Source organism: Amblyraja radiata, chromosome 9, assembly GCF_010909765.2.
Source record: "Amblyraja radiata isolate CabotCenter1 chromosome 9, sAmbRad1.1.pri, whole genome shotgun sequence".
Lineage (NCBI taxonomy): Eukaryota > Metazoa > Chordata > Chondrichthyes > Rajiformes > Rajidae > Amblyraja > Amblyraja radiata.
In genome coordinates this window covers 27,854,530-27,926,618 of record NC_045964.1, presented here as the reverse complement: position 1 = coordinate 27,926,618, position 72,089 = coordinate 27,854,530, and the positions used below count along the sequence as shown (strand labels likewise).

The 72,089-nt window shown below is 42.5% G+C and overlaps 2 long non-coding RNA genes across 2 annotated transcripts; one reads left to right on the top strand and one right to left on the bottom strand.

The window, feature by feature from the left end:
• The first annotated feature begins 25,523 nt into the window (after positions 1 to 25,523).
• Positions 25,524 to 41,160, top strand: LOC116977324. Its single transcript, XR_004413179.1, has 3 exons — positions 25,524 to 25,535; positions 33,147 to 33,149; positions 41,123 to 41,160. It is a non-coding gene; the product is annotated as an uncharacterized LOC116977324 (long non-coding RNA).
• LOC116977325 lies at positions 35,343 to 46,665 on the bottom strand. Its single transcript, XR_004413180.1, has 3 exons — positions 46,552 to 46,665; positions 44,359 to 44,362; positions 35,343 to 35,354 (listed from the first exon to the last, which is right to left on the bottom strand). It is a non-coding gene; the product is annotated as an uncharacterized LOC116977325 (long non-coding RNA).
• Between the last annotated feature and the right edge of the window lie 25,424 nt (positions 46,666 to 72,089).

Below are 72,089 nucleotides of genomic sequence, written 5' to 3'. Positions count from 1 at the left end.
AACAGGTTCCCACAATATTTGCTTACAATGCTTTCTGCGGTTTTTTTCTCAATTATGTATGTTTAAGCAGTATGATTAAATGTATCCATTGAATTGTAGTCTTTAAAGATTTCAGGCATACTTTTAACTGAAGATCTTAGCCTCTTCCCAAATAATAATAATTTTTGGCTAGTAACTTCTCTAAGAATGATATGAAATACCAGAACACAAATCTTAAAGCTTTACTGGAATAAAAATTGTATAAGCATCTACATATGCATCTGCATATGTGTCTGCACACTGTGGACGGCTTAATTGTAATAATGTATAGTCTTTCTGCTGACTAGATAGCACACAACAAAAACACAGATTTTCCCTGTACCTTGGTACACATTACAATAAACTAAACTAAATGTGCACATTATTTTATAAATATGTTTGTGAGAGAGTGAGAAAGACACATGCACAGTAAATATGCCGAGAATACAAGTATTGCAGATTCCTGACTGTTCAGACGGACTAGATGCTGTTTGCTAAAATTGTAGGATGCACCACTACCATTCAGTTAGCTGTGCTGATGGAATAATTTCCTTCTGTTCTTTAAGCTTTCTAACTAGCACCATTCTTTAAATAATTCTGTAAAGTAGAAATACATTTCAAGAATATTGCAGAAGTGTGGTACTTTTTTCTTTAAATAAAGGAAATACGGTGTTTGTGCATGTGATGTGTTTAGTATCTTTATTTCATGCTTTATGTTTACTAAGCCAGGAGAATCGGGGCAGGAAAAAATGGAGTAAAGGAGAACAACTGGGTTATGAAGTGAGGTTGGTGCAGCTTGCATCTACATTAGTGATACCTCAGAATTTGAAGGCAATTTTTTAATTTTGTTAATAAAATGTATTCTCTTTTTGTATACGTAGAATGAGAGTTTTAAGTCATGAAACCCGGAGTCAGACACAGAAAAAGGCAAATGGCAAACAAGAATGAATGGGCAGTTGTTTTGCTCCAGTAAATTTGAAGTAGAATTTTGAAACTAAAAGGATAATTGATAGGAAGGAAGCAAAAAATCTGATGTGGATTAAGTGCCCTTTAAACATTTGCCATTCATTTAAGGGGAAAACATGGAAGGGAGGAATAATGTAAGGGGTGAGGAAGTGAGAGTGGTACAGGTTCACCAGGTTGACCGTGGAGATGCAATGGCAAAGATTTAAAGACCGCATGGATGAACTCCGAAAATTGTTCATCCCTGTCTGGTGTAAAAAATAAACCGGGGAAGGCGGCTCAACCTTGGCTAACGAGGGAAATCAAGGATAGTGTTAAATCCAAGGAAAAGGCATATAAATTTGGCGAGAGGAAGCAGCAAACCGGAGGACGGAGAAATTTAGCTCAACAGAGGAGGACACAGGGGTTAATTAAGAGGGGTAAAAAAGAGCATGAAAGAATGCTTGCGGGGGATATAAAAACTGACTAAAAGCTTCTTTAGATATGTAATAAGGAAAAGATTAGTGAAGACAGGTTTAGTCCTCTTACAATCAGAGACAGATGAATTTATAATGGTAAACAAGGAAATGGCAGAACAGTTAAACAAATACTTTGTTTCTGTCTTCACTAAGGAAAACATAAGCAATCTCCCAGAAATACTAGGGGACCAAGGATCTAGTGGAAGGAAGGAACTGTAGGGAATCCACATTAGTCAGAAAAGGGTGTCAGGTAACTGTTGGGACTGAAGACAGATAAATCCCCAGGGCCTGATGGTCTGCATGCCAGAGTACTCAAGGAGGTGGCCCTAGAAATCGTGGATGCATTGGTGATAATTTTCCAAATGCTCTCTCGACTCTGGATCAGTTCCTGTGGACTGGAGGGTAAATAATGTAACCCCGCTTTTTAAGAAAGAAGGGAGAAAGAAAACAGGGAATTAAAGACCAGTTAGCCTTACGTCGGTAGTGGGGGAAGATGCTGGAGCCGATTATTAAAGATGTTATAGCAGCGCATTTGTAAAGCAGTGACAGGATCGGTCAAAGTCAGCATAGGTTTATGAAGGGGAACTCACGCTTGACTAATCTTCCGGAATTTATTGAGGATATAATAAGTGGAATGGATAAGGGAGAGCCAGTGGATGTGGTGTATCTGGACTTTCAAAAAGCTTTTGACAAGGTCCCACACAAGAGATTAGTGTGCAAAATTAGAGCACATGGTATTGGGGGTAGGGTATTGACATGGATAGAGAACTGGTTGGCAGACTAGAAGCAAAGAGTAGGAATTAACGGGTCCTTTTCAGAATGGCAGGCAGTGACTAGTGGGGTGCCGCAAGCCTCTGTGCTGGGACCCCAGTTATTTACAATATATGTTGACGATTTAGACGAGGGAGTTAAATGTGACATCTCCAAGTTAGTGGATGACACAAAGCTGGGTGGCAGTGTGAGCTGCGATGAGGATGCTATGAGGCTGCAGGGTGACTTGGAATGAGTGGGTGAATGGGCAGATGCATGGTAAATGCAGTATAATGTGGATAAATGTGAGGTTATCCACTTTGGTGGCAAGAACAGGAAAGCAGATTTTTATCTGAATGGTGTCAGATTAGGAAAAGGGGGGGGGGGGGTGCAACGAGACCTGGGTGTGCTTGTACATCAGTCACTGAAACTAGGCGTGCAGGTACTGTAGATCAGTGCATGCTCCTTTAACATAGTGACCTCACCACTACTAACCACTCCCCATTGTCTCTTGTATAATTGTAGCTTCCCCACCTCCAGCTCGCTCTCTAGCTCCAGTGATGACCACGGACAGCTAGGGCATAGTGTGTGTAGTGCATATAATAAAGTTATGTAGTAAAAGACTTTGTGTGTCAAGCAAGTCCTTTTACATGGTGTCAGCGCGGTAGACTTGCGTCTCCTGTTCATCGGCTTTATTTTATTATTTGTTTATCCCAGTTGTGTCCCCACCTCAACATTTTTACTATGTCCAATTCGTGTCGTCGTCCCGACACGCTCGTTTTTGACACGGACATCGTGCACCGCTGGACTGTCTTCCAGCGCGACTACGAACACTATATTGCGATCGCTCATCCTGGTGCCACTCCTGCGATACAGGCTCACCTACTCCTCAACCTGGCTGGTCCGGAGGCAATGGAACATTATGCCTCGTTCGAGTTCGCCCCTCCGGAAGACCGCAACGACCCGGTATGTCTCATAGCCAAATTCACTGCCCTCTGCGATATACCCACCAATAACATTATCGAGCGTTTTAAGTTCTTCCAAAGGCGTCAGACTCCCGGTGAGCACATTGACGTTTTCATTGCATCTTTGCGACATATGGCTCGGCGGTGCCGCCTTGAAGCGATAACACCGGACGAAATGATCAGGGACGTCCTGGTCAACGGTCTCCTAAACTCTAAGCTGCGTGACGAGCTCCTGATGAAGCCTGATCTAACGCTAAGGGATGCCATGCATGCCGCTCGCATAGCCTCTGCTGTTGGCTCCGTATCTCAACCGGTGTCCCAGGATATCAATTTCACCGGTACTGCTGGCCGCCGGCGGATCAATTGCCCGCCACGCCAGTGCACCGCCTCTGCACCCGCTAAGGTCACCCCTCGTCGCTGCCCAAATTGCAATTTCTCTTCCCACCAGTTCAACGTTTGCCCAGCGCAGGGTAAAACTTGTAATTCCTGCGGGAAGCTGAACCACTTTTCTGCAGCATGTCGATCGCGTGGGAAACCTGTCCCTGCTCCTAGAAGGAGTCTAAACAACCTTGTGGACTGTGATAGCGCGCCTGGTTCCCAGTACCAGCCAGATGAACTCCCTGACTCTGATACGAGTTCCTCCCATGGTGATTCAACTGTGTTTTCGCTTTTGGGTGCACCTGCATTGATAACAGATCCCTCTGTACATGTTACTGTGAATGGACACTCCTTCCCTGCGAAGGTCGATACTGGTGCTTTTGCCAATGTTATGTCTGCTAGCCTCTTCAAGCAGATAAGCTCGGGGGAGAGAGTGACTCCCGATGACTCCCGCCTTCATGCCTATGGGGGAGGTATTCTGGTCGCTGTGGGGAAGGCCACGGTTATCTGTACAGTTCTTGAGACCTCTCGGCCCCTCACTTTTCTCCTGCTGGAATCTGAAAACGTCACCCTGCTGGGTGCCCGTGCATGCCAGGACTTTGGTTTGGTCTCTTTCCACCGCGACATCCACCTGGTGCAGGCTCCCATGGACCCCCTGAGCGAGTATCCCGACCGTTTTGATGACGTTCTGGGCAAACTGCCCTGTGCCTACAAAATCGTTGTTGACCCGGGGGTCAACCCGGTAATTAGACCGGCCCACCGTGTGTCTTTTGCCATGAAGGGCCGCGTGGAGTCCACTCTGCGTGACATGGTGGCCATGGGCATCCTCAAGGAGGTGAGCGCTCCCACCCAGTGGGTCTCCACCATGGTCGTCGCTGCCAAGAAGGACGCGAGCGAGATCAGGATCTGCATCAACCCGAAAGACCTGAACCTTGCCATCAAACGCCCGCACTACCCCATGCGGACGGTGGAGGACGTCGCTGCACAGGTCGGTCCGGCCACAGTCTTCTCGGTCCTAGATGCCAAGAGCTCCTTTTGGCAGATCCCTCTGGATGAACGTTCCTCCTTTCTGACCACCTTTAGCACACCTTTCGGCAGGTTCCGTTTTCTCCGCATGCCTTTTGGGATCAACTCAGCAAGCGAGGTTTTCCAGCGCACCATGGAACAGCTGTTTGCCGGGTTGCCGTGCGCTATCATTGTGGATGACATCCTGGTGTACGGGAGGGACGTCGCTGAGCACGACCTGCACCTCCGCCAAGTCCTGGATAGGGCTCGTGAGATCAATCTCAAACTCAACCCGAAGAAGTGTCGGTTCCGCGTTCAGGAAGTCACTTACGTAGGCCACGTTTTCACGGCCGGGGGACTAAAGCCAGACCCCCAGAAGACAGCAGCGGTCACCGAAATGCCCGCTTCCACCGACGTGCCCGGCCTGCAGTGCTTTCTGGGCATGGTCAACTACCTGGGGAAGTTTATACCCGACCTCAGCGAACTGAGTGCCCCCCTGAGGGAGCTGACCAAGAAGGACAATGCCTGGGTCTGGCTCCCGCATCACCAGTCGGCCTTCGTGGCCCTGAAGTCCAAGCTCGCACGCACCCCGACTCTCAAGTTCTTTGACCTAAACAGGCCAATCGTCCTCACCTGCGATGCATCTCGGTTCGGCCTCGGTGCCGCCTGCCTGCAGCTCTATGACAATCGGCAGCTGCCTGTTTCCTATGCCTCTCGCACCATGACCCCTGCTGAGCAGCGCTACGCTCAGATAGAAAAGGAGCTCCTTGCCGTGGTGTTCGCATGCTCCAAATTCAAGGACTACATTCTGGGCAACTCCTTCACCATTGAAACTGACCACATGCCGCTGGTCTCTATCTTGAACAAGCCTATCCATGTGGCCTCTTCACGTTTGCAGCGAATGATGCTGCAGCTCCAGCGTTTCACATTCGAAATTGTGTACCGCAAGGGCAAGGAAATGTTCGTGGCCGACACATTGTCCCGTGCGCCGCTCCCTTCCGTTGCCCGCCATCCATACGAATCGTCTGACCTGATGGTACTGAACGTTAACATTGTTCCCTCTTGGCAGATGCAGTCCCTGGTCAAACACACTGCCGCTGATCCTGCCCTGCAACAGCTTGAGGGCGTCATCCGCCGTGGCTGGCCTGACCGACGCTCTTCCCTACCGGCTGGTGCCGTGCCCTACTTCCTGGTTCGGGACGAATTGGTGCTGCACAACGGCGTGGTGGTGAAGGGTCACAAGGTCGTGGTGCCGGCCGCGCTGCGGGATCATTACTTTCAAACCACCCACAACGGCCACCCCGGGGTGGAGGCCACTTTGTCCCAGGCCCAAGCCCAGTTTTACTGGCCTGGCATGGTTCAGGACATCCGGGACAGGGTCTCAGCCTGTGCTGCCTGCAACAGTCTCCTGCCTCATCAACAGCGCCAACCTCTCATGCAGCAACCGGCTCCCGAGTTGCCGTGGATGGCTGTCGCCACTGACATATTCGAATGGCGTGGCAAACACTTCCTGGTCCTGGTGGACTCCTACTCCAGCTGGTTCGAGGTGGACCAGCTGCCGTCCCTCACGTCTGCTGCCGTCATCGGGAAGCTTCGCTGCCACTTTTCGACCTTTGGGTCCCCGGTGACTCTCCAATCCGACAACGGCAGCCAGTTCACCAGCGCAGAGTTCGGCGCCTTCGCCACCCGATGGAACATTCGCCACATCACCAGCAGCCCCGAGTACCCGCAAAGCAATGGCCTTGCGGAGCGCGCTGTCCGCAGCGCCAAGGAGCTGCAGGAACATTGTCGGCTTGCTCATTCGGACTTCTACCTTGCCCTCCTCAACCTCCGCAACATTTCCCGGGACCCCGCACTCGGTTCGCCTGCCCAGCGCCTCATGTCCCGCACCACTCGACCCCCTCTCCCGGTCTCTCAGCAATCCCTAAAGCCCGCGGTCCGCAGCCCTGCCGCTGTCAAGGAGCGCATCATCAAGAAGCAGGTCATCCAGAAGCGCTCCTTTGACAAGTCATCCCGTCTCCTTCCCCGTCTGTTCCCAGGCCAGATTGTCCGGATGAAGTCCACCTCCGGTCATCACCGGCTGGCCGTTGTCGTTGGCAATGCTGACTCTCCCCGGTCATACCTGGTTGACTACGAGGGCACCGTGTACCGTCGGACACGCCAACACCTGCTGCTTGTCAACGAGCCTGCTCCGCCTCCCGCAGACCCGTTTTCACCCCCTGTCCCTTCCCCACTGCCCGAAACTCCTCCTGCCCCTGTCACTCCTCGCATGCCCCGGACACTGCCCTCTCAGCTCTCTGTGCCCCGCACACGCCAGCCTCCTTCTCCTGCCTCACCTGCAGGTGTACCTGTTTCGCCCCCCCGTTCTCCTCCTTCCCCTGGGCGCTCTTCACCCGGATCTCCCATCTCTGTCCCTGCCCCCGTACCTGCTGCTCCTGCGGTTGAAGTGGAAGGCGGGTTGCGCACCCGCTCTGGGCGGTTGGTCAAGCCGCCTGTCCGGTACGGAGTGTGCGAGTAGTCTGTACCATGATATATTCTAACTGTTCCCTGCTTATGGTCTGATTCTAGCGTATGAGCCGTGGTCACTTTTGTTTCCAAGAGGAAGGATGTAGATCAGTGCATGCTCCTTTAACATAGTGACCTCACCGCTACTAACCACTCCCTATTGTCTCTTGTATAATTGTAGCTTCCCCACCTCCAGCTCGCTCTCTAGCTCTAGTGATGACCACGGACAGCTAGGGCATAGTGTGTGTAGTGCATATAATAAAGTTATGTAGTAAAAGACTTTGTGTGTCAAGCAAGTCCTTTTTACAGGTACAACCGGCAGTGAAGAAAGCTAATGGCAGGTTCTACTGCAGAGGTTCTACTGCAGAGGTTCTACTGCAGTTGTACAGGGCCCTGGTGAAATCACACCTGGAGTATTGTGTGCAATTTTGGTCTCTTAATTTGAGGAAGGACATTATAGCTTTTGAGGTAGTGCAGTATAGGTTCACCAGGTTAATTCCCAGATTGACGGGACTGTCATATCATGAACGAATGGTTCGACTGGGCTTGTATTCACTGGAATTTAGAAGGATGAGAGGATATCTTACAGAAATATATTAAATTATTAATGCATTGGACAGGCTAGATGCAGGAAAAATGTTCTTGATGTTGGGAGATTCCAGAACCAAGGGTTGCAGTTTAAGAATAAGGGGTAGGCCATTTAGGATTGAGATGAGAAAAAAAAAATTCACCCAGAGAGTTGTGAATTTGTGGAATTCTCTGCCACAGAAGGCAGTGGAGGCAAATTCAATGGATGTTTTCAAGAGAGAGTTAAATTTAGCTCTTAGGGCTAAAGGAATCAAGGGATATGGGGGGAAAACAGGTACTGGGGGATTTTAGATGATCAACCATGATCATACTGAATGGCAGTGCTGGCTCAAAGGGCCGAATGGCCTACTCCTGCACCTATTTTTCTATGTTTCTAAATACATGATGGAGTAGTTGATCCCAAGGACAAGGTAAAATAAGATTACCATGGTAGAATGGCTGTAGGTAAGTTAAACATGAAAGTTGAAATGGGAGCAAAGTTGCAGGAAGGGTTTGGGATCTGACTGGGAGAGATTTTGGGGATGGGTCTTCTGAGGGTGATAAAATCATAAGAAATAGGAGTAGAATTAAGCTTTTCGGCCCATCAAGTCTACTCCACCATTCAATCATGGCTGATCTATCTTTCCCTCTAAACCCCATTCTCTTGCCTTCGCCTCATAACCTCTGGCATCTGTACTCATCAAGAATCACATTTTTACGGAAAGCAGTACCCTACAAAGAGCCCTCGGATGTCGATTGCTCATTTTCATGCTATTTGTTAATACATTAGCTTACCTGAGATCAAAGGAAAATACAGAGTGAGAGAAAGAAAAAGGAGAAATGGGGAAGAGAGACTGCAAAGAGGTGAAGGGAATAAAAGTCAAAGAGTTACAGCAACAGGAAAACGTGCCTAAGCTGTACCTATTCTGTCGTATATGTGGAACTATAAAGCTGATTGGTGGTTTAATGAATACATTTATAAACAAGCTATAACATGACAGTAGTGTGAACACAGTGAACAAGTGCATACGCATTCTTTGTTTGACGGTGATGATTGTGCAAATTCATTTAACATGTCCGTTGTACTTATTTTTGGAGCTTGAATGATCCTTGCACTTTTTAATATCTTGTGCAAGGATTAAAAGAATGAAAAAGAACTGTTCATATTGATAAATTAATATCCCACTTGGCAATTTGTTCTGGTTGTATGTTTGAATCGCGACGATGTATTCGAATGATTTAAAGGGATGAGTATCCTGCTTCTCTTTCTGTATCGGGATTGTGGGCACACAGGGATGTATTGTGTAATCCTCTCTTTTTTAGTCTAAAAACCCATTGCTTTGAGAATCGTTCTTCAACCTTCCTATTTGACCATGTTTAGTTTTCTATTGTGGAACGTTACCATCAGAGCCATCAAATTGCATATGCTGTTCCACCCAGCATCAAAGTCAGTTTTTCACCGCTTGAACAAAAACGCCGGGATTTTAGTCATTTACAGAATGTACCAATGTGTGAGCATGTAATCCTTATTTTGCAGTAAATTTCATTTTAATCTTGCAGGTTACCTAATAATTTGCAGTCACTGAGTCTTTCTGAATATAACTGATCAGCTTTGTAATTGTCCCTATTTGCTTTCACTCCTTCATCTTTATGAAGTTGTTTTTAATTATACTGTGAGGTCTGTACAGGAGGCAGTGGAAAAATACACAGGAAACTGACAAAACAAAACATGCTTCTTTATGTCACTCTATAGCTGACGGCTTGGCCTTAGTGCCAGCCGAGAATGCATGTTTTGCTGTTTGTGCTTGCCAGCTGTTGTGGAGTTGTGCATCCTGTTGTCTGTTAAGTGAGTAAATGTTAAATGTTAGACTAATGACAGACAGGTTCATTCTGCTTTTCTCACTCTAAGGGCTACATTTACACATACAGAGGAAATACCAACCCAATGCAATGAATTAGTTAAATGGAAATATATGTCAACGGTTTTAAATAACAATACAGTTGTTTGTTTTAGGCTAATAGAAATATTACCAGCTATAATTATTTCACCATATCCCTTTCATTGTATTGTCTCTATGGTCACCATCACTTACATCATCCATGCTTAACACTGGCAGCTGTCTATATTAGACAACTGTTCGCTATTAGCTCAAGACTGTTTTCTAAAGGCATCACTTATGGAATATTAGGTACGCCAACTATTTTTATGGAACCTTTTTAATAGATATCCCTCTTTGGATCTCTCAGGCAGATCGACTGTTTTGCTACCACCAATAAAGTTCCATGGCAGGCGCCATCTCCCTGGCCCTGACATTCATCCTTTTCATGGATAATAAGGACACCTGGGTCAAATTTTTATTTATTGACTATAGCTCCGCCTTAAATACCATAATTCCAACCTAACTCATTTCTAAACTCGGATTGACCTAGGGCTCAACATCCCTCTCTACAACTGGATCCTCAACTTCCTGATTTGCAGACTGCAATTAATAAGGATAGTTAACAACACCTAATTCTCAACACCAGATCCCCACAAAGCTGCGTCTTATCCTTTTACTAAGCTCCTTGTGCACTTATGAAGCCAGATTCTACACCAAGTGCATCTCAAACAATGACAAGACAGAACACAGGAAGGAAACAGGAGTTTCATAGTGTCAGGATAACAACATCTCTATCAATCTCAGCAAAAGGAGCTGGGCATCCATTTCAGGGTGTGGGATGGAGTACAGTTGTGTTGAGGTGGAGAGAGTCATATGCTTCAGTTTCCCGGGTGTAAAAATCTCCAACCATTTGTCCTGGTCCAACTAAATTGACGCAGACCTGTCTCCCCTCTTTTGACCCGATCTGCAATTCCTGCTGCCTTAAGGGCCTGTCCCACTGCGGGGACCTACTTTGCGAGTGTAGAAGAGTTTAGGAGAGTATGAAAAAGTGTTATGGTCGTGTTGTATCGCCGAAGTAGAACACCTCCTTCGACCTTCCTCGACTATATAGAGAACCTCCTACGGAGATTAGTATACAAACTTAAAGCACATGGTATTGGGGGTTCAGTATTGATGTGGATAGAGAACTGGCTGGCAAACAGGAAGCAAAGAGTAGGAGTAAACGGGTCCTTTTCACAATGGCAGGCAGTGACTAGTGGGGTACCGCAAGGCTCAGTGCTGGGACCCCAGCTATTTACAATATATATTAATGATTTGGACGAGGGAATTGAATGCAACATCTCCAAGTTTGCGGATGACACAAAGCTGGGGGACAGTGTTAGCTGTGAGGAGGATGCTAGGAGGCTGCAAGGTGACTTGGATAGGCTGGGTGAGTGGGCAAATGCATGGCAGATGCAGTATAATGTGGATAAATGTGAGGTTATCCACTTTGGTGGCAAAAACAGGAAAGCTGACTATTATCTAAATGGTGGCCGATTAGGAAAAGGGGAGATGCAACGAGACCTGGGTGTCATGGTACACCAGTCATTGAAAGTAGGCATGCAGGTGCAGCAGGCAGTAAATAAAGCGAATGGTGTGTTGGCATTCATAGCAAAAGGATTTGAGTATAGGAGCAGGAAGGTTCTGCTGCAGTTGTACAGGGTCTTGGTGAGACCACACCTGGAGTATTGTGTACAGTTTTGGTCTCCAAATCTGAGGAAGGACATTATTGCCATAGAGGGAGTGCAGAGAAGGTTCACCAGACTGATTCCTGGGATGTCAGGACTTTCTTATGAAGAAAGACTGGATAGACTCAGATTGTACTCGCTAAAATTTAGGAGATTGAGGGGGGATCTTATAGAAACTTACAAATTTCTTAAGGGATTGGACAGGCTAGATGCAGGAAGATTGTTCCCGATGTTGGGGAAGTCCAGGACAAGGGGTCACAGCTTAACGATAGAGGGGAAATCCTTTAGAACCGAGATGAGAACATTTTTCACGCAGAGAGTGGTGAATCTCTGGAACTCTCTGCCACAGAAGGTAGTTGAGGCCAGTTCATTGGCTATATTTAAGAGGGAGGTAGATGTGGCCCTTGTGGCTAGAGGGATCAGGGGGTATGGAGAGAAGGCAGATACGGGATACTGAGTTGGATGATCAGCCATGATCATATTGAATGGCGGTGCAGGCTCGAAGGGCCGAATGGCCTACTCCTGCACCTATTTTCTATGTTTCTATGAATATGTTGAAGACCTCCTTGGACTATGTAGAAGACTATCTACAATTACTTTCAACTATGCTAGATTGCCTTCGATTACCTATGAATAACATGCTGACCTACTACGACCTACTTCGACTAAACCTACGAGTAAAAAAAATATTTATTTTTTCCATTGCGACCTTTTTTTACTCGCGGCCATTTTACAGCATGCTAAAAAAAACCTTAAGGGCCTGTCCCACTGCGGCGACCTAATTGGAGAGTATAGAAGAGTTTGCCCTCATACTCGCAGCATGGTCGACACGAGGTCCTAGGAGGTCTTTTTAACTGCTTCATGCTCTAGAGTAGTCCCCGCGTACTCGAGGCCTGGGCTAGGTGGCGGCGTAATTTTCAACATGCTGAAAAATGCCTGCGAGTAAAAAAAAGGTTGCCATGGAAAAAATGAATATTTTTTTTACTCGTAGGTTTAGTCAAAGTTGTAGTAGGTTGGCATGTTATTTGTAGGTAATCGAGGGTAGTCGAAGGTAATCGAAGGTAGTCGAAGGCAGTCGTAGATAGTCTTCAACATAGTCGAAGGGAGGTCGAAGGAGATCGAAGGAGGTCGTCTTCACTCTCCACTCTTCAGTGTCCAATTTTCCCGTAGCTAGTCGAAGCTAGTCTTCAACATAGTCGAAGGAGGCGAAGGAGGTCTTCTACTTAGTCGAAGGAGGTCTTCAACATGACACTTTTTCAAACTCCTAAACTCTTCTAAACTCGCCAATTAGGTCGCCTTGGTGGAACAGCCCTTTAACTGATGCCTCGAGTACGCGGGGACTACTCTCGAGCATGAAGGAGAGTTACAAAGACCTCCTAGGACCTCGTGTCGACCATGCTGCAAGTATGAGTCGAGGGCAAACTCTTCTAAACTCGCCAATTAGGTCCCCGCAGTGGGACAGGCCCTTTATGAAAGCAGCCGACATAATCAAGACAGAGAAACAAGGAATTGAAGAAGGTAGAATCTTGAGTAAAACATATAATGCTGGAGGAAATTAGCGGGTCAGGCAGCATCAGTAGAGGGAATCAATAGAAGATTTTTCTTGTCACGACTCTTTTTTAGACTGATTGCAGTAGGCGGGAGAAAGCTGGAAACGAGGTGGGAGCGGGTCTAAGCTGGCAAGTGATAGATGCATACTGGTGGGGGGATTTTGATTGGCAGATGGGTGGACAAGGGCTAGAGATGAAAAGTAGACAAAAGGGTATCAGGTACAGAGATAAGAGAAGTGAAATGTATAGCGGAATATGAGGTGCTGTTCCTCCAGTTTGGCCTCATCCTCGCAGCGATGGTTCCATGGCAGAAGGGACTGCATGGGAAGGAGGTTAAAATGGTTAGCAAACAGGAGATCTAGCAGGCCTTTGCAGATTGAGAGTACGTGTTCGGTGAAACAGTTACTGAGTCTATACTTGGTCTAGCCCATGTAAAGGAGGCCACGTCAGGAGCACCAAATGCAGTAGATGAAGTTAGAGGCGGTGCACGTGAACCTCTATCTCACCTGGGATCCCTGGGTGGAGGTGAGGGAGGAGGTGTAGGGACAGGTGTTACATCTCCATAATCAAGTGTTACGTCTCCATATTCAATTCCACTCTTCCCTCTTCCCCGCTACTCTTTCAGTCGAGATGAAAAGCCTCGATCCAAATTTTTGACTGTGCATTTCATTCCACAGATGCTGGCTGATCTGTTAAATTCTTCCAATAACGTTATTTTTCTGCTGCAGGTTCTAACATAAGCAGTCTCTTATGTCACGGGAGGGCAGGGAGCTGTGCTATCGAATCTGGGTAAGGATGTGGTCGTACAGTTGGAGGGCAGGGGGTGTGGTATCGAGTCTGGGTAAGGATGTGGTCGTACAGTTGGAGGGCAGGGAGAAGGGTTTCGGCCCGAAACGTCGCCTATTTCCTTCGCTCCATAGATGCTGCTGCACCCGCTGAGTTTCCCCAGCAACTTTGTGTACCTTCTTATGTCACGGGAATTGGTACTTGGATTTGGGACACCTTCAGCCCATTTTTGTGCTGTTTGCCATAACTTCACTTCCCACAATCACACTATTTATTACTTTAAAGAGCTGGCAGGCTACAGAATGGAGGGGGCAACATTTATTGTTTCTTTACTAGTGTGTTTAATTGTAAACCAGCGCGGGCCAGCACACTGCAATAATTATATAGTGGGCGATGGTATTTCAATACAAGTGAGTAGGATGGCTTATTTTGACCAGGATGGCCATGCCTTGAAGAAATTTAAGTTCCTTTCACCCCAATCTTAACATCTTTGTGGCTGAGGTGAACTGCAGTTTGTGTACCCTCTTTGTGGGCCCTCTGTGTACCTGATTCAGGGGAGGTGGGCTTGAGAAATCCATGGTCTTGGGGAACCAGGTGGCTACCCGGGGCTCACATGAGTATATGGTCATTGCAGAAATGTTTTTTCATGATTATTCAACCCACAGCTGGGAATTCCATAACCTAAAACAATTGGGATTAACAATGGAAGCCCTGAAAATGGAGATGTTTTAGTTCCAGTCTAGGTACAGTCCAATGAGGGGGAAGGGTAGATCTCCAAGCAAGATCTCCATGGATGTTGGGGAAAGTTCTACAAATGATAGTTAGGCACAGAATTAGCAGGCACTTTAAATAAAGCATGATTTGTTCAGGACAAATTGTATCAAACTAACTTGGTGGAGTGTGTAGGAAGGAAATGCAGATGCTGGTTTAAACCATAGATAGACACAAAATGATGGAGTAACTCAGAGGGACAGGCAGCATCTCTGGAGAAAAGGAATGGGTGACGTTTCGGGCCAAGCACCATCTTCAGGTGGGATCTGAAGAGTCTGAAGAAGGGTCTCGACCCGAAGCGTTACCAATTCCTTCTCTCCAGAGATGATGCCTGTCCTGCTGAGTCACTCCAGCATTTTGTGTCTAACTTGATGGAGTGTTTGATTACAGATTTGGGATGACGGTATCATTTCCAAATATGCAGATGAGACAAAACTTGAAGATGTAGTAGAGGAGAACAGTTATAGACGTAATTGGGATGTACAGAGTGCTTTAATGGATGGATCAGTTGCAGATAAAATTTAATACTGACAAATGACTAAAAGCAGTATGGAAATAGGGATCTGGCAGTGTATGTGGATGGCAAGGTGTAAAACAGCATTTTGGATTCTGCGCTTTATGAGTAGAGGCATCCAGAACAAGGTCAAAGAAGTTATGACGAACTTTTATAACATGCTGCTTCAGCCACAGCTTGGGTCTGAATGCATCAATCTTTCAGAAAGGTGTGAAGGTTTTGGAGATGATGCAAAATAGATTTATCAAAATAATGCCAAGGATGAGATACATCTATCTATCTATCTATCTATCTATCTATCTATCTATCTATCTATCTATCTATCTATCTATCTATCTATCTATCTATCTATCTATCTATCTATCTATCTATCTATCTATCTATCTATCTATCTATCTATCTAATCTAATCTATCTGTGTGGCTGCCGGCTGGCTGTGTGTGTTTCTGCCTGACTTGTGGCTGCCAGCCTTTGATTCGTTGCTACGCCAACACCCGACCCAGAAACACCCTGATTTTTTTCCATTTCGGTAGAGATTTCACTTTTCATTCCAAGTATCTACTCCTCATTAAATTTCGTCGTGTTTATGTACACTTTTTTAATCAAATCCTTCTCCCCCCCCCCCCCCACTCACTCATTTTGTCACCTCCTGCTGGCCAGCGACCATAACGGCTGCTGACGCCCGCATCTCGCCTCAAAGACGCCATTTAAAAACAGCCGCACTGCTGATTCCTGAGCTGGAGGACCACGTCTCCCGTGGGGACTGTGGGTAGGGAACGGCTGCGTTGGGGGAGCAGACGGGTCTGCACTTGGTCTAGTAGTAAATAAAAATAAATTAAAGTGATCCTTTCAATGCCTTTACTGCCCAGTAGCTCGAACATAGACCATAATGAAGTGTTTTGAATGATTGGTAATCACTCATACCTGCACCAATCTTCTGGACAATTGGAACACTTTTCATTTGCATGCAGGAAAATCACATCTATGGAGAATGCCATCTCCCGTGCACTTCATTTACCTCTGTATCACCTTGACAATAAGAATACCTTTGTTGAGATATTTATTGACTATAGATCAGCTTTCAGTGCCATAATACAGGAGCGGCTTATTTCTAAACTCCTGAACTTTGGCCTTGGTGACTCCATCTTCATCTGGACTTCCTGACTCAAGACCTCTGTCATTTCAAATTTATGGTAATATTTCTTCCATGCTGCCCCTCAACACTGGTATTCCCCAGGGTTATGTGTTCAGTCCCCTGCTCAATTCCCTGAATGTTCATAACTCTGTGGCCAAGTGTAGCGCCAACTCGATTTTAAAATTCATCACTGTTGTCGATTGGATGAACAAAAATGAGATGAAGTGCAAGAAAAAGATTGGGAGCCTTGTGTCATGGTGTCAGAACAGCAATCTTGTCCTTAATATCAGCAAGGCGAAATAGTTGGTTGTTTGCTTTTAAGTACAGGAGGTGGTGGTGAATACAACCCAGCTCTCAACCACTGAGCGCTATAGAGACGGTTGACAGCTTCAAATTCCTAGAAATCTATATCAACATCAACCTATCCTAGTCACTTCACACTGATGTCTAGGGAGATTTGACATGTCCAGCAGAATTCTCAAACTTCTAGAGATGCACTATAGAAAGTATTCTGCAGAATACATCTCAGTTAGGTATGGCAAATGCATTGCTCATGACCACCTGAACCTGCAGAGAGTGGTGAGCACAGCCCAGGCAGAGAGATGGAGTTGAGGTAAAGGTCAGATCATCCTTCATCCTCTTCGATGGCAAAGCAGGCTTGAGGAATCACATGGCTTATTGCTCCTATTTCTTATGCTCTAAGGATTTATGGATATGAGCTTTTCTTCCCCTCCACTTTCAGCTTGCTAGCCCTTTCTGGCCTTCCTGTGATGGCTCTCTAATAGCTGCAGTTCAGACAGCATATCCAGAAGCATCATTGCAGATATATTCATAGGCAGTGAATAGAGAGTGAATAGACAACCCAGTACACTTGTGCTCAATAGAAGCACTATCCTCCATGCCAAACAATTGATGTGCATCATGACTGAATGCACAGTGCTTAATTTCAAGAAAATTGAAAATTTCACTATTCTCAATTATTTGAGATTTGCTTTGATAAACATTGAATGAACAGAGAGTCTGGAGAGGATTGAGCAACTGATGCTGAAGTAAATGTCCCTTTAAATCAGCCATCTGCAGAGCATGTAGCACCATGACTGCTTTACCAGCAATAGCCAACAATTTGTCTGAAGCAGAAAATTGTCACCCATTTCCTTCTGGTTCCTGCTTAATGCCCAGACATTTGAGATCTGCATTTACAAACAACTGATTTTTCGATTAAGAAGCACTTAAATAGGCACCTCTGCATGATCCAGTTTCTTGCCAAAGCAATTTAAATTGCAGTCTACGAGTGTGTAATTTTAAATTACTGAAAAATATTTAAAGTTATATTCTAACTGGATTAGGACATGGACATCAATTCCTTAGCATATATAAAAAAATGAATATATGTCCCTGCAGCCAAATCTTCCACCTTATTTTGTAATCTACTTGAAGGGATGCAAATTAGCACAATTAGCAGAGATTAATTCCCCAAGAGGCTTAGCTATTTTTCTGATCAATCTTTTCTAAATTAGCACAATGGACGTAGAAAGTCCAATTGCACTGACTGCATTTTGCATGTAAAACTCTGTAATTAACAGATGAATTCAGACATACTGTAAAACGTAGAACAATTGAATGGAAGTCCAGGACATAGTCAGTCACCTCCAGCAGGCTGCGAATTTTGATACAAAGGAGAAAACATTGAAAACACTCAGAAACTCAAATTCCACCACCACCCGAGCTGCTGGAGTTGAGAAGAAGCAGCACTCTGTGTCTTTTCTGCACTGACATTCTCTTTCAGCTTTCACCTCACTAATCCTGTTCGCAAACTCTCGCTGAATTCTATTTACTTTTTTAAACGTTAAAATTGTGAGAACACGTATAAGCCCAACCTTTCTCTTCATTGGATATGGGGCTCATTGATACAGAACTCAAAAATGTTAATACCTTTGCTGCTAATTCCCACCTTATTCTCAGTTTAACATGGTCTATATCCGACTCCTTCCTTCTCTTCACTTTCCTTTCAATTCTGATCTGAAGCATTAACTCTGTTTCTCTTTCCACATATTCTGCTTTTCCATGCTGAGAGTTTCTGATTTTCGCACTTGTCTGAGTTAAATCTGGGTTATCTGCCAATCCTTGACCCACTTTCCCAGTTGATCTAAATCGTACTGTAGTCTTAGACCACCTTAGGCACTCTAATGGGATTGTACTCTAGCCCCCCAATAACAAGTGGGAGATAGAGAAACAAATATGTAGACAGATTATCAAAAGATGCCAAAGCAACAGGTTTGCCTTAGTGGGTGACCTTAACCTCTCCAATATTAACTCGGACTTGCTCAATGCCAAAAGCTTTAGAGGGACAGAATTTGATAGGTGTATCCAAGAGAAATTCTTGAAACAGTGTGTGGATAGTCCAACCCAAACATAATAGAAGTTGTGTTGGGATATGGGCCTGGCCAGGTGACTGGTCTTTCAGTAGAAGAGCATTTGGGGATAGTGATCACAACTTGACAAGTTTTCAGGATGTTTTGAATAAGGAGAAGGGTGGACCTTGTTAGAAGATACAATATGGGGTTATGGCAAATTCAAATGTTATTAGGCAGGAGGTTGGGAGGATACACTGGGAGCAGTTCTTACATAGATACATAGACAATAGGTGCAGGAATAGGCCAATCGGCCCTTCGAGCTAGCACCGCCTTTCAATGTGATCATGGCCGATCATCCACAATCAGTACCCCGATCCTGCCTTCTCACCATACCTCTTGATTCTGCTAGCCCGAAGAGCTCTATCTAACTCTCGCTTGAATGTATCCAGTGAATCGGATTGGGTAAGTTCACATCTAACAAATGAGAGTCATTTAAAGGCCACGATCCAAGTTCAGAACCAGCATGTAAGGAGGAGGGATAAGATTGGCAAAGGAAGGGAACCTTGGATGACCAAGAGGTTGTAAATGTGATCAAAAAGAAAAAGGAAGTGCATGCAAGGTTTAAGAGGATGAAATCAGATAGGGATTTTGAAGAATATAAAGAAAGGAGGAAATAATTCAAGCAGGCAATTTAAAGGGCCAAAAAGGGCCACGAAATGGCTTTGGCGAGTCAGATTAAAGCAAATCCCAAAGCTTTTTATACCTATATTAAAAATGTGGGTAACCAGGGAGAAGGTAGGATGCTCAAGGATAAAGGAGGGAATTTGTGCTTAGAATCAGTCGAGGTACTAAATGAGTTCTTTGCATCTGTTTTCATGAAGGAGAAGGACATGATGACCAGTGAGATCAAAATGGAGAATACTAATATGCAAGGGCAGTTTGAGATTAAGAAGGAAGAGTGTTGGGGCTCTTGAAGAACATTAAGATGGATAAATCCCCAGGACATGAAGGGATTTATCCCAAGTTATTGAGAGAGGCAAGAGAGGAGATTGCGTGAACATTGACAATTATCTAGCAATAGGCGAGGTCCCGGTTGACTAGAGTAGCTAATGTTGTTCCTTTAAGAAGGGAAGTAGAAAAAAACCAGGGAACTATATTGCTTTCTATGAGTATTTGCTAAGCACATTGGCTACCTCACTTTTTACATTTCATCACTTTGAGAAGCACTTCATTGGTTTCAAAGCACTTTGGGGAGTGTTGAGTTGTACGCCTTTCTTTATTCTATTCTGCTCACAGTTTACACAGAGAATGTGACATCACAAAAGTTTTCACTATGCTGCATTCTGCCTTTCATTTTACCACACCTTAAAATAAAAGGCAGAATTATTCTGATGTGTCCTGTAATGATCCAGGGTGTATAAAGATGGAGTACACCTGGATTTCGCTAGCAAATGTCATTCTTTGATGTGCTTTTACATGCATCTGTTTCCTATTCATTGTGAAGGAAATTGAGCAAATCATATTTCCACATGTGCTGAGCTTGAAGCTGATCCAGTGAATCAATACCGCATTACACTGATAACCAAAAGATCAATCATCTTATGGTAATTCCAGATCCGGTAATGTCATTTCTCAGTAACTTTATTCCAGCCATCTCACTGAAGGTTATCTACAATTTATATATGTCATTCAAAATAGAATTAAACCCCAATAATCCAGGATGCTCAGATCTTTGGTGATGCCAGATTAGCAGATTTTCTAGACTACTGCATGTTATTGCTGTTAATATCTCAGCAGATTTAATTCCCTTTATTAATGATGCGCATTATCCAATGATATCAGTAGTGAGTGAGCGTGGGAAGTGGCGCTCCAGTGAAATGAAAAGGAGCACCAGAAGCAGGGCCCTGGTAAATGGAAAGGGAATGCAGCAAACATTACCTAATGAGCCAGACATTGGACCATCTGGATTTCTGAATAGTCGTTAGCAGATCATCGGACCTTGCTCTATATGTTACCACCGCCGGTGTAAACTATGTTTTACCACAGAGTAGTGTGGGAGTGGAACAAACTTCCATTAAGTTATATTACAACAACAAAAAATGTCATTATACTTGTGTGTGTGGGGGGGGGGGGGGCATGTACCTCACCTTGCATGTCTTGAGTTTCCATAGGCAGGAAGACCACCTGTGACGCACAAGTAAACAAAAATAGAATCCAAACAAAAAGAAAACAATATTTTCTTCTCCAGAAATGTATCGATGTTAATATTAAGTTTCTTGGGTACCTTTATCTAACCACACCAATCTTTTATTGTGAATGATTTTTCAATCTCCTTCTATTACTTTGAATTTCAGTTGCTTGATCTGGTGCATGAATTCAAAAGGATGCATTTGTTATGTGTGCACACCAACTCATTCACCAAATTATTGTGGAGTAGAATTCCAATCCCTTCAAAGTCATTGAGTTGCAAGGGGCAACAGAGATAAGTACCAAGTAGTAGATAACAGAGCTGCTACCTCAGAGAGCAATTTGGAAATGAAAAAAAACAATGCTGAAAACACTGAAAAAGATTCAGCAGGTCAGGCAGTATCTATGGAAAAGGAACAGAGCTGACATTTTAGGTTGGAGAACATTTATCAGAAGAGATGTTCTAATAAAGCATCTCTGACTGGAAATGTTAACTGCTTTTCTTTCCACAGATGTTGCCTGACCTGCTGAGTGTATTTCTGTTTTCATAGCAACCTGGAAATGTAGTAAGAAAACCAAAAATTATTGTTGAGGTAAATAAACCTGTCCAGTACTTTTTCAGCATTGATCTTTGCCTCTGAAGAGTCACAATGCAAAATTTACGGCATCCATCTTGCTCATGCTAGCAGCTGCTCATATTATTATTTTTATGTTTCATCAGGATAATTTAGGAGTTCCAGTAACATTTACAAACTAGTAATGTGTTTCTCTTATAATTTACGACATCATCTGGAACTTTAATGAGGTAGCAGCTCTGTTATCTACTACTTGGTACTTAAGTAAAATTTGCCACATTTGATCCATCAACTCTTGTGCTGTAGCTACTCATTTTGAGGTGGTCAAGTGTCTTGGATATCGAATGGGTATAAACAAGAGTAGAAGGAATAAAAAGTGATTTCAGAATAAATATTGTATAAATTGGACTTTCCAAGTGATGCTCTGATGACTTGCTTCTCAAACAAACATACAAATTTGCACTACAGTTCATTTTATTATTTTGGTCAGCTGAGTTATTCCTTCTAAAAAAAGTTTCATACAACTCCCATTGTCAAAAGACTGCCTTGATTAAAATGTTGGTAACTATATTTTCTATTTTACCAATAATATATACCGATTAGGTTTATTTCTTGTGTGCAGGTTAAGTGGATGGTAGGGAATTCCCTGGCTTAAAGTTCTGACCTCTAGATTCAATATTTTTCTGCACATTGTGTAATAAAACAAGCTCTAGTCTTGCTTGACACAAGAACAAGTTTATTTGATTTATCCCTAGGGAGGGGTTGAGCACACCACATAAAATAAAGAAACGTACAAAATACTGTGAGTTCAGACCTTCTCTGAAGTTCTCTATCTCTGCCTACTTGGCAATGGATATCGAACAAAACTAAATGCACAAAAGTCAAGATTATAACATGGACATTTATTGTATCCATTATAAGCTGTAAAATATGATTTTGTAAATATGAAAAAAGATGCTGAAAGTCAGCATTTTTTCTTTTTCATATGCAGTGGGGAAAACACATCAGAGGCGCAATATTCAATAAATATAATAAACATCCCTATGAAACAAATTGTTCATAAACTACCTCTTTAATTTTTTAGAGTTTCTGAACCATATATTTTCTTATTAGTTCTGAGCCTGCTGGGTTTCTTGGATGGATGGGGAATGTACGAGTCTGAATATTATGTAGCAGCTTTATGAATTATTTCTGAGAAGAGAAGCCTATTACAGCTGTCAGGAGGATGATGATATTAAACCATCACAGTTCAGCTGGTACCACCCTCCCCCTACATCCATCATTCCCTCTCATAGCAGTTACAAGTCACCCCATCTAATGTTGAGAGATTTCTAGCACCAAGACAAATACTGGCCTTTCCTGAGACCATGAAACATTTAGCATTTCATTTTGGATCATGGCAGATGCCGGTAACAAATAGCCTAATGAATCTCACTTATTGTCTCTATGAGTTTTAAGCAATCCTGTTGAAGAGCAGATTTTCTATTTAATTTCTCCACTTTCTTTCATTTACTATTACTTCTATCTCCCACCCACTTCCATCTATTATTTTGAGGGAAAAGTGGAAAGAATATTCAAGGTGTACCCCGAGGTTGTAATAATTTTACAGTGCGTGTCTACAAACCTTTGAGAATTTTTAAAGAGCAGTGGAAAAACATGTTGATATATGAAAACTCAGACCTTCTTTAAATAGAGTACCATGGTGACCCAGTACTTCTGAGAGTGTTGCACAATGCTGTACTATTCTTGACTTGCCATCCACTCTCTACTGGGTTCTGCCACTCTTCATTTTGACTTGGAGTTGGTTCACAAAAAAGTAAGGAATCTAATGGGCCTGTCCCACTTACGCGACTAATTCGGCGACTGCCGGCCCCCGTCATAGGTCGATGCAGTCACCGAAAATTTTCAACGTTGAAAATCCAGCGGCGACCAGAAAGACGCTACGACTCTTTGGGCGACTGAGGAGACTACTCACAACCATAAAGGCGACACCCCAGCGATATGTCGCAGGGTGAGGCCTGTATGGTCGTGAGTAGTCGCCCAAAGAGTCTTACCTTGTTCTGGTCACCGCTGGATTTTCAACATGACGGGTGCCGGCAGTCGCCGAAAAAGTCGCGTAAGTGGGGCAGACCCATAACTCAAAGGGCTGGGAGGATCATCCTTGCACCACAGTACCACATGTTCAGTCAGATCATTAATAATCAACAAGCGGTGACTAGGAAAATGGCACAACCTAGGCTGGCGGGTTACACTTCCAGTTCCCTGACAGGGATTACACTGTGGGAACTCGAGATTATAAGGGGAATAAAATGGAAGATCCAATTTAAATAAACATTGCATAATGGGTACATAGTTATAAAATGCTGAATCCTTTAAACACAATATTGACAAATTCTAACACTTTTCGCCTCAACACTTTAAATAGGTACAGTACATCATGATTTAAAGGGTCAATCCGGTATACTTTTATAGGATGTTTCAAACAACCGAAACAACCTACTGGGTTCTGGCCTGGCTTGGTTTAAGGCAGAAGGAATCATGGGCCTGGCAAAAATTAACTGCATACCTATTCAGCCCTTCCAGCTGTGGCTTTTCACCGAGACGGGAGTTATGAGTGTTCTTTGTGGGTTTGGGATAGGGGGTGGAGAGAATTGTAGGACTTATGCAAGCAAATGTGGCTGACAGTATAATTTGCTGTTCGTGAGTGAGCAAGAATGCATAACTAATGAGCTTGGCAGGATCTGTAAAATACCTGACTCCACTTGATTAGTCAAATTCAAGGCAGATTATGCTGCCAATCAGGCCTTCTTTTTAATTCCATGTCAATGATGAAGAAATTGAAATATGCAGCAAAGCCAAACTAGGTTACACCAATCCTAGGAGCACAAAAATGGCACTTTGCTAATTTTCACAATGACGAAAGTGGTCTTGCTATTGACATTGCAATAGACTTGTATCAAATAGAAGAGAATTAAAACTGAAATGCCGTGCAACTACCTGTAACTCATTCTTGATTTGAATTTACACATTTATAAACATCTACTTTTGGAATACGTGAAAGATCATGCCTTGCAATTTTGTCTGAAATGCTTAGAGTTTAGTTGAACGATAAACAGGCAGTGCTTTTAAGAGCAGCAACCCTCCATTATTTTGCAACACAATGTACAATTATGACAAGAACATGCCGCTAATATAAGATTTCACACCTCTATCCTGCCACATATGAAGTCAATATGATTAATTTTTTTCTCTAATCAATGCCTCAGAGCAGAAGTGTGGATAATGAGTTCGCTTTTGAGTTGCCGATGTTAAATCTACTGCAGCAATGAGCACCAAGCGTCCCTTTTCTGTCTTGTCCTCACCCTTTTGAAGGGTAAAGCGATTAAGGTAATAGGATTCCAGAAGAATGAAAGTAGTTATTTGAGCTAATAGGCAACTCCTACCCACACGAGGAAATCAGTGTTCGTCAGCCAGTGTGAATGTGAACATTAACTGATATGTACGGACAAATGAGTGTGGCGATTGTCGACCCTTAGAAATTCCTGGTACAGACAAATAAGCAAAATAAATTGCTTTTTGCCTCAATGGTGTATACGAATGAAACAGTACAAATATTATCTTAAATTCAGCTTTGCTGAAGCTAATCAAATGTATCACAGAAAAAGTTCATTTTAAAGACATGTTTTTAATCTTATGACAACCTCATACCCACCCCTTGACTATGACCCCACAGATGAATACCAGGCCATCATCTCCCAGACTGTTACAGATCTTATCACCTCTGGTGATCTTTGCTCCACAGCCTCAACTTTATAGTTTCCCAGAGCCACCCTGCCCGCTTCTATCTCCTTCCCAAAATCCACAAACAGGACTGCCCTGGCAGAGCCATTGTTTCTGCCTGCTCCTGCACCACAGAACTCATCTCCAAATACCTTGATTCCACCTCCCAACTCTTTCTCTGTTACATCGATGACTTCATTGGGGTTGCGTCCTGCACCCGTGCAGAACTTGCTGATTTCATTAACTTTATCACTAACTTCCACCCTGCCCTCAAATTCACTTGTTTCTTGATATCTCTGTCTCCAGAACAGGGGACAGATTATCAACTGACATCTACTACAAACCCACCGACTCCCACAGTTATCTAGACTACACCTCCTCCCACCCTACCCCTTGCAAAGATGCCATCACCTACTCTCCGCCCCCACTACATCTACTCCCAAGATGAGGATTTCTATTCTAGGACATCTGTGACGTGCTCTTTCTTTAGTAAACATGATTTCCCCCTTTGTTATCTATTGGAATCACTCACCCATTTCTATTCAGTGTCCCATAGTTGTGCTGCCGCTCCCGATGGAACAAGGATAAAGTTCCCCTTGTCTTCACCTTTCACCCTACCAGCCACCGCATCCAACATATGATTCTCCGACAATTACGTCATCTTCAACGTGACCCCAACAGCAGTCACTTTTTACCTTCCCACTTTCCACAGACATCACACCATCTGCTACTCCTTGTTTCACTCATTTCTTCCCACCTAAACGGCTCCCTCCTCAGGTACTTTCCCTTGCGAACGCAGGAGATTATCACCTCTCCCTATGCCACCTTCGTCACATCCATCCAGGAACGGCAGCAGTTCTTCCAGGTGAGACAGAGGTTCATGTGCACCTCATCTAATTTAATCTACTGCATCCAATGTTTCTTATGTGGCCTCATTTATAGGGGTGAGACCAGGCATAGACCAGGAGACCGTTTCGCCGAACACTTATACTCAGTTCGCCAAGGCCTGCTGTTTCTCCCGGTTGCTAACCATTAACTCCCTTTCCCATTCCCATACCAACGTTTCTGTCCTGGGGCTCCTCGATTGTCACAGTAAGGCCACATGCAAAATGGAGGAACAGAACCTCATATTCCGATTATGTGGCTTACAACCTAACAGTGTGAATATTAAATTCCACAATTTTAGATAACTAACACACAAACAACCCTCTGCTCCCACCTCAATTTGTCTGAAGATAGATCCCGATTTTAAACATCGCCCATCCATGTTCTCCAGAAATGTTACCTAACCCGCTGAGTTACTCCAGCACTTTGTGTCTTTTTGAAAACCAGCATTTGCAGTTTCTTGTGTCTCCATTCCAGACATTGCTCGATTTCCAAAATATAAATTATTATTGAGGGATGTGATGACATGATAAATTGGTGGGGTTGAAAGGAATAAACTTTTTTATGGGGCTTTTGCAATTCTATGATTCAACGTGTCCAAATGCAGTGCCTGTAAATTAGAATAATAATATAAGAAGTAGAAACAAGGAAATCTGGATGCTGGCTTACAACTAAAGACACAATGTGCTACAGTTAGTACAGGTCAGGCGGGTCAGGCAGCAACTCTGGAGACTCCGGTGATGTTTCAGTCTGAGAAATGGTCCCGACCCAAAACGTCACCTATCCATCCATATTCTCCAGAGATGCTGCCTGACCTGCTGAGTTACTCCAGCACTTTGTGTCTAATAATATAAGAACACCTTTCCCTGTGTGCCAGCATGTTTCAGCCCCGGTGAAGTTGTGAAGGTGATCATAGATGCGTGCTTTACCGCAATCCTCTCAGTAATGATCACGCTCATACATGCACATCACAACAGTTTTGGGAGAGAAAATTGTCTAGCATATTAACACACTGATAACTACTGTGCTGTCCTAAAAATACGACTGTGTGTATCTTGACAGGCAGCTTAAACACCATCCTTTATCAAGACTCTGAAGACGCAAACTCCTTTGTCCCCTGGTTTATTGAATCGGAAAATTGTGAAACTACAAGTACAAAAAGGCATAGAAATAAGAAATATGCTTATTGCAAACATACTACAATAACACTGTCAATAAACATTCTACTTAAAATAACAAATCCCAAACATAAGTAAACATTAAACATTGCAACACATACCGACCATGCTGTCAAAAGACATAAGATGATTGCAGATGTTCACAAAATATATCAGGACCACAAAATGTGCTGCTGCCTCCACTGTTCTGCACTCCAATCCTGCCAAAGGTCACATGACAAGGTCACAAGGTCAACCAGTTACAAATTCGGTGTTTTACCCAATATGTCCATGAGGAGGCACTACATCGTCTCTGCATTTAATACTGAAACTGTTCCAGAACAATCCCCGCCTGGCGTGAGTGAACGCCACCACTATAACTATAACTATAACTATGACTAGGACTAGACCTCTGGTGGGAGAAGAGCAGCTGGCATCAGTAATAATGGGTCAGTGGACACTGGAACAAGTGGCCTTGCATTGATAATGGCTGCTAGTTCAGCCATGAAGGTGACTACTTCGTGGGTAAGTTTGGTGTTTTCCAGTTGCAAGAACATAGAATCCAGGATTCTTCATGCGAGACCAATCATTCTTTCCCATGTTCCGCCAACATTTTGAAACGTGCGGAGAATTAAAAGTCCAGCTGCAACCTTGATTTGACAGGTAGGTTTTCACAGCTGTGTTGTCAATATTTGAAGGAATGTTTTGCTCTTAGCGGGCACCAATTAAGTTAGTCCCACGATCTGATCGGATTCGTTTAACTGGAAAGCGCCTCAGCGAGTTGATGAAACGTGATGTGTCAAGGGACTCAATAACTTCTATATGAATCGCTCTTACATTCATAAACATGAACATCACAGCCCACCGTTTGCTTTGTATGAAGCCTCCCCTTGTCTGTCGCGAAGATACAGTCCAAGAGCCAAACATGTCTACCTCAACATAGAAACATAGAAACATAGAAAATAGGTACAGGAGTAGGCCATTCGGCCCTTCGAGCCTTCACCGCCATTCAATATGATCATGGCTGATCATCCAACTCAGTATCCTGTACCTGCCTTCTCTCCATACCCCTGATCACTTTAGCCACAAGGGCCACATCTAACTCCCTCTTAAATATAGCCAATTAACTGGCCTCAACTACCTTCTGTGGCAGAGAATTCCACAGATTCACCACTCTCTGTGTGAAAAATGTTTTTCTCATCTCGGTCCTAAAAGACTTCCCCCCTACCCTTAAACTGTGACCCCTTGTTCTGGAACGTTTGTAAATGGTGGGGCTGTAGTGAGGCGATCTGGTGGGAGACTGGCCATCTTTTGGGTGTTAAGAGGGGCCCTGAGCCTCCTGCTACTCACTTTTCTCTTGCCACCGACTATCCAAAAACCAGCTGTACAGAGGGCTCCAAAAACCAGCTGTACAGAGGGCTCCCTCTGTAAAGAGTCGTCCTTGATGGCTAGTCTGTTCATGATGATGTTTCACTAACAAGGTTGCAAAATCATGCTTACTGGGGATAATCAAGGGCTTCTTTTCTCTCTGTTTGAGACTTGAGTTGTTGATGCGACCTCCAAATCTCAAAAGGCCTTGCTCATCAATGAAGCGGACATCATTTACTTTTAAACTTTCTGAAATACTCCCAACAAACACAAAATAGTATTCCATTATAGCAGTTTGAGGGTTTGAACCCAGCTTAAGAATTAGTTTGCAAATTTTTTTTTAAATGGTGTTAGTAAAATTGCTGGTGGTTATTAAAAAAAAACTTATTTGTCTACTAGTGTTCTTTTAGGATATAAAATCAGCAATCCTTACCTGGATGTTAACTTTTGAAACATCCTTAACTAAGTACAGGTGCACAACCTTTTATCCGGAGTTCCGGAAACCGAAAAGCTCCGAAAACCGGACATTTTTTCCAGGATGTCGTCTGCATACCAAAGCTCGCGTTTGGCGCCAAACTTGACCCGAAACGACCCACGGTCAACCCAGGTCTGTACTACTGTAGCGGCTGCCTCCTCCCCGGAGACCGGGGAGACACTTAAACATCTGTAAATCATTGCTTAAATGTTAGTCAGTTAGTTTGGAGGGCTTTTATGTGAAGGGGGGGGGTGGGAGGTGGGGTGGGGGGTGAAGGGGGAAACTTTAATTCTTAGTCCCCTACCTGGTCAGAGAGGCGGGGAGCGGGCAATGCCTTACCGGGTCGCCGTGCAGTAAGCTCCGGAGCGCTGTGGCCGCCGACTCCCAACATCGCGGAGCTGGGGCTGCGGGCGTCCGGCCGCGGGCGGCGCCGGTTGTAGCTCCGATCCCGGCAACTCTACCCCTGGCTGCGCGGCGCTCCAAATCCAGCGCGGCCCGTGGCCGGACGCCCGCAGCCCCAGCTCCGCGATGTGTGTCGGCGGCCACAGCGCTCCGGAGCTTACCGCACGGCGACCCGGTAAGGCATTGCCCGCTCCCCGCTGGTATCCCAGCGCTGCGACGCCGCCGACTCCCAACATCGCGGAGCTGGGGCTGCGGGCATCCGGCCGAGGGCGGCGCTGGATTTGGAGCGCCGCGCAGCCAGGGGTAGAGTTGCCGGGATCGGAGCTCCAACCGGCGCCGCCCGCGGCCGGACGCCCGCAGCCCCCAGCTCCGCGATGTTGGGAGTCGGTGGCCACAGCGCTCCGGAGCTTACTGCACGGCGACCCGGTAAGGCATTGCCCGCTCCCCGCCTCTCCGACCAGGTAGGGGACTAAGAATTAAAGTTTCCCCCTTCGCCCCCCCCACCACATAAAATCCCTCCAAACTAACTGACTAACATTTAAGCAATGATTTACAATGATTCCCCAGTCTCCGGGGAGGAGGCAGCCGCTCCAGACTTTTCAAGCCGCCCGCGCTACCTACCTAATCTACGCTAAAAATCTTCCATTCGGAAATCCGAAAAATTCCAAAATCCGAGAAGTGGCTGGTCCCAAGGCTTTCGGATAAAAGGTTGTGCACCTGTACTTATTAAAATACTTATTAAGGTGTTACTCTGAAGGCATTACTGAAAGCATTGATGCTTACGGCGTAATTATTTTCTCATTGTGGCCGACTGCGTATGGGCGGCGCGTGGCGGCCCACGGTTACGCACGGTGGCATAATCATGCGTCACCACTCACTATGAGGTCAGGATGTCAGTGTGCGACCGCAATACGTCGGCGTGCGTAAGCGATACGCCACGCCGGAGGCGGGCGAAGATTTCGTGCAGCACGAAATCCTGGAGCGCCGCGCGATACCGCGCACAAATCCATACTCCTCCACGCCTCTCCATGTGCCCGTCCCGCGCTACCCACACACTACCCAAGCGTCACACCGCGACGACCAAATTTTTGGAGGTCACATAAATGGCGCGCAAATGACGGCCAAGTGGGACAGGCCCTTAAGAGTTGATTGGGTAAGGGCTTCCTATGTCTTTCTGAGCTTGGCGACTGCAGCTTCGACTATTGGTAGAGACTTGAAACCGTTGTCTACGTAGAAGTCACGTGTGACGAACTGCTTGATGTCGGGGTCAGTCTGGCTCGCATATAGCCATATATAGCCACCGCTGGGGAAGGACTGTTGCCAAAGATGTCTACCTACATACGATACTCTACGATTTCTTGGGAGAGGTCATTGTCTTGAAACCAGAGGAACGGCACGATGTTCGATGTCTACTGTGAAAGCAACGGCTTCCTTTCTGAAGCGTATGAGTACGACTAGCAGTGTGCTATTTAGGTCAGGCCCAGTTAACAGGACATCCCATCATATTGCTCACTGGAGTCAAACACGACTGGCAGCTCAGTCCCTCAGGCCTGGTGGGCTGGCAGCTCAGAAACTGACAGAAATTCTGCCCAAATCAGATGAGAGACTCTGTCAGAGAGAAGGGAGAGAGGGTGGAAAATCAATTTTAGACATTTTTCATCTTTTTCTGCAGATCACAGCAATGAAGGAGGAAAGTCTATCCTGGCCTGGATCTCACAGGGACAAATGAAGGGAGGGAGAAAAATACTGGGATGAGGTTTAATACTTGTAGGGGGAGTACTTACCAATGGGCCAAAGGGACTCCTGTGCTAGTACAGGCCTGATGGGGCCAAGGGGATCTTTAAAAAAAAATCTGAGTGAAATCTCAGGGAAAGGCACTTTTTCTGGACTTTTCCTGGCCTGGCATGGGTCTTTTGGGTCAAAATACTCCTCCTGGGCTAATATGGGCATTTTGGGCAAGGCACTGGTTTCTCGGCTAATCGGGGCCTTGTGGGCCGAAATTAGTGGTTTCAGGCAGGCCAAACAACTCCATTTAATTTCCATTGCCATTGCAGTTTCAAGCACAGGGCAGGCTTAAGCCAAACAGCTGATTGCATTTTCACTTCATTTCCATTGCCATTGCACCTTCAAGCACAGGGCAGGCCCAAGCCAAACAGCTCATTGCATTTTCACTTCATTTCCATTGCCATTGCAGTTTCAAGCACAGGACAGGCCAAACAACTCATTTCATTTTCATTAAGAGCTAACAAATCATTTATTCAAGTACATTGCATACTCACAGTGTTCTGTAGTTTCCCAGCTCAGACAGTGAGTCATGACCTCTCCCTCGCCATCTTGCAGACAGACTGAGCCATGCCCACACTTCCGGGTTTTACAGTCCCTCTCCCCTCCCACCGGAAGGGGCGTGGCATTCATGGCAGTGATTGACAGGAGAGAGAATCTCAAGACTTTTTAAACACTAATGTCTTTTTTTTTCATCGATGGGAAAAATCCTCGGGGCCTGCGCAGTGGAGGAGGACTCTGAGTAAGATGGCCAAAAAAATCACACTCATATGTGGTAGCGTTTTTTCTAAAATCAAAGCACAGTGCAAACAGGAAGTAGTCAAGGTGACACTTTTAATTATATAGATGAACTGAGAATGATGCAGCCCCATTCCTTGTGTGCTCTCATCTGTTCTATTAGAATTGATCGAGCTCTGGTGAATGTCAACATGTTGTCAAATCCTCCTGGAATGGTGAATTCCGCTTCACCAGCTTAGGGTGTGGATGGATCCACATGCTCAGTGGATCCACATGTTGGACTAAACCTTGTGAACACCTTACACAAATCTGCCAAAGTCCTTTGATAGTAGAAACTTGTTATCATCGTTCTCTTCTCTAGGCCTGAACTTTGTGATTCTACCCTGCATAACCTGATTTGAAGTGTCAGAACTGAGGCAGGAAAACAAAACATACTTATTCCCAAGACTCTGAATTAAGAGATGGAGGAGGGGCTATGGGTGCTTCAGATTCTCTACCACAGGCCAGTCCCTAATGGAACAAGTAGATTCAATTGAACAGACTAAAGCTGATTACTTCATGAGCTCTTTGAACTGTTATGATAAAAGAGGGATTTGTTAAACTTCAGTATGCACAGTCATTGTCCAATTTCTACATTTCCACCATCATTTTACATAGTGGAGTCTGCTGACTGCAAAGCTTCCTGATTTTGCTTTGCAAATTAGTTTTCAATGGACTCTCCAGCCACTTAAGATGTTGTTACTAAGACATTATTTTGAATTAGTTTTGTTTGACTTACTATTGATTACAAGATCTAAACCATTTCTAGACATTACAGAACTTCCTGAATATCCATCTCTTTATTCTCCATTGCCATGTGCTACCATTAAGAGTTTATTAAGTAGATAATTGGCTCGTGAATTAGGAGTCCTGGGATTTTTGCGACCTTTCTGTTGATGTGATTGTGTTAAACATTGTGTTGGTTTATATTGGAGTAAATAATTGTAAAATGTATAACCCAACTGTTTATAAGTATCCAGTTTCTGAAGTTGCATTAGAATAATTCAGAAATATTTTAAAGTATTTATTTTTGGATCGGGATTGATTATATTTCCATTCCTGATTGTGGGAACTTTGGTAGGGAGACCATAGTATGGAGGGCCTTACTATATCATGTACTCTTGTCTAAATAAATCTTTATCAACCTTTTTGCTCAAGCTACTCAATTATATCATTGCACCATTTCTAATCATTTTTCCAAGATCTTTGGAAAGTAATGTCGACTTCCATGGTGACCGCATAAATCTTGCAGTCATGCATTGTAAATTGCCTGCTTAAAACCCACCTAATTCCAGTTGAAACTGTAATGCATTGTTGGCTTTTAATTTCCTCCATTCTTTTTTTACTCCATGAAGTTGACTGGCATAATTTCAACTCTTTAAAAGAGTGAAGTACTAATCTTGCAATCATAAAATTTTACACCGTGTATCTAGAATGTTATAATCAGCTGAGGGAATTTGGTGCCAGCATAGACCGTTGAATACCTCCTGAATCCAACAATCTTTCGCAGTATAACTCAACTTTATTATAAGACTCTCAATTGTTATCTGTGATGTAAAGCTGCTGAACCATATCTCTTAACATTTTCTTATTTGTTAATGGAATAGCTACAATAGCAAAAACCTTGTTTCAATGTCCGATATGTTTGGCTCCTTAAACTGTGTTTAATGTGGATGGGTGTGTTTCTAATTTCCTGACAGTTTGAAGAGAGGAATTAAGTTAATGTGCAAGTGATCAAATTCCTGAGAAATTTCTGCGGCATGTTGAAGGATATAAAAGACAATGTGGGCATGCAGATCATGATCTTTCACTTTATACATTTTTTATTTCTTTATTTTTGATTCCAAGAGACTTCTTTTTATCTTGAACACATTTTTCACATGATTCTCGTAAAGGATTCCCTAACTGGGCTAAATAATCTAAATACCAACCTCAGTGTGTTGCATGGTTCCTCCTCTTTCGCCAGGTCTAACTCCAGATAATTAATGTTGGCAGCTTGCCCCAATGTTCATGCAGCAGTAAAATTAACACTATGCATTATAGCCAATCTAGATTGTCTTCCCATCACCTGGACTGCAAAGTACACCAGAATAGGTGCAGACAAGCATGTCATGCAGGCAAATCTAGAGGTGAGCTAATATCTGTACTAGTATACTTTGCAGTGCCCACTATCTCTCCCCCCCCCCACCCCCCCCCCCCCCCCACCCCCCCGCCCTCCCCAGTCCTCTTTTGTGAAAGGCTGTCTGGGCACTCAAGGGTGTAGAGACTTGCAGCTGGCTGCTTTTTCGCTGATGGTTTGATACATACCTTGCCATGGGATTCTGGGATCAAGAGGCCAAGGGTGAAGGAGCTCATGCATTCATAAAAGGAGGGCAGAAATGAATTCAGGTACATCTGAGGACATATACAGTCCTTTTTGTTCACTTAGATGAATGACACAGGCTCCACAAGCTCACCCCTTCATCATTACGATTGTGGTCAGTTCGCATCATGCCTCCCTGTATCTCTCAATTCCCTAGTTTAGTTTAGAGATACAGTGCGTAAACAGGCCCTTCGAACCACCGAGTCCTCACCAACCAGCGATCCCCATATAATAGCACTAACCTGCAAACTAGGGACAATTTACAATTTTTCCAAAGCCAGTTAACCTACAAACCTGTACATCTTTGGTGTGGGAGGAAACCGAAGCGCCTAGAGAAAACCCACATGGTACAAACTCCATGCAGACTGCACCCATAGCCAGGATTGAACCTGGGTCTCTGGTGCTGTAAGGCAACAACTCTACCGCTGCACCACCATGCTGCCCTAAGTAAAAAAAAATATCCCTATGATCCTGCCTCCAGAACTATCTAGGTTAGAGAATTCTAGAGATTCGCTGCTCTCTGAAGATAACAGTTGCATTATATTCCTGCTCGGAATGCTTCCAACTGCAGAGTGATTAGCAAGTCTTGGACTGCACATATTCATCAAATATACCGACCAGTGTCCACGAGTATTAAAAATAAGACTATAAACTCAAAGATGTTGCTGAGGTGAATCTCACAATTATTTAAGATAAACAAAAATGTGACATTTCTGGTGAGAGTCACAGTTAAGATAGCATCCTTGATCCATAGATGGATGATAATTCAAATAAAACAAAATTCAAATTCAAATACAAGAAATGGAAACACAAATGGCCTGCATGTTAGGCAACATCGGTGGAAAGAGAAACAGGGTTAACATTTCACATTGGAAACCCTTCATAGGATTTGATGAAGGGTTTCCTACATAGAGCATTTACTCATTTCTCTTTTCACAGATGCTGCCTAACCTGCTGAGTGTTTGCAGTATTGATTTGTTTTATTTCAGGTTTCTAGCTACTGTAATTTTTTGATAATTCAACCAAACCTGACGAATCAATAAAAGTAATATAACATTTTGTGCAAACCCTGCAACCAGGTTACATTTATAAAATTTGGAAATGTCATTAAATCAGTTTTTGTAAAAAGAAATGTAGGAAAGGGTTATATGTGACTAGACCAAGGGGGACCCGTTGGGTCCCGTTGCGGAGGGGGATGGGGGGGCAGGCGTGGTTGGCCTGCGGCATCACACATACACTAACCACCACCACCACCCCCCCACCCCCACTAACCAGCTCCCTTGATATTATATTAATATTAGTAATTGGCTCCTTTTACCCCATCCCCGCCCTATCCACTGATGCATAGCCCGCACCTCGCAGGCACGTCTAGAGAGGGAGGGGGGGTACAGAGAGAGAGGGGGAAGAGAGAGTGGGGCAGAGCGAGAGGGGGGAAGAGAGGGGGGTGGAGGGAAGGGGGAGAGGGGGGAAGAGAGGGTGTGAAGGGAAGGGGGAGAGGTGGGGATGAGGGAGGATGGAGAGGGTAGATGGGCAGGAGAGGAATGGGGGAGTTTGTGTGAGAAATTCTGTTTGGCGAGTGTTTGCCAGGCTGGCAAGTGTTTGCCGGGTTGGTGAGCCGGTCGCTGCAGTTCCAGCCATGGAGCAGCCTCAGTACAAGAGTCCCGGGCCGTCGGAGGCGTCGGAAGCGTTGCACCACTGCCGTGAGAGTCTCTGTGCTGAATTCGCCCAGGTGACCGGCATGGATCAGGCTGCGGCTCGGTGCATCCTGGAGGACAACCAATGGCTGCTGGAAGTAAGTACCAAGCACTGGGTAGAAACGGTGGAAGATAGTGGCCTTCAAATGGGAGTGGTTAGAGAAAGCATCCTGCTTGCCTGCTAGATTTTCACTTACTGTAAATGCAGGAAAAATGTTCCTGATGTTGGGGGAGTTCAGAACCAAGGGTCACAGTTTAAGAATAAAGGGTTGGCCAGTTAGGTCTGAGATGAGGACAAACTTTCTTCACGCAGAGAGTTGTGAATCTGTGGAATTCTCTGCCACAGAAGACAGTGGAGGCCAATTCACTGGATGTTTTCAAGAGAGAGTTACATTTAGCTTGTGGAGGTAGAGAAATCAAGGGATATGGGGAAAAAACAGGAAAGGGGTACTGATTTTAGATGAACAGCCATGATCATATTGAATGGCAGTGCTGGCTCGAAGGGCCAAATGGCCTATTCCTGCACCTACTTTCTATATTTCTATGCTTGAGAATATGGCAATAAAACTTGACCACTTGATTTAGAAGCATTCATGCATGGTGGAGGTATAATGTAGTCATAGAGTGATACAGTGTGAAAACAGGCCCTTCGCCCCAACTTGCCCACAACCGCCAACATGTCCCAGCTACACTTCCTGCTTTTGGTCCATATCCCTCCAAACCTGTCCTATCCATGTATCAGTCTAACTATTTCTTAAATGTTGGGATAGTCCCTGCCTCAACTACCTCCTCTGGCAGCTTGTTCCATACACCCACCACCCTTTGTGTGGAAAAAGTTACCCCGCAAAAAGTACTTAAAAATACTTCAAACAAAAAACATTGAGATCATACCTACAATGCACTAAAACATGATTTTAATACATCAAATTTCAAAATCAATTTAATTCTAGATTAGTAAAGGGCCTGTCCCACCAGCATGCGATAGCATGCGTCTAGCGCGACCAAACGTGGTCAATTGAGGCGTACGGCCTCGCAGGGCCAGTCCCACTTCGATCGACGGAGGTGTATGGAGCTGTGCGCGGCTGGTCCCGACATCGCGCGGGGTTTCAAAAATCTTGCACTGTCCGAAAATCCCGCGCGACAACGGCCTGTCGGCCCACAGCCGCATTGAGGCCGTACGCAGCACCTCGACGGGCGTACACAGCGTCTCGATGTCGTACGCAGCATCTTGGCGCCGGACGCAGCGTCTTGATGGCGTATGCCTAGCGCGTGGCATTGCATGATGACGTCACCGCCCGGCGTGCCGTTGCGTGATGACGTCACCGCCCAACGACGTGCGACGTCCAAATTCAGTCGGCCCGCCTCCTGCCCAGCTGATTGGTGAGTATGATGTCGGGACCAGCCCCGCACAACTCCATACGCCTCCGTGGTTGGAATTGGGACCGGCCCCGGGAGGCCGTACGCCTCAAGCGACCACGTTTGGTCGCGCTAGAGGCATGCAATCGCATGCTGGTGGGACAGGCCCTTAAGGATTTCAGGGATTATGGGGGGGAAGGCAGAAGAATGAGGTTGAAGGGGAAAGATAGATCAGCCATGATTGAATGGCGGAGTAGACTTGCCGGGCCGAATGGCCTAATTCTTCTGCTCCTGCTAGTTATGAATTTATGAAATTAAACAAACAAATTAACTAGCCAAAGAATTAACTCTGAGCTACATTTGTGATGTATAGAAAGTCTGAGGCACATGTTATGATGAGCCATCATATCATCTGTATCAATCTATTTACTTTGCAATGGTATTGATTAGAGGTGAGAACCCATTGAGTGTACACATTTACAGAAGGCGTTTGTCTTTTGCTAATTCTTATAATACACTGCAACTCGTTTATTAGATAAATTCAGACACTGAAAATGCTATTGTAAAAAAATACAAATTATGATTCAACAACCAAAACTTTTTTCTTTAAATCTGCTTTCCAGAGATGACATTTAATTTTTGTGCTTTCTTTTCTCTATATTTGTGTTCTTCTTATTTTAAATCTACAAAATATAAATAAGGAAAAACATAGATGTTTTAAATGTTATTTGCTATAGAATGAAATATTGTTACAGCTTGTCCTGCATGAAAAATGAATTGTTATATATTTAAATACTTTTATTTGCGTAACCAAGACAGGCATATCCGCTTTAATATATTTTGTGATGTAGGTGCGATGAATCAAAGAGGATTGATGAGTTGCAAATATAGGCATAAAGATGTTTTTTTATCATTTGTGTTGAAAATCATATTCTCTTAAATCTAGATGTTATGTTTCCCTCAGGAGAACATTGTATCATCAAGCCATAATACTATGGTGCACAGTCATACCGCATGGAAACTGGTCTTTCGGCTGAACTCGTCCATGTTGCCCAAGGTGCCCATCTGAGCTGGTCCCGTCCAGCAATGTTTGACCCATATCCCTCTAAACTTTCCTGATCCATGTACCTATTTTAATCTTCTAATTGTAATTGTATGTACCTCAACAACTTTTTCAGACAGCTCTTTCCATATACCCACTACTCTCCATGTGAAAAAGTTGCCCTTCAGGTTCCTCTCTTTTCCCTCTCACACTAAACCTATGGTCTCCAGTTGTTGACTCCTCGACCCTAAACCTTACAAGTGGGAGGCATTGTATATATTTACAGCACTGGCTTAAATTGTCCAAGAGATCAGCGATCGGTAGATTAAAATGCAAAATTCTTCATGCAGGTTCCTGGAATGGATGGCAGATGCTCACCCAAAACCATAAATGCAATAATATATTGGATTTAATTCAATTTTGATGAGAGGAATAAACTCTAGACTGCACTTTCAGTGCCTACATTTAGGAAATAAAGACCAATATTTGTATGTTCTCATTATCATTTTAACTATGTAAGAATTATACAGTATAGAAACAGGCCGACCAAAATGCCTCATCGAAACTAGTCCAATTTGTCCGTGTTTGCCCCAATTCCCTCTAAACCTTTCCTATCCATGTAGTCATCATCATAATTCATAAAATATGAATTGAAAATGAATTCTGCTCTTGAACCGGGTGGCACCAGCAATGGCTACCTCACCAAAGTCTATATGTCTCTTTCTTCTTTGTTGTTATTTTAGTATGTGTTAAATGTGTGTTTTTAGTGTTCGTTAGCTTGATTTATATGGGGGGTGGGGGAGGGGGCTGGGGAAACGTTTTCTAATCTTTTACCTCGACGGAGATGCGATTTATTTCTCGTATCATATCTCCGTCCACAGTGCGGCCTAACATCGAGGAGTTGGCCGGCTTTGCTGGAGACCGATTTTGAGAGCTCCACCGTGGGTGCCTGCGGACTTTAACATCTCGGAGTCCGCGATCCCTTTGCTGGGGATCGACCTCTGAGCTCCACCGCGGGAGCCTGCAGAATTTAACATTGCGGGGCCCGCAGTCTCTGGTTAGAGACCGACTTCGGAAACTCCAAGCTTCGACCGCCCTGATGCGGGAGCTTCGATCACCCAGACACGGGAGCTTCGATCGCCCAGACACGGGAGCTTCGATCGCCCCGACGCGGGGGCTTCGACCGCCGACTGTGAGAGCTTCGATCACTCCGATTGCGGATGGTTCGACTGCCCCGGCCGCGGGAGAAGATTGAGGGAAGAAGATTGGACTTTATTGCCTTCCATCACAGTGAAGAGTGTGGGGAGTCCGCTGTGGTGGATGTTTATGTTAACTTTTATGTTTTTGGTATGGCTGTTTGGTAATTCGCATAGCGCTGTACCTTAATTGGCACACGTGACAATAAAAGACCTTTGAAACCTTTGAAACAACAATTTTTTTGCATTTTTTCAGTAAATATCTAGCTTGCTTATACATCTTGTAACTCTTTCCTTAATGTCCAAAGAAAGCAAGAGAGAAATAAGGACCAGACATTTTTGTAGAATTAATGTTCAATATTTATTAATTGGACAGCAATGTAGTTTGCAAGTTTGAATGACTCTTCATTCAATCAAATCGGGCCAGAAATTGGACAAATTATAAAGGCATGTTAAAATGTCATTGTGTAATAAATCTATCTATACCAGTTTCATACAATGTCCTAGGAGAGCAACTTGCTTGAGCATACAAAATGCAAGGCTCATTCACATAAGCAGCATGATTCCTGGAATGCCAGTACAGGTACTATTATGCACAGCAACTGCACATATTTGCAACATGCTAAAATAATGAACTTGCAAGTATGATTTCTCACTACAGCTGGAGGTCTGAAAGCACCGATCCCCTGCTTCAAATAGCAGGCTTCAATTGTAATGACTAAAAGAGGGCAATTGGAATCCAGAAAGGATAATTGGTCAGCATAGTGGAGGGGAGAACGTCAGAGTGGTCAGGACCTCTCAAATGCAAAAAGGAATATTTCTTGGGTACACAAAAATGCTGGAGAAACTCAGCGGGTGCAGCAGCATCTATGGAGCGAAGGAAATAGGCAACGTTTCGGGCTGAAACCCTTCTTCAGACTGATGCAGATTTCTTAATGTGGCCTTAGGGATGTGTGGTCCATCAGTGAAAATTCAATAAGAACTTTCAATGGCAGATGCTGCACAACCACCAAGGCAAGGAAGGGTTCTTTAATTTATGCTCCAGTTTTTCCTATCAAGGTTCTCACAATTCCATCAGTGCCTATTCACAGTGTAGCCACATTGCCAAAAGTAATGTCCACTGATAGACATCAATGTTTTTTATGCATGGTGGTCTCTTTGCAAAAGCACATTATGACCACAGAGCCTTCTAATTCAATTTGCAATAGAAGGGCTGAGTGCATTTTGCAATTGATTTTCAACTTCAAATTAATTATGAAGTGTATAAAAAACCAAGGGTTAAATGATTGAATTCCTAGCCATTGGCTGATGTGATGTTCCTGTTTGTACATGAAACATGGACTCAACTCAGCATACAAAGTTTGGTAGTTTCAATTTCAGTTTAAGTACACATGTTTCTAACAGGGTTTAATGTCTGTTATTTGATAATTAGTTTTCAAGAGTAGAATGTTCTATTCCTACAGTTTTTAATTATTGCTGAATATTTCTTTTTAAATAAGACCATTTAATTTATCATGAAATCTCTTTTTTTTAATCCAGCCATCCTTTATTGACATTCTTTTAAATTCTGTGTCAAATTTCATGTTGAATTCTGTTTTCTAATTTACTCTTCCTACTTCAGAATCTGTTCACAACTCGCCAGTCACTGAAGCAATCCATGCTTGCATTCACCAAGAACTTGAAAGCTCACTGGCATGGGCTGATGTGGCTCGTAAATCCCATGCCAGAAAAGTGCCAAGCAATGAACATGTCAAACAAGAGAGTGTCTAACAATCTACCCTTGATATTCAAGATCTTTACCATAATAAATATAAAGAGAGCCATCGTCCATCCATTTTCCACTTTGGAATTAGAGCAAGTCATGGCTACATGGACTACACACAACAACCTAGTGTGTGATGCAGCAAACTGGACAGGTGGTGGCCAAATGCATTGTGATTCTCTGCAGAATTTCAATAGGAAGCCATCAAACAAAAGATTTCATGGGAAGCAAGAGCAAATGCAGGGACGATTCCCTCACCTACCTGTCTTGTATATATATTTTGCTATGCACAGACAGTAGGGGAGAGGGGGAGATGGCAATAAGTTTTCTTGGAAGGAGAATATCATAATTCCAGCTGAAAAACATCTGTCAAAAGGAACGAGACCTCACCCAACAACCTTTTAGGGAACAGTCAACGGGATGGCCAATAGCAGAGAAGATTAACAGGTGCTTCTGGGCAAAGCACACTTGCACAAAAACGGAATTTAAAAAAAAAATTGAGTCATTTTTGATCAGCAGTCCTTCAATCTGATTGCTCAATTCTTACTTGCAGCAGCACAACATATATGTAAACATGGGCCTTCTGAGTACTACGTTTACAAATTAGTTGTGCTGCTGCAAGTAAGAATTTCATTGTTCTATTTTGGGACGTATGACAATAAAACACTCTTGAGGAGGTACATCGCTGCATGCTGGAGGCATGGATCCCTGTAGAGGATGTTATCGCTAAATTTACAGGAAGCTGCAGTGCCTTTGTTTCTGGCTACAATACATGATGCCTATTCAACAATTTTACCTCCCATTACTGTCCAATCCCTTCCCAACTCTTAGACAATAATATCAAAGCCCAACATTTTATAATAAACACTATTACTATTTGGAAGGAACAATAAGGGTGTCTACACAGACAGGAAAGTCTGTAAAGAGCAAGAGTGATAAAGAATTGCAAACGAAAGAGCAAACGAAAGAGAAAGTGTTTGCTATTTAATGGAGGAGAACATCTGGAATACAAAACATTGTCCTTCTCCTTCACTCACACAGTTAGCAGCATTGCCATACATAACTAAAGATAACAATAGGTAGAACAACTGGAAAATGCTAACACTGGGCATTAAGCTTAAACCGAATCATTGTTGATTGGGTTATACTAATTTCCAAAGTATTTTAACTAGTTTTCTTTTGTTATAGTTAGATAATATTTTATTAAAGCCAACCATGGATTAAGTTGCACCATCTGGAAGAAATATATTTTACAAGTAGAGTAAGGGATAATAATTTACTGTTTTTAAAACATTTATTAATTAAAACAAAAAAATAGGTTATAATTTCTTTATTGAGTGTATGAATTTCATAGATATTGTGCACCATTCTTCTAATTGTAGCATTGATTTATGTATTAACTGTAAAGCCAAACAGAAAACATTATTATTACTACTTTACGATTGTTATTCTAAAGTTCTGTAAATATTGGATATCTTCTTACTAGTCTAATACAAGAATATAGAAATAATTTAAATAAACATTCCATAGAATCTTAGATTTGGCAGACGTAATAATTCTGATGTTTATTCTAATTCTAAACCATTTTACAATAATACAATCATCACAAGCTGATTATCACAAAGGGTGGATGGAGTTGATTCCTTTACAATTAAAAGAGTCTCAAGGCATGACTTTTCAAATAATTTGATCTGATGCATTAGATATGTTTATTTATGGCTAGGTCACATTCAATTTTTCGGAAGAATTTCTGTTAAGGGCTTGACATAAGTAGATATTAAGCTGTTTTCCGTTTCCAGGAAATAATGAAATCCTATGTGATTATGAAAACACCAAGCTATTCAATCTCATCCTTTTTAACCTGTCTGCACCTTTGACCACACCATCCTCCTTCAGTGCCTCTACAGTGTTATGCAGCTGGATGAAAATGGACCTAATTGGTTTAATTCATGACAGGGCAGTTAATCAGAGAATGGCAATCATTTCTCTTTCCTAACATCATGTTTTGTGACTTCAGTGAAAAGTTTTTTGATTATAACCCTGGCTAGTGTCTCAAAATGTTTTTGCCATATTAAAGATACTATAAAATCATAAGACCTTCTGTGATAAATGTATGATATATTGAATTGAAGTCCAGTTAATATGTTAAAAGTGTTTTGTTGTTGTTTTGCAGGTCAAGTTCCCATAGGATGAATAATGACATAGTCCCCTTTCTGCAATCTGTATCTATGAGGTAAGCATCATATTAATAAGGTTCAATGTGACATTCTGGATTAATGTTGATTGGGGGAAATGGCCCTTCAGCCCAACTTGCCCACGTCAGCAAGGAATTTTCCAGACATTTAATCTGAATTGGTCTGAGTTTCCATTCATACTTTCATCCATTGTCAAATATTAAATAGAAAATATACAGGGCTATGATGGGGTTATGGGAGTGTGATTTTACAGAGCTAACCTCAAATGATGGACCAAATGCCTTTCATCTGCGCTTATCGTTCAATGAAACTACATCTACATTTTGAAGAGTAAGACATAATTATATGAGTCAAGCTACATGAATCAGTGGATACATTCCTGACTGTCTATTTTCCTTGGCTTGAAAGTGGCTTGTTAAATTGTTCTTTGACTGACCATTCATGGAATGAATGTTTTGGAGAAAATCATAAACCAAAAAATAAATCAGACTGGAGCAAAGAAATTGCAAAATCACATGCCTCAGATATCAGAATACTTAACTTTTAAGTTTGAAATGTTGTTCAAATTGCTCAGTTACTTGAAATTAAAAAGTGTAATTTAACTGTTAATGGAAAGGGGAATAGGCTTCCTGAACACTATTTTTAGTAATTACCAGAATAAGTGGGACCTGTTGGGTCTCAGCATCAAACGGGAGGGCTGGTCCCCCAACACAATATTCCACCTCTCCACCAATTCCAATATTGGTGGCCAGTGGGGGGGGGGGGGGGCTTTCTGGAGTGCTAGTATGGACATTGTGGGCCGAATGGATTCTTGGGCTGGCGGCTCAGTCAATCAAGCCTGTTGTGCTGGCAGCCCACTCACGGCTGGTGGGCTGGCAGTTGACTCACGGCTATTCATTGAAATTCCAGTTCAAGCAGGGTGCAAGGCCACCAAAATCACGTGCAGTTTCATACCATTTCAAGCAGGGTGCAAGGCCACTAAAGTCAGCGAGTTGTGACCTCTCCCTCCCCATCTTGCAGAGACTGAGCCACGCCAACACTTCTGGGTTTTATAGTCCCTTCCCCCTCCCACCAGAAGGGGCAGGGCCTTCATGGCGTGATTGACAGGAGAGAGAATCTCAACATTTTTAAAACACTAATAACTCTTTTATATTTCATCGATGGGAAACATCCTCGGCACCTGATGAGCAGAGGGGGACTCCAAGTAAGATGGCCAAAAATCACAGCCGTATGAGGTAGCGTTTTTTCTAAAATCAATATAAAGCGCAAACAGGAAGTGGTCAAGATTAAACTTTTAATTATATATAGAAGGCAAGGCAACTTTAATTAGGCAAGGCAACTTTAATTAGGCAAGGCAGCTTTAATTAAGCAAGGCAACTTTCATTCGGCAAGGCAGCTTTAATTAGGCAAGGCAGCTTTAATTCGGCTTTAGCACTTTCAAACCAAAGGCAACGCAGCTTCAGCACTTTCAAACTAAAGGCAACACAGCTTCAGCACTTTCAAACCAAAGGCAATGCAGCGTCAGCACTTTCAAACCAAAGGCAACACAGCTTCAGCACTTTCAAACTAAAGGCAACCCAACTTCAGCACTTTCAAACCAAAGGCAATGCAGCTTCAGCACTTTCAAACTAAAGGCAACACAGCTTCAGCACTTTCAAACCAAAGGCTACACAGCTTTAGCACTTTCAAACCAAAGGCTGCACAGCTTGAGCACTTTCAAACCGAAGGTTACACAGCTTCAGCACTTTGAAAACAAAGGCAACATGGCTTTAGCACTTTCAAACTACATTTTCAAACCACATTAACGGCACTGACCACTCGCAGTTTAGCAGACATGTGTTCAGTGTTGTTCACAGCTCAGACTGAGAGTTGCGACCTCTCGCTCCCCCATCTTGCAAAGAACTGAGGCACATCCATACTTCCGGGTTTTATAGTCCCTCCGGAAGGGGCGTGGCCTTCAGGAGAGAGAATCTCAACATTTTTTAAACACTAATAACTCTTTTATTTTTCATCGATGGGAAAAATCCTCTTGTCCTGAGTAGCGTAGGGGGACTCTGAGTAACATGGCCAAAAATCACAGCCGTAAGTGGCAGCGTTTTTTCTAAAATCAATATACAGAACAACAGGAAGTGGTCAAGATGAGACTTTTAGTAATATAGATTACCAGTACTTTTGATTAGTGGTGTGAAACCCCTTTCTAATAATGTTGAACATATTAACATGTAGTGACTTTGTGTGACTTGTGTTTGCATAATATAATTTGCCACACTCATTGCTTCCTGGATTTAGTACTTTTTCTTGTGGCTCCATTTTGCAGTTAGGCATTTTACATGATGAGGTGGCCAATAGTGGTTAGTCAAGATATGTTAATTGGATAGCAATGTGAAGTGTCCTTATGTTACCAAGCCAGTGTTGTCAGCTAAACCTTAATAGACTCCTCTGCCAGATGAAGGCTAGGAATGACTGTGAACTCATCACAACATTAATAAGAAAAGTATTATGTGATGATATGCCAGCCAATGTTATATCTTTTTGCTTTCATGTTCGTTATATATATTTATATTGTAATAAGGAGTCCTAATGAACAACATCATCTATTACAGATGGATTATATCTTGACCTCTTACTTCATTACCCTTCAGAAAGCTGTTGTACCAGTGTTAAAATCTGTCATCAGATTTGTCATGAGATGTCTCACACTTACACCAAATGATATTATAGCTAATTAAGTACATTGCAATGAATGTGCACAAGCATTTATTGTAAAATTCTATAAAACAGCCAGGCTACATACTGTAGATCAGCCCGTTTTATTTGCTTGAATGAATAGTCATATATCGTACAGCACGAAAACAGGCCCTTCAGCCCAACTTGCCCACTTCAACCAAGGGGCCCCCATCTACACGACTGCCACCTGCTGCATTTGGTCCACATCCCTCTAAACCTTTACTATCCATGTACCTATCCAAATATCCTTTATACTGTATGTTGTTACAGTACCTGCCTCAATTACTTCCCCTGTTAGCTTGTTCCATACATCTACCACCCTGAGTGAAAAAATTGGCCCTCAGGTTCCTATTAAATTCTTCCCCTTTCACCTTAAACCTATGTCCTCTGGTTCTTGATTCCCCTACTGAGTAAATGACTCTGTGCATTACCCTTGTGATCTTATACACCTCTTTAAGATTGCTCTTTATCCTTTGGAAGGAATAACATCTTAGCCTGTCCTACCGCCCTTTGTAGCTTAGTTCCTCAAGTCCTGGCACCATTATCGTATATCTTCTCTACACTCTTACCAGCTTAACACAATCCTTCCTATAGCAGGGTGACCATAAATGACTACAATACACAAAATGTAGCCTCACCAACCTGTGGTATACAGTATGTTCCACCAAACAGGTTATTTATTCTGCGTGTACTCTTCATGTCCACCCAAAGTCCATATGCAGAGTGTGTAGACAAGGACACGTGAGACCCAAGGAGCTCAGAGCTCCTTATTCCAGGGCTTCTCACAGATTGACGCCCTGGAACATTCTTTGTTCATTTATGTGACCCAAAGAGCAATTAAATACCACACTCCTTAAAGAAGTACCAACCTTAATACAATAAATATTGCTGATAACTAATATTATATAATTAATATTACATATATACAGGCTGAAGCAGGACCCTGACTCAAAGCATCACCTATCCATGTTCTCCTGAGATGCTGCCTGACCCGATGATCCAGCACTTTGGGTCTGTCTTTTTGCAAACCAACATCTACAGTTCTTTCTGTTTGCGTATACTACATTGCTTCCACTTTGAAAAATATGAATGTACTTACACATTTTACAAGATTAATTGAGTCACCAGTTTGTATATCTTCAGCATTGTGATCTTCTCAAAGCTACTTACTCCGAGCCAGTGTTGTCCAATTCTGGAATCAATATTGCATTACAGATCATGTATCCTACATTACAAGTCGACCCTTCTTGACCATTTGGTGCTCGGCTTTAGAAACATCTTTGATCTTATAATATTCTATGTTATGGTCCTGGGTATTGTCCAGTAGAAATAAGGGATAAGTGTGGATTTAGCAGATTAAATTGCCAATTTGCAAAGGTGACTTCCTAGTCCCATATATTTTCACTATCTCCCTGATATCCCATCTTTGACACTCTGACCTGCCAGGAGATCCCTGTAAATTGGGTCTGAAGAAGGATCTCGACCTGAAATACCACCTATCCATGTTTTCCAGAGATGCTGCTTGACCTATTGAGTTTCTCCAGCACTTGGTGTCCCAGTATACCAACTATATTGCACAGATTAAACCACTTCTTGCATCTTGAGGCATATTTACACCTTTCGCCTTTGCCACTACTAGATGGTTTCCACTACCATCCATCCCCTACTTTCCAAATTGGATTGAACATGACTCAACCTCATTCTCAACCTCCTGTTCATGAACGTTTCGGCAGGATAAAAATTATTCCGTGGAGTGGGGTGTGGTGTAATAGTTTTAAAGGAATGTTGCAAGCTGATGCTTCAGGGTCATACTCTTATAACACTATATACCCACTTTCTTCAATGGTCTCTTTATAGTGCAAGTTGCCTCCATAGTAAAAATAAATGTGTGCTTGTTGTGGCCTCAATCTAGGATAGTCTTGACAAGAGATTTGCTGGATCATTTTGTTTTGATGCTTTATATTTTATGTGGTAGCCATGTTGTGAATTAGAAATTGAGAATGGGTTAGAATTAGTGAATCCTTGTAATGATGTATATAATCACCAGTGATAGAAACAAAATACTGGAGTAACTCAGCGGGTCAGACAGCAATTCCGAAAATGGAGAAAAGGAATCAGTGCCGTTTCTGGTCAAGATCGGTCTTCAGTCTGAAGAAGTGTCTCGACCCGAAACCACACCTATCCCTATTCTCTAGAGATGCTGCCTGACCCGCTGAGTTACTCCTGCATTTTGTGTCTATCTTCGGTGTAAACCACAATTTGCAGTTCCATCCTATGCATAATCATCAGTGCCTCCTTCTTAATTTGTGTCTTTTGTTTCCCTTTTGGCCAGTGTAAGGGATGTGGGCACAATAAGCCTCTCATATCAACTGTACAAGACATATGCATGACAAATCAGTCTCAACACATGCTTGATGCTAAAAATAATTCACTGCTGAGGTTTCTCTTGATTTTTAGCTGATCCGTATTTCAGTGCGATGGATCATTTTTCTTTAATTGCTCGTGAAGAGTGTTAACACTGTGGCAAGATTGGGTAGAAATCTAGCATAAATCCTAAAAAAAAAGGCTGACTATTTTTGGGGTTTCTTGCCTTTGATGATAGCGTCAATATTTCTTCTATTAACTGTAGCACATTTTCATCTACTTACAAACCTAAATAAATGACCTCCTTCTTATTGAAGTCACATATGCTTTGTTTAAGCTTGACATTATGCCAATGCAATTTTCTAAACACTTCCTCAAGCATTTGAAGGCTCGCTGCCTCCATGCCAGTTGCAATTAAAATAACATCCTGATTGCATAGACAACGGTTTGAACATTTTTGATGCTAAGTTTAACCCATACTTATTGTATGAATACAACCATTTGTGGATATAAATCATCAAGAAATACTGGCTTTCTTCATTTACATTATTGGTGCAGCCACAAGAGAGACCAAGTCTCATCAAAGCACTGCGCGCTATTTCAACTTACAAATGTTAGAATATAGGCAATAGGTACTTACCATCTACTGATCAACTGCTTTATGAAGAGCCACTCTCCAGAGAACAGGATTGTGTGTCTATCCAAGTGACAATTACAATGGGTGATCCCCACTCATTTTGTTCTGCTTTGTACACAAAATTGCTGGGGAAACTCAGCGGGTGCAGCAGCATCTATGGAGCGAAGGAAATAGGCGACGTTTCGGGCCGAAACCCTTTCCCCCAGCAATTTTGTGTACCTTCGATATTCCAGCATCTGCAGTTCCCTTTTGAACACTTGTTCTGCTTTGTGCTGCTCAAGTTTGCTGAACCTTTTTTTCTGCTTGTGCTGCCTTTAGGATAGATTGGTCTAACATCTGGTTTGACAAGTTAATATGCTATAGAATCATAATTATACAGTATGAAAACAGACCCTTTGGCCAACTCATACATGCTGACCAAGATGCCTATCCAAGCTGGTTGCATTTGCTTCCATTTGACCTATATTTTTCTAAACTTTTTCCATCCATGTACCTGGCAAAATTTATTTTAAACGTAATTTTATCAGACTATACAGCTTCCTTGTTCGACATAACCACCACCCTCTCAGGACCTTTTAAATCTTTCTCCTCTTTCCTTAAATCAATGTGATCTTCAAAACTCTTTAGATTCTGGAGTAGTTCCTGAGGATTGGAGGGTAGCTAATGTAACACCACTTTTTAAAAAGGGAGGGAGAGAGAAAACGGGGAAATACAGACCAGTTAGTCTAACGTCGGTAGTGGGGAAACTGCTAGAATCAGTTATTAAAGATGGGATAGCAGCACATTTGGAAAGTGGTGAAATCATTGGACAAAGTCAGCATGGATTTATGAAGGGTAAATCATGTCTGACGAATCTTATAGAATTTTTCGAGGATGTAACTAGTAGAGTGGATAAGGGAGAACCAGTGGATGTGTTATATCTGGACTTTCAGAAGGCTTTCGACAAGGTCCCACATAAGAGATTAGTATACAAACTTAAAGCACATGGTATTGGGGGTTCAGTATTGATGTGGATAGAGAACTGGCTGGCAGACAGGAAGCAAAGAGTAGGAGTAAACGGATCCTTTTCACAATGGCAGGCAGTGACTAGTGGGGTACCGCAAGGCTCAGTTCTGGGACTCCAACTATTTACGATATATATTAATGATTTGGACGACGGAATTGAATGCAACATCTCCAAGTTTGCGGATGACACGAAGCTGGGGGGCAGTGTTAGCTGTGAGGAGGATGCTAGGAGGCTGCAAGGTGAGTTGGATAGGCTGGGTGAGTGGGCAAATGCATGGCAGATGCAGTATAATGTGGATAAATGTGAGGTTATCCACTTTGGTGGCAAAAACAGGAAAGTAGATTATTATCTGAATGGTGGCCGATTAGGAAAGGGGGAGATGCAACGAGACCTGCGTGTCATGGTACACCAGTCATTAAAAGTAGGCATGCAGGTGCAGTAGGCAGTGAAGAAGGCGAATGGTATGTTAGCATTCATAGCAAAAGGATTTGAGTATAGGAGCAGGGAGGTTCTACTGCAGTTGTACAGGGTCTTGGTGAGACCACACCTGGAGTATTGCGTACAGTTTTGGTCTCCTAATCTGAGGAAAGACATTCTTGCCATAGAGGGAGTACATAGAAGGTTCACCAGACTGATTCCTGGGATGTCAGGACTTTCATATGAAGAAAGACTGGATAGACTCGGTTTGTACTTGCTAGAATTTAGAAGATTGAGGGGGGATCTTATAGAAACTTACAAAATTCTTAAGGGGTTGGACAGGCTAGATGCAGGAAGATTGTTCCCGATGTTGGGGAAGTCCAGAACAAGGGGTCACAGTTTAAGGATAAGGGGGAAATCTTTTAGGACCGAGATGAGGAAAACTTTTTTCACACAGAGAGTGGTGAATCTCTGGAATTCTCTCCCGCAGAAGGTAGTTGAGGCCAGTTCATTGGCTATATTTAAGAGGGAGTTAGATGTGGCCCTTGTGGCTAAAGGGATCAGGGGTATGGAGAGAAGGCAGGTACAGGATACTGAGTTGGATGATCAGCCATGATCATATTGAATGGCGGTGCAGGCTCGAAGGGCCGAATGGCCTACTCCTGCACCTATTTTCTATGTTTCTATGTTTCTATCTTGTTTTAGGCTGCCTGGAATGTGCTACTAGGGGTGGTGGTGGAAGCAGACATGTTGGTGGCATGTAAGAGGTTTTTAGATAGGTATATGGATATGCAATGAATGGACGGATAAGGATCAAGTGCAGGCAACGGAGATTAATTTAACTTGGCATCATATTTGACATGGACATTGTGGGCTGAAGGGCCTATGCCTGAGCTGTACTATTCCATGTAATCTTGCATCATACTCACATGACAGGCAACTATTTTTCTGGCTAACTGGCAACAGCAGAAGTGCAGGCAGGCTATGTCACCTGTAAAAGACCAATAGGTTAGTGTTTAGCGGGGCCCTACCATGCCCCAAGGGAGGGCAGCTTTATGGACTCAGTTACAGCCTGCATAGCAGTCATGATAGCAGTGATCTAAGCTTTCTGCTTAAACTGGTCTGAGATACCTCTGTACCACTGGGATACCGAGCGGTTGTTGGAATCTGAATGGAATCTACAATGGAATCTGAAATATCACTCATCATAGCGGGGTCCACAAGAGTCTTGGAGGAAGACGAGTAAATCTTATGTGAGAGATAGCTGCAGCAAAGGTTGTTCTGATAAATAACCTCAATGTCTCCTCCAGGAACGCATGGGGAACAATGGAGGAAGAGACTGACTTTGGTGCCTTCCCACACAGTGGGATTCTGCTGTGTGGGGATGTTTTATGTCAAACCCTATAGTGTGTTGTGTCCCTTATTTTTATTGTATGGCTGTATGGGAATTTAATTTCACTGTGCCATCTGGCACATGTGATGAATAAATCTATCTTGTATCTTGTATCTTGTATACAAGTGCTCTTCAGCCTCTAAGCTGCTGTCTCTAGCGGTGACCATCTTGTCATTGAAGGATAGGTACTGGCAACATCTGGTCCAGCCACTGTGCAAGGTAGGTTTAAGCAGAGCAGGTTAGCTTTAACTGATAGTAGCAACTGATGATGTTGGGATTCTTGCAGTTGCTTGCAGCAAATGAAGAGTACAATTAACATTGACCACACAGAAAAATAATGAGAACATGGCACACAGTGGTGTGCTGCCTGCGTTACACTGATTGGACATAAATTATGCAATCCCAGGATCATTTTCAAGGACAATCTAAGTTAATTCGCAAATATTATAAATTGCATCAGTTTGAAACCTAAATTTTACAAGATTCTTTGAATAGGGTCAAACTGACTTTGAAAGGCAACTTTTTTCCAGACCTGTAGTATTGTATATATTTACATGACTTGATTCATCATCATAGTACCAATATTTTGTACTACAAATCACAGATAGCGAAATTTAATGTAATTGTTTTAGTGATCCCAACAGACCTAAGTTACAGAAAAGCAAAATAACATAGAAATTTGAAAATAAAGCAGAAAATACTACTCGCGGTCGGCAGATCATGCGGGACCCAGCATGGCGTGGGGGGGGGGGGGACGAAGAAGAGATGAGTACTTTTTATAACTTTGTCGGAGCCTTTGTGGCAACTCTTTGGTGTACTTTGTATGTAAAAATAATTTCACTGTACAGGTGCACGTGACAATAAAGTATCATCATCATATGTAGTATCTATGAGAAAAGAACCTAAATTTAACGTTTCAGTTCAACAACCTTTGTCAGAAGTTGCAGAAATGAAGTGATAGGATGGATGATAAGTGGTGGTCAACACCCTGTTATAGATCGTCTCTCTATTCTCTTTGTTCTGTCCCTTCTCTGCAACTTAAAACATGTTTAAATCCAAGTCTTACCGGGTAATTAACTCTGAGCATTCAGTTTTGAGATAGAGAATCATAGAGCTGTACAGCATAGAAACAGGCCGTTAGGCCCACCTTGTCGATACTGGTCAAGTTGGCATATTGGGCTAGTCCTAGTTGCCTGCATTTGGCCCATAGCCCTCTAAATCCTTCCTATCTTTCTATCCTATCCATCAAAATGTTTTTTAAAAGTCGTAAATCTCTCCCCTCACCTTACGCATATACCTAGTTTTTGAATCTCCCAACCTGGGAAAAAGATTGTCCACCTTATCCATGCTGCTCGTGATCTTGTACAACTCTTTAAGGTTACCCCTCAGCCTCCAATGTTCTTAAAAGAAAATCCCAGCCTCTCCAATCTCTGCTTATAACTCAAGCCCAGGTAACATCTTGGTGAATCTATATCTTACCCTCTCCAACTTAATGACATCCTTCCTATAGCAGGGTGACCAGAACAGCGCACTGTACTCCAAATGTGGTCTCACCAATTACTTATATAGCTGTAGGTGTAGTATGATGCCATAACTTTTGTACTCAATATCCTTCCCAATGATTAGAATGCTAAATGCCTTCTTCAACACACTGTCCACCTGACTTGCTACTTTTAGGGAACTATGCACCTGTCTTCCATTTACATTCTACCATTTACTGCAAGTCCTGCCCTGGTTTGACATGCCAAAGTGCAACATCTTACATTTGTCAGATTCCACTTGCCATTCCTTGGATCATCTTCCCAAGCTCTTGTAAATTTTAGATACCCTTCCTCATTGTCTATTATACCATCTATATGGTGTCATCTTCACATTTACTAAAAAAGTTATCCAAACCATTAATGTATTAAAAATACAGCAGCAGACCCAGCACCAACCTGTGCGACACTAATGGTCACAGGTCTCCAATCAGAAAAACAACCCTTCACAACTATACTTTGGCTCCTTCCTCCAAGCCTCTAACTTTCCAAACTAGTCTACTATGTGGATCCTTTACAAAGGCCTTGATATTCATATAGACAACATCCACTGATCTGCCCTCATCAATCCTCTTGGTGGCCTTTTCAAACAATTCCATCAGATTTGTGCGACATGATTTCTCACGCACAAAGGCAGACTATTCAGAAGGATGGAAGTTACAATCCCATTGCAGAAACATGAACACAGAATTTAGCTTGATACACTGCAGTGTTCGATGTTTCATTGTTTGCTTGATGTAACAAACATATAGGCCTGTCTTTTGAGGTTGATACAAAAATGTGTAAATATGCAAAAATAATTTCACTGTGTAATTGCAAATGTGACAAATAAAGCACCATCAAAAAATGTAACATTTTGATGTGTCAAGAGGTACAGTACGTCTCAGAGTCACTGAAACAAATTATCTGTGTTATCACAGATTACCAATGTAAGGACTTTGATTTTGTAATTTAGCTGTATTATCAGCTACATTTCAAAGTGTACTTATTTCCTTTATGAATGATATTGCATTCATGCATGTTTTTCATCAACTGGGAATTTTTAAATGAAGATATAATGGTAGCTTTTGAAGCCTTTTGTTGATTTTCTATTCAATAGGAAAACCGATTGAAGAGCAAGAATGTTTGGTTAACAAATTATGTTAAAGGTATCATTGAAAAAATGTGCAGTATGAAACTGATCTGAATGTAATTTTGTAATTAGCATGATCGCAGAGCAATTCAATCACTTCCAGCCTTTTAAGGTCTACTACGTATATACAAACAAAGGAGATACTTAATGAACGGATAATTTTCCAGAAACACACGTAGAATCTTATAACATCTTACTCAGAAACAAAGACAAACTTGTCAAAACAAACCTGGTACAAAACATCTGTTGTTGCTTGACAAATTTGAAAAGCTGTATTTTAACAACACCACAATAGCCTGTTCGGCAGAAGAATATTCTTACATCAGAGTTCTATATTCACAAGAAAGACACAAAATGTTGAAGTAACTCAGCAGATCAGGTAGCACCCCTGGAAAACATGGATAGGTGACATTTTGGGTGGGAACCATTTTTTAGACCAAAAATGCGACCTAACCATATTCTGTAGGGATGCTGCTGACCTGCTGAGTTACTGCAGCATTCTGTGACTTTCTTTGGTAAACCAGTTTCTGCAGTTCCTTGTTTTTGCATAGTCATAAACACGATTCTATGTCCATGAAATATATGTTTGATTTCCAGAATATGCCCCTTATCACATGCTGTAGCTTAGATGACCTATTCTTTTACATTTTTTTCCTTAGTACACGAACATTGTAATATTTGTAAATTGTTGCCCTGGATTTTATGGTGAGTCTGAAGAAGGGTTTCGGCCCAAAACGTTGCCCATTTCCTTTGTTACATAGATGCTGCCTCACCCGCTGAGTTTCTCCAACACTTTTGTCTACCTTTTATGGTGAGGTCTAATTTATGACAGATGTTTCCTCTAATCTCATTTTCCCAAGTCAATCTTATGATACAGGTCATTTTTCCACAAACCGTTATTGATTAAATCCTATTCTAAAAGCTTCATGTCTCATGCAATCTCCCCAGCACCCTTTTGTGCATTTCCGTTTCCTGCCAGAAAGCCATTTCATTGCCTCCAAAAGCAGTCTGAGATTTTGACATGTGAAGCTTCATATACATTTATATTGATGCTGTGGTCAAGTAAACAGCTGGTTTCATGCTTATAAATCTGAAAAAGGATCATAGAAATAAGAGCATTTTCAACTCTGGGAGTTTTTAATCATCTAGAATTAACAATCCCCTTCTCAAAAAGATTTTGAAAAATGGAAAGAACAAAAGAGGTACAAGGGTGAAAAAGAAAAAAAAATGTAGGAATAAAGAAGTACTTTCCTTCAAACAACCTTTCATAATCTTGATGTGAAAATTTCTTCGTCAGCATTCTGAAGCTGAAACAGTATGCTGGCAAACTTGCCGTGGTATTTACCCCAAGGGAGCTTCTAATCACTAGGATACAATCTGCACAAAAAACACTTATTTCCACCTCTGTAAAATTGTGTAACTCTGCCCCTTTCTTAGGGTTTAGAGTTTAGGTTTAGGTTTATAATTGTCACGTGTACTGGGGTACAGTAAAAAGCTTTGTTTTGCATGTTATCTAATCAAATCAGATCAGCAACACGATCAACTCAAACTCAAGTACAATAGGTAGAGCAATGAGTGCACAATATAGTTCTCAGCATTGTCGTACATCAGTTCCATAAACATAGCCCAATGTCCGCAGTGGTGCAGAGGTGAATTGGACAGTACCCCATTTTATGGAAGGACTGTTCAGAAGCCTGATAACAGATGGGAGAAAGCAGTTCCTGAGTCTGGTGGTGCACGCATTCAAGCCTCTGTACCTTCTGCCGCACAGGAACAGGGAGAAGAAGGAATGCCTGGGGTAGAACAAGTCTTTGAGCAACGTTGAACAATCACTGTTCCAGGCATACACTGGCCCTATCCCCAAACTCTACCTGCTTTACATTGACGACTGTGTCGGTGCTACCTCCCGCACCCATGCAGAACTCATTGGCTTCATTAACCTTACTACTAATTTCCATCCTGCACTCAGATTTACTTGGACCATCTCCGACATCACCCTACCTTTTCTTCATCTCACTGTCTCCATCACTGAAGACAGACTATCAACTGACATCTATTATAAACCCACTGACCACCATACATATCGAGACTACACGTCTTCCCATCCTGCTTCCTGAAAAGCCTCTATCCCCTAATCCCAATTCCTCCATCTACGCTGCATTTGTGCCCAAGATGAGGTGGTCCATACCAGGACATCGGAGATGTCCGCATTCTTTAGGGAATGGGGCTTCCTCTCTTCCATCATAGATGAGGCCCACAAAAGGTCTCCTCGATATCCCGCAGCTCCGCTCTTGCTTCCCCTTTCCTCAGTCGTAACAGGAACAAAGTCTCCCTAGTTCTCACCTTCCACCCCATCAACCATCGCTTATAGCACATAATCCTCCAACATTTTTGCTACCTCCAACGGGATCCCACCACAAGCCACATCTTTCCATTTTCACCCCTTTCCACTTTCCGCAGAGGCTGTTCCCTCCGCAACTCCCTGGTTAACTCGTCACATCCCACCCAAACCACCCCCTCCCCAGATACTTACCTCTGCAACCGCAGGAGATGCAACACCTGTCCCTATACCTCCACGTTCGACTCCATTCAAGGACCTGAGTCTTTTCAGGTGAGGCCGAGGTTCATTTGCACCTCCTCTAACTTCATCCGCTGTTCCAGGCATAGACATATATATTTTTCGAGACCAAGCGCAGGCTTGACGATCATTTCGCTGAACACCTCCGCTCAGTCCGCCTAAACCTACCTGATTTCCCGGTTGCTAAAAACCTTAACTCCCCCTCCCATTCGCACACTGACCTTTCTGTCCTGGGCCTCCTCCATTGTCAGAGTGTGGTCCAGCACAAATTGGAGGAACAGCACCTTATATTTCGCTTGAGTAGCTTACACCCCATCGGCATGAATGTTGACTTCTTTAACTTCAAGTAATCCTTGCTTTCCCTCTCTCTCAATCCCTCCCTCTTCCCAGTTCTCCGACCAGTCTTACTGTCTCCGACTACATTTTATCTCTATTTGCTTTGTTGTGACCTTCTCCCTGCTAGCAATGATCAATGTTCCATTTTCCTTGATCTCCATTCCCTCTGTCCTATTTTCACACCTTACACATCCTTATCTATGTATCTCCCTCTCTCCTGACATCAGTCTGAAGAAGGGTCTCGACCCAAAACGTCATCCATTCCTTCTCTCCAGAGATGCTGCCTGTCCCGCTAAGTTACTCCAGCATTTTGTGTCTATCTTAAGTCTTTGATTATGTTGGCTGAATCACCTCATCCATGCCTTGTTTATCTCCAGACTTCACTACTCCATTGTTTACTACCCTTTCTTTCTCCATATAATAAACTCATCTAAAACTTTGCTTTCTTTGTACTAACTTGCACAAAGATATTCTACTCTTCACTTCTGCTTGCTAACCTACATTAGTTCCTGTTTAAACAAAATCTCAGTTCCAAAATTCTTGATTCTATATCCCTTCAGGCCCTTGCTCCTCATTCTTTAATCTCCCTCCAGACCTACAACTTAGCAAAATATCCAGACTCTTCCAATTCAAGCCATCAAAGTTAATTGCTCTTCGATTGTCAGCCATGCCTTCAGCTGCTGAGGAATAAGTTTGAGAATTCTTTCACTAAACTTCTCCAGTTTTAGACTATCTGGCATCCCAAGATAAGATAGGAAAACAAGAAAACTTGACCAGGAATGCCAGGAATGCCAGGATCTGATGATCATGAGAAAGGGGGCAAGACTTCCTACAAGAATATTTAATTCTTTGCCAGAACGATAAGGGAAGCAGTCTAATTCTTGGCTCGGCTACAGAGTTCATTTCTGGCTCTCAGTGATGACAGTATCAGTTTTGATTCTCCTGCCACATATCAGATGATCATGGCATGTCATTTGACGCTGATACAGATGTTGAATTTCTACAGGCCTTCTTTAACTGTGTTGACCCCACAGTAAGGTCAGTTCATTGGTAGTTCATAGATTCCATCCCTTAGGAACAGCCAGTGAAATCTATAAGCATTTAATATTTAGTCTGCATGTACTGCAGCCCGATGAACTCAAGGATTAGGATGTTTGTACATTTCTGGTCCCATGACACACTAAGACATTGAAAGTGAAAGTTGTTTAGTCTCCCCACTTTCTTTTGAGCAATATAAGGCTACTTTCACAGCCATAAATTAATGTGTCTAGAGCAAAAGCTCCAGGAACTAATACCATGGCCCTCATAGGAAGAAGCTCGATGCTCAAAAAACATGAAATTATTTTGCCAAAAATAATCGAGCCATTGCCAATCATGCATTCAGTGTAAATTAAGATTTATCGAGTAGGTGACATTTAAACCGATATAGTAAAAGTGATATCAGTGATCAAATATTTTGCTGTATTGTTATATTACTTATGACATTATGTCCAAGATGGCTCCCAGCCAATAAAAACCCATCAACCACATTCCCTGAACAACATTGGTGAAGAGATTGTTGTTCTCTGCACCAATGTTGCTTTTTGATAGTGATGACACTGATGAGTCTGGACCAAACATTAGTGAATTTGCTCTTGATAACTTACAATTCATGCTGGTCAGTTGATTTAATTTCTCAACGAAATTCCCAAATAAAAGGAGAAAACTTTGTGGGCAATCAGTTTTAGACTTCCAATTGAAAGTGTTAAATGTCTTGTAGATCAACGAGCATCTCATATACTGTAGAGGTTTGTACTGATCTCTGTAATCTTCCTTTTGTAAAAGATACATTGCTCATGAAATGTTCAGCACTGAGACCAAATCACTTCTCATGGTAATCTTTCTCTCAGCAAGAATTTGATGCACTTTGAATGAGATCAGCATGTGCCGTCTAACCCTCACGAAGCATGTACTTCCCATGATAGGTCATTCTGATGTCTGTTTCATCTTTGACTCCTTAAATTCTTGTGTGCCCCAACTATCTCCCGGCTGGCACTAAGAAGGGCCAACTTCCTGTACTCCCTACAACCTTTAAAAGTTTTTGATTTGTTTAACCATTTCTTGCCATTTTTACTTAGCATTATTTCTTTGATAGACAAGCAGAAAACTCAGGAAATACTCAAAGGATCAGGCAGTTTCTTTTGAAAGAGAAATGCAGTTAACATTTTAGGTTGCTGACTTTTCACCAGATTTAAAAGGCCTGTCCTATTTAGGCGACTTTTTCGAGACATAGTTGTAGCAGGTCTCCGAAAAACCGGCGACTGGACCCCCCCCCCCCCCCCACGACAATGTCTACGACAAGCTTAGACAACTTACCACCTAGTTGACGTCAAGCTACGGCAAGCTACCGACAACCGGCGACCCATTAGGACGTCCACCTACGACCACACCTATGACAACCTACGACCACACAGGTGACAACCTACGACAACCATAGACAACCTATGTCCAACCGCGACAAGCTACAACAAGCAACGACCCTGTCGGCGACAACTGAAGACAATTCAGTTGCCGGTACTGTTGCTGGTTGGCGTAGGTAGTCGCCAATGGAATTCACCGAAGTCAGCACCCGGCGACAACCAACGTCACCAGGCGACAAACTGCGTCATCCTGGCGACAACCTACGACAGCACCTACGACAGGAGAAGACAAGCTGCGTCAAGCCCACAGTCGCCGAAAAGTTTTGAACATTTCAAAATCCAGCAGCGACCAGAAAAACGTTACGACTCTTTAGGTGACTTGAGGGAGCTACTCACGACCACACAGGCGTCACCCTGCGACCATATGAAAACAGCCTAGTCGCCTGTAGTCGCCGAAAAAAATTGCCTAAGTGGGACAGGGGCTCAACACATTGAGCATGTTGTAAGTTCTAAGAAAGTGGAGGGATGGGGAAAACATTGAGAATGTCTCTGATAGAGTAGAGGCAAAGAGAGACTGAATGATGCACAGATGGTGATGTTGCCTGAGAAAGAGTTATGCAATCTCATTTATCGCAGCTGGCTGAAGGAGATGAATGGAAACAGTAGAGAGAAACTACGAGAAAATAATGCTGCAATTCCAACCCCTGCAGTTTGAAATAAAAATATTAAATGTTGGGAATGCTCAACTAGTCATGTAGCATCTACAGAGGAAGAACAATAGTTACCATTTGACCTTTCATCAGAGCTGGCTGGTTCATGTGCAAAATGAAAAGACATGTTACGTGAAATTGTTAAATTCAGTTCTTTCCCATTTATTTGAACTTTTCAAAATGTTGGTGTTACTGTTTGATCTTGATTGTCCAATGTTTAGTTGGAGTGTTAGTACAGACAGTGTGATACTTAGATTAAAGATTCTGTCTATCTAATAAGTTGCTGTCACCTGATGTCAAAATGTTTCTAGTATCTTGGTCTCAGTTCTTTCATGTGCATTTATGAAGGTTATCCCTTTCAAAACTGTTTTTTTTGTTTTCCTACAAAGATTTATTCAATATTTCTCCAGATATTCTCAGATATTTTAGACTGTGGACATCGCTTCTTTTGAAGCACAATTACGATTGAAGTGAAGTGAAATGTGATGCCTTGTACAACACGCAATCAGTGGTAAACGGTGAACATGATTTTCAGTCATGTGGGTTGAAGGATGAATTTTGACCAGGACATAAGCAGAACCAGGAACTTCCCAATACTTCTTTGAACAATACCCAGAAGGTCTTTTTAAAGAACCGCAAGGACAAAAAATTCCCCCTGCAACCAAAAAAACATTTACCATAATTTTGAAAATAATGACATCCATCTTGGTAATATTCAACCTTTAAACTGCTTTTCTGATTTCTACCCGTCTGCTGATTTAACCAAAATAGTTTATTTGTGAAAATGATCTAATTATCCTGAAGAAAAAGCATTTGGTAGATACATGCCTGTTAGCATGGATTGCAAATATAATAAGTATACTGTATATTGATGAAGTGTGTAAAATATGAAAGATGTTGTGGTGTCATCACTTTTGGAGTTTCATTCATCATAATATTTGAAATTAAATGCCAAAGGCACAAACCAATCATTTTTCCAATGTTCTGTAATTTAATATTTGAACTAACTTTTTATTTGTGTGGCACACAAGCATTTGTTTGTGAGCTAACCATGTTTCATATTGCAATCAAGTAACACTTGCAAGATTGACAAGTTACATAGAAAAAGCTTTCTGTCAACAAACAGACTAAAAGCCATTATTGTAAAGTGTACATTGTGTCCTGGGCCTGGTAAACACATCTTCATTGATCACACAGAACGATAGAAAGATCTTCTCTTGTATAGCTCAATCAAGAACCTTTTACAAAGGCGAAGTGCAAACAATCCTGAAAACAAAATGAGACTGACATTACAGTCAAACACTAAATAATAGTAAGGTTTAGCCAAGCTATCTGTAACCTTTTAAAATGGTGCCAAAAGAAGATTAAATGCAAAAACCCGACTATTACAAGCTCTTGAAAGATCAAAAAGTGACACTGTATTGTAAGATTTATTAGAGACCAGTGAAAGCAGGTGCTTTTAAGCAGAGAATTGCCAATAAAAAATAGTATTTTTCAAAGACTATTGGAAATGGCAAGGACAAGTTTCCAGGGGGAAAACACTGGGAAATACATTACTTCTATGGGAAAATGTTGCTCCAATTAATATGTACACAGTCATAATAAAATTAACCTTACTAGGGCAGTCATAACGAAAAATTGGTATCATTTTCATCTTAAACAAGCTGTTGATGATTAGATTTCAATAACAACTAATTAGATAATCTTGTGATTTTTCATTCCACTATTATATTTTTACCCCACATTTGTAACATAATCATTTCAGATGGTAGAACAGAAATAACCACAATCAACCAGAAATGCGAGAACATTTCAAATCTGATAACGCACACACAATTTATAGCAGTTGCCCCCAACACTGGAAAGAACCCCTTATTATTTGCATCACTTTATACATTAGCATAGCCCTGTAGTTTGAATAATGCGACAGAGATCACCTTTTGTGTGGCATTGCTCCATCAGCAGCCTCATATCACTTAGATCTTTCATTATATTCCCTGCTGTGGAGATCTTTCTTCTCAGAGGGGACATGGTAGGGTTGCATTATTGCAACAGGACTGCATAATAAAGTAATTCTTTCCAAACACACTAAACCTTTTGAGATTTTTCACAATTAGAATTGCTGCTTTTGTTGCAAATAAAATACAAAGATAAAAGTGATGTTTCTTATTAGGCGATGAACCAGTCCCTGAGGTTTTGGAATTTAGAACAGGTTTTATTAGTTTTTGTGATGGTATTGAAAGAAATTGCAGCACTGTGTCTGTCACCGATACTTTAATGGAGTGACACAAAAAATCTCTTATTTGATTCATATACATTTAAATAATGAGACTGTGGATTATTGCCAGGCCACTGTTATTTTGTAGTGAAGTCAAGCAACAGGGCTATGAAGGTCCAGTGGTCTATGTGAAAGATTGGAAATTAGTAGAATCATATTGATTATTCCCAATGTAAAATGGACCAGATCTCATTCACATCCACAGTAAGAGAGAGATATGAAGCCAACGTCAAGCAGTGCAACAATTAGTGGGAGCGTTACTTGTATATGCTTATTACTGATTGATCGTGGGACTGGGTGCCATACTGGGTGTCACTGCAGTGACTAGTGGGGTGCCGCAAGGCTCGGTGCTGGGACCCCAGTTATTTACAATATATATTAACGATTTAGACGAGGGAATTAAATGTGACATCTCCAAGTTTGCGGATGACACAAATCTGGGTGGCAGTGTGAGCTGCAATAAGGATGATATGAGGCTGCAGGGTGACTTGGATAGGTTGTGTGTGTGGGCAGATGCATGGCAAATGCAGTATAATGTGGATAAATGTGATGTTATCCACTTTGGTGGCAAGAACAGGAAGGCAGATTATTATCTAAATGGTGTCAGATTAGGAAAAGGGGAGGTGCCACGAGACCTGGGTGTGCTTGTACACCAGTCACTGAAAGTAAGCATGCAGGTACAGCAGGCAGTGAAGAAAGCTAATGGCATGTTGGCCTTCATTGCGAGAGGATTTGAGTTTAGGAGCAAGGAGGTCCTACTGCAGTTGTACAGGGCCCTGGTGAGACCACACCTGGAGTATTGTGTGCAATTTTTGTCTAATTTGAGGAAGGACATTATTGTTATTGCGGGAGTGCAGCGTAGGTTCACCAGGTTAATTCCCGGGATCGCGGGATTGACATGTGATGAAAGAATGGGTCGACTGGGCTTGTATTTAGAAGGCTGGGAGGGGATCTTGTAGAAACATATAACATTATTAAAGGATTGGTCAGGCTAGATGCAGGAAAAATGTTCCTGATGTTGGGGGAGTCCAGAACCAGGGGTCACAGTTTAGGAATAAGGGGTAGGCCATTTAGGACTGAGATGAAGAAACATTTCTTCACCCAGAGAGTTGTGAATCTGTGGAATTCTCTGCCACAAAAGGCAGTGGAGGCCAATTCACTGGATGTTTTCAAGAGAGAGTTAGATTTAGCTCTTAGGGTTAAAGGAATCAAGGAATATGGGGAAAAAGCAGGAACGGGGTACTGAATTTAGATGCTCAGCCACGATCATATTGAATGGCGGTACTGGTTCGAAGATCCGAATGGCCTACTCCTGCACCTATTTTTCTATGTTTCTATGTTTCTAAGTTCAGACTCCCAAGAGATATTGTTTATTCAATTCTCATCGAGAGGTAGTGTACCCATTTAGGGTGGGAAAAGGAAGATAAAACACATTTGAAAGATAAAATATATAAAAACTGCAAATATTATTTAGTTGAAAATCTACCATTACACAGATGAAGGCTTAGTCTAATGGGCCTGTCCCACTTTGGCGATTTTTCAGCGGACTGCCAAGTTGCTGGCAGTCGCCTGAAAAACCGGGAAATGGAATGGCAATTGTCAGAGTTGAACACACACACACACAAACACATCGCTTCCTTCACCAGCCCGTGTGAATTTTTTAGACAGCGCTCCCCCCGCTTGCCCTGTCTAAAAAATTCACACGATGTAAAGCCAAGGTGATACAGACACACACCGCGATGAACAGGAAGGTTGGCGCTGTAAAAAGACAGTTAAAGCTCAGTGTACGGTAAGTCCTTTAAAAGAGGGGGGAGAAGGAGTGGAGACAACTTTTAAGAAGCCAGAGATACACGGCTGTGAGGCTCGGCGGACATTTAACATTACCGGTCGGTTATCCTTGGTTCTGAAAACTACTGCTTACCTTTTTTTCCCCCAATGAGCCAATGATATTCACCGGTCAGCATCGGCTCCAACCTACAAGAACCTCCGAGAATCTTCGACCACCTGGCAACCCACTAGGACCTCCTGCAGACCCACCTACGGCTCGAGAATTCTCGCTAATCTCCATGGCGGCTTCATTCTAGTCGCCGCTAATTTTTCAACATGTTGAAAAATTCACGGCGACCATAATGAGGCCGTGACTAGTTCCCAGAATGCGGGAACTCCTCACGACCATGAAGGCGACTACCCGGCAACAACCCGCAAACATGCGCCGACCATGTGGCGACTGCATAGTCTCCTGCAGTCGCCTAAAAAGTCGCCTAAGTGGGACAGGCCCATAAGAGTTTAACCATGGTGCTACAAGTCTGTCCTTCTTGAAAGTGCTTGAGCCCTTGCCCGAATAGTACGAAACATTTCATTGATATTGAAATTATTTTGAAACCAGATGTGCCTTTTCTCTTGGATATAATCTTTCTGAGGTTCAGCATAAGGAAGCAAAATGAGGCAGAGAACGGACACAAAATAATAATGGATGAGTACTAGAGATTTCTTCGCTAGTCAGACAGAATGGATCTAAAGTATCACTAATTCTAACATCAAAATTTGAATTTAAATGATTCTTAGACTTTTTCCTCCACATGTATTTACTGTTCTTTGATTCTTCTCCTATGTTTATAATGTAGTCCATGATCATTATCTGGTCAACGTTACTATTTAACTTCATAGAGTAACCTATAAAATCTTGTCAAATGTCATAATTCTGGAGGAAACGGCTGTTTATCCAGTCTCTCGTCATAAATCGGATCCTTAAAAACAGATTACTCTTTTAGCTTTTGGCTGTCAATATTGATATCAGTTTCAGCAGCATTGCTGGACTGCATTTGCTGCCCAATTTTCTTCCAAAGTGCAGTATTTTATACTGATTAAAGCACATTATCTATTCTGTTAATTCAATAAATATTTTACTTGTAACCTCTATTACATTGGATTTCTGAGCCCAATTTTTGATTTTTATTTAGAAATAATCACGGTCCCAATGCCAATTTCCTAGGTTCCTCTTTGACATAACGTATCAAATAAGTCGTTTCCTTTTGAAATTCAATTCTATGTTTAGAAGTACATTGCACAACCTTACTAAATATATATGTTTAATATAAGCAACAAAAGAAAATATTTCTACCCCAACTTTTTTAACCTTCAGCCAATTACTTATCCATATCCAAGATTTGTCCTTAATTTTCACAACGTTGAGCTTAAGTACCAGTGTTTCATAGAGAACTTTCCGAAATATCTTTTGCAAGTCTAATACAACTCTTTTTCAAATGCTCTGAATTTGATTTGTTCAGACACTTGAAGCTTAAGTGACAGAGACTATTGTTTGGAGTAGCAATAAACATTTCTGATCATAACAATCAGAATTACAATCAGAATTAACATAGATCATTTAATAGATCACCAGCAACTATTATGGACATTCAGTATACTGGGGAAATGGAAATAAATCAGTTGATCATCTGAAATATGTTACACAAACAAATCTAATTTGTGTTTTATGAGGCTTTATTTTTTTCCTTTTGTGCATGTATTTGGTCATGTCCATCAGATAATGAGGAAAAGGTGATATAGTAATGATGTTGTCCATCTGTATTTCTAAAATTAAGAAAAAGAAAACAACTCAAGAAAAGCTTTGATCAGTAGACTAAATATGTCAGAGGATAATCTCGTTTCATCCACTGTTGACTTTATTTAGATGAAATTGGAGTTCTTGTGGCACACAGGGGAACTCTCCAAGGGAGTTTTTTTTACTGCTTTGTAATTGTTGTGATGTAGACAATGATACTGCAATGTATGGTCTTCTTCTTTAAATCGAAGAACTTTGGACTGTTTTTATTAAGGCAGTTTTGATGGGTAATAGAACAGGTGAAGACCATGACTAAACATGGAAGGGCATCTTATGGTTAACTATCAGTCTCCCTGCAACATTTTCTGCAGCATTAGTTGCTATGGCCTCAAGAAGCTTATTAGATTAACAATTGGGAGCCAGTCCTTGTATATTTTGTATATGGCTCCTATAATGGTAATTTATTATGCTTGAAGTCAAAGATATTTTGCATGTTAGATAGGTCTTCCATGCACAAACAAGAAAATAACAGTCTTTCATCCACTAGCTCTGTAGTGGAGGAAAGTAAAGGGCCTGTCCCACCAGCATGCGATTACATGCGTCTAGCGCGACCAAACGTGGTCGCTTGAGGCGTACGGCCTTGCGGGGCCGGTCCCACTTCGATCGGCGGAGGCGTATGGAGTTGTGCGGGGCTGGTCCCGACATCGCGCGGGGCTCCAAAAATCTTGCACTGTCCGAAAATCCCGCGCGACAATGGCCTGTCGGCCCGCAGCCAGCATTGAGGCTGTACGCAGTGTCTCGACGTCGTACGCAGCGTCTTGACGGCGTACGCCTAGCGCGTGGCATTGCGCGATGACGTCACCGCCCGGCGTGCCGTTGCGCGATGATGTCACCACCCGGCGTGCCGTTGCGCGATGACGTCCACGCCCGACGCCGTGCGACGTCCAAATTCAGTCGGCCCGCCTCCTGCCCAGCTGATTGGTGACTTTGACGTAAATTATGTCACGCGCTAACTTTGCGCGTACTTAGCGCGTACTCACCGCGAACTTAGCGCGAACTCCGCTTCAGTTTGGTAGCGCTAGACGCATGCAATCGCATGCTGGTGGGACAGGCCCTTAAGAAGGCTGTGGACCACAGTTCTCAGGGTGACTAACAAAAGCTGGCTTGGGAGGTTAGGAAAAGACTGACCTCAAATGAGGATTAAAATGGGAACATTGTAGCTCAGGTTAGTTTGGGGCATCAGCATAGTTGTAATATTGTGAGTCAGTTTTGGGCAGGAAATGCATTTGTATTGGAGATGTGAATGAGCTGGGGTTTTTGTGGCCAGTGTGACATCAGCTGCAAAACTGATCCGAGGGAATCAAGCTGTAGTATCAATTCATAAAGGGGACAAACCTGCCAGAAAATCATTGTCTCACGGATCAGGGTAGGCAAGTTGCCTTTAAGTAAACTCAGCTGCAAATTCAGTTGGCAATGTTCTGTAGCTTTAGTAGATCAAGGATGAACAAAAGAAATGTGGGCATACAAGGTCAAAACATGCACTGCTTGACACTTCAGCAGATCTAGCAGGCTCTGTGCATATACCTATTACAAAGAACCGAGAACAAATTAAACCAATCCACCACAAAATGATTGCATTTAAAATAAAATTCTTACACATAATGTTTTGCAAAATGAAATAACGTATTTCTTCCACTTTGAGATATTTTTCTGCTCCTCCAAGGTCCAACTACGCTGAAATTTTACAATACAAAAAAAGTCAACTTTGTGAGAACACAGTTCATGAATTGGCAGTCATATCCCAGTTGTCTATAACCATATAACCATATAACCATATAACAATTACAGCATGGAAACAAGCCATCTCGGCCCTACAAGTCCGTGCCGAACAACTTTTTTCCCTTAGACCCACCTGCCTGCACTCATACCATAACCCTCCATTCCCTTCTCATCCATATGCCTATCCAATTTATTTTTAAATGATACCAACGAACCTGCCGCCACTTCCACTGTAAGCTCATTCCACACCGCTACCACTCTCTGAGTAAAGAAGTTCCCCCTCATGTTACCCCTAAACTTCTGTCCCTTAATTCTGAAGTCATGTCCTCTTGTTTGAATCTTCCCTATTCTCAAAGGGAAAAGCTTGATCACATCAACTCTGTCTATCCCTCTCATCATTTTAAAGACCTCTATCAAGTCCCCCCTTAACCTTCTGCGCTGTGTGTTTGATCCTGAATTACATAAATTCCAACAAAAGTCCCACTGAAAACATTGTTACTACTATGCATTTCAACTGTGCAGTACTACATTTATTTCTTTTTTTACATATTCATACACCTCTAATTAAGGCCAGTTTCTGGAGCAGTTTCCCTCAAGCCATCAACAAACATGACTACATTGAAAGGAAGTAAAATATGATTACTTTTGAATGCAAGTTGAAAATAAGAGCATGCTCTGAAAAATGAAACCAGAGAAGACTCAAGTGATACTAAAATTTAAAACCATTTCTATTTTCCACAGAAAGAGAAACAATAAAACTGCAAATGCAAGATGTTCACCAATAAACATTCATCAAACACTTAACTACCTAGAGGTCACCTGCAATGCTTTACTAGAAACACATATATTAGTTATGTGGACTATGCTTATGGGGAGAATAGAGCACCATTTATTGTGCATTTCACATAAATAGGTAACTATTTCTTCTCACAGACGAATTTTCAGCTGTTCCATGATGACTGGTTCTAAAGCAAAAAACTTATAATTGGTAACAGCTGAGATGAGCTTCATTTAGATCCAGCTGAAAGATTGGTTACAAGTTGAATACAAGTGTGAATTACAAGTCTGACAATGGCAAACACTTCATCCACTTTTCTTTAAAATAAGTGAGATTTTAGAGAATTTTGAGGATTTTTCTTGTTCTATTATTTAATTTAAATCATGGTTGTAAGTCATTTTCATCTGTAAATGGGTGGTAAAAACAAGCCCAGCAGGTAATTCACACCACATTAAAAACTGTTGGTGCAATAAGAAGACTAATCATAGTAAGCTTCTTGTGACAAATTACCAACTGCAAATTAAAGCTGTTCTGACTGTCGAAAGTAATGATGTGGGTATGTAGTACCATGTTCATAATAAAACAGTTTTAACAATTTAATGTCCCAATAGGGGCAAGAGCTAAAATACAATTTATTCTGGAGCACTTTTGTTTGTTCCTGGAATGAGGAGTAAAAAAGCCTTTGGTATCCAGGCAGGATATTTACTTTTTTCATCCTCTGTTACATAGCTCCAAAGATGGGACTTTCTGAACAGGGGCCTCTGAAATCTTTTTTTCCACTTGAACAATTAACTTATCTCTACCTCATCTCATCTATTTCCTACACCTGAACTCTTACCCATTGTTATCCTAGAATGACCAATAACAGAATTCGTCTGGTTATCACCTTCCACATCATCACCCTCTGCATTCAACAAACTACCCTTAACATTTCTGCCATCTCCAACAGGATGCATTTGCCCTCCTCCCCCTTTTCAGCATTTAGAAGGGATTACATCCTTCATAACTCCAGCGGTCCGCTGTTCCACCCCATCAATACTTCCCGTCTTCATCAATACTGTCCCATGCAACAACAGGATCGGTCCTTTCATCTGATCACTTCCAACCATAAGAGAACCAAACAATGGCTGTACAATGGCAGTCTCGCCAACAGTCTGTCTCGTCCTTTTCTTTCTTTGTTGTCTTTAGTATGTTGTAAAATGTATGTTTTAGTGTATCTTTAGCTTTGTATTACGTGGGGGGTTGGGGGAAGCTTTTTTCAATCTCTGTCCTCGACGGAGATGCGATTTTGTTCCGTATTGTATCTCCATCCGGGCTGCGGCCTAACATTGTGGAGCTGGCGGTCCCTTTACTGGGGATCGACTTTGGGAACTCCAACCGCGGGAGCCTGCGGACTTAACATCATGGAGCTTGTGGTCCCTTGGTTAGGGACCGACTTCTGGAGCTCCAAGCTGCAGGAGCTTCGATCGCCCCGACCGCCGGAGCTTTGATCGGCCTGACGTGGGAGTTTCGATCGCCCCGACTGCGGATGGTTCGAATGCCCCATCTGCGGGAGAATAAGGAGGAAAGAAGATAAGACATTATTGCCTTCCATCACAGTGAGGAATGTGGGGGAGCCGCTGTGGTGGATGTTAATGTTAACTTTTACGTAGTTGTGTGTCTTGTTTCTTTTTTCTGTTATGATTGTATGGTAAATCAAATTTCACTGTACCTTAAATGGTACACGTGACAATAATGGACCATTGAACCATTTCCACATGAAGCAGGGATTCACGTATTTCTTCAAAACCAATGTACGTCATTCGATGTATATTGTGGTTCTTCTCTTCAATGGTGAATTCAAATACAGAATGCGGGATTAATTTAGAGAGACCCTCCATTCAGTCCGTGGAGTAACCCTGATCTTCCATTTGCCTGTCACTTTAACATTCCATCCCACTCTCACTCTGACCCATATGTATGTGTATGTAATGTACAAACAGTATGAGGCCCAGTACAAGCTTTGGGAACAACACCTCATGTTTTCTCTGGGCACCCAGCAGTAATTCTTCAACTGTAGAAATGAACTCTATTCATCTCTTAACTGGCCATTTCCCTCTCTCATTGTCCTATCCAGGATACATGACAATAAACTCTCTTGACTTGACGACTTTTTTTTGCTCAGTATTTCTCTGACGCCGAGTGTAGCCTGGCACATTGTGCATGTCCCACAACCCTGCTATTAGCAACAGTTAACACTGACAAAGAAACACAATCAGTCTCCCAATACCACGTTTACTCATTTGGTCTCACTCTATCAAATATATCATTTTTCTCTGACCTTTCCTACACACCTTCTCTGCAATTTAAAACAACTTGTTTTCTCTTTTTTCCAGTTCAGAGAAAGGATCGTGTGCCCAATATGTTAATTTTGTTTTTCTGTCTGAACCTTCTTGATCTGTTGACAGTTTTCAGCATTTTCTGATTTTAGTTTAGATTTCCAGGATCTGCAGTTTTTATTATGATTTGCAATCTGAATGTACCTTTTCATTATATTGTTCTCTGAATGTACCCACTGTGTTATTTGCCACTCTTCCCAGATGACATAAATCGCAGAAAATCACAAGGAAGGATGTTTTACTTAATCCAGGCCATGTTTTATGAAAATAAATTATATCCATTATAGAGTTTTTGGTGATCTTTTAGTATTTTAATGGTATCTAAAATTTATCAACACCATGATTGTAGGTTTTGTACTGTGAAATCGGGTTGTGTGTGTTTGGTATTGCTTTATGTATTATGAGGTGTATTCTATTAAAACAATCTGTAGTTTATGTGTACAACATTCAACTGTCCGCCTTTACTGCCCTAGAGCTTAGTCGGTTAAATGCTCAAGCTGTATTGATGTCATAGAAGGCTGGTGTTCCCTTTAAATAGGCAGTGTAATCAAAATGTTTAGATAACTGTAGTGAAAGCCACTGCAGAAATGTCAATTGATTATACATAGTAATTTTAAACACCAAAGAATTGAAGGCTCTTTACTCTGTGACAGAGTTGGAAACCACTCTTGCATACTCATCAAAAAGAAAATGTAATCAACATGAATGGCATAGAAGAAATAATAGTTCAGAGGCTGATAGGTTGCAATAATGTGTC